Source organism: Homalodisca vitripennis, chromosome 2, assembly GCF_021130785.1.
Source record: "Homalodisca vitripennis isolate AUS2020 chromosome 2, UT_GWSS_2.1, whole genome shotgun sequence".
Lineage (NCBI taxonomy): Eukaryota > Metazoa > Arthropoda > Insecta > Hemiptera > Cicadellidae > Homalodisca > Homalodisca vitripennis.
The window spans coordinates 146,615,322-146,670,994 of NC_060208.1; the positions used below are offsets into that span (position 1 = coordinate 146,615,322).

Here is a 55,673-nt window from a genome sequence, read left to right on the forward strand (position 1 = left end):
ATTTTGCACCACGGTAATACAATTGAAAGCCACTCCAACCACGTATAGTTTCAGGCACAAATGAACACTAATGTTATATCAGCCCATCAGTGTTTGGCCCTTATTTGCGTTTTATATAGCACAAATGTTTTCCACCAAATTTTAATCATCTGTTTGTATGATGAAATTATGGATGAATTAGAGCTGTGTGCTAAAATTTGACCTTATTTATATACTTTATATTCATATTTTATTAAATACATGTTCATTGTTCTTCATGTAGTTCAAAACAACAGTCTCAATCACTATCAAAATGAATTTTATTATATTGGTAAGAATTGGTAATGTAAACAAGCTTCCTATGTGTGAACTAAACAATATTTATATGTTGGTTACAATGAAGAAGAGTAAAAGCACAATAATTTTATAACTAAATAAACATGACCATGCATACAAGCGCAGCCCAAATGTAATTCATCTTAAATAATGTTCTTGATGTCTGCCAAAGAAATGGTACAACTGACTCATGCTTGTATTGTAACTGTTCTTCCAAAATATCTAGATGGTGTATTGGAGCTAAAAGTAATATTTATCACTCTATACTTATTCACTCAAATATTCTATTTTCAGCACCGCTGTATTAATAGAGTTAATAGATCCATCCACATAACAGCTTACTTCATTAAATAAAATAAAAACAGTGCAGTTCATACATTTATGAATTGAGTAGTTTTAATAAAGAAATACAATTATTTGGTGACTAATATTTCCCAAAGGGTTAAGGACATAAAAAACACAAAACAATCCATAATTAATTTAAACCAGTAAAAAAAGGAAACTAATTCAAGAGTTTCATTTCTCAACAACAAACAAAAACAATTACCACACAACAATTTCCTAAATTACAGCAAACAAAAATGTACAGTATGTACAAAGTCAACGCAAGCCTTTCTAATTGACATTAAGGTGCTAATGACTTAGTACGGAAGAAAATTCTTGGAGCAATTAGAAAACTGTTTAGCTACATATAACTAAAAATAATTCTATATTTGCCAATACTACTATTATATTTTGTACAAGGCCTTTTGAAATCAATCATTGTCAGGCCAGATAATGAAACTATTTGTGGAGTAGTTTGATGATGAAATCGCTCATTTAGAAAAGCCTTGCATCAAATATAAAAGTACAATTGAAAATTGTAAAATCATTATTGTTTACTTTTTTATAATAAAATAATTTGCTATGAAAACAATGCATTTAAAACTTATGTGTTAAGACAGTATTAAAAAATTTCTTACATTTCATAATTTGAATACCAATGTCAACACTAGAGTTCTCATAATTATGTTCTACATATTATTGTTAACTTGTTATTTTTTAAATAACTACTACATTTTCGTCTTCTTTTACAATGGTTTGTTTTTCTAAGCTTATGGAATTTTAATTGGTATTATGTAATGTTTAAGTTTATACTATGTCCAAACCCTTATTCTATGTTTGAATTGGCCTTCCTAAGAATCCAACCTGTGACCTTTCAGTTGGACAACCACAGCCTTATTACTAGGTTACAGAGAAATACAATAGAACACAGTGCACATATGGAAATACAAGTTTCCTGATTGACTGGGTATGTATTATCTTATAACACTATCCTATCTTATTAACATGTATATTGTTACAGAATTAATACAAAAAATTCTTGTACATCTCTGTTCCCCCCTTGTAATTATAAAGTTATACAAAGTAACTAACTCAAATACTCCACTGCCACAAACATGATACTTTCCAACAAGTTACAAACTACAAATGCAGGAATGGACTGTTAGTTGACAACCATAGTGTAATTATAATTATAAGACTGAACATTGATTTGAATTTTCAGTACTATTTAATTATTTTATTGTAGCATGTTTTTCTAATATTTATAGTATAAAACAGGTTTCAAACAACTTGCTCTTATTTAATCTGTAATAAAATTTAATTACATAGTAAATTAAGAAACAATAGTGTTTACATCTAAACTATTGTTTTGTCTATTCTAAGAACAATTAAAAGCTATTATTTAAAAAAAGATAATTTAAAAATCATGCCAATCACCTATGTTTATATTCAGTAAAAATTTAATGGGACCATACACATTTTCGAGACCAGAGTCATGCATGAAGAAATATACATGAGCAAAATAACCAGATATTGCTCACGAAGCAGGTAAGGATGACCTTTAATAGAAAAAATTATTGTGTTTAAAAAGGGGAGAAATATTTTCTTTTGAAGGCATAAATTTTGGATGACACAATTTCAGTCAAAAAATTGACTTACATATTTGTATGTATGTGTGTGTCTGAAGAACCAAAACATACTGAATGGTTTGGCCACTTTTGATAACAGGACAGATCACAGAGTCCACATTCCAGAAGACAAATCAAACAGCTGACCAGTTTTTTAGTAAGACTCTTTTTGGGGCTACCTAGATATGAAAAATAGGACTTGAACTCACAAGATATTTGCAACAAATTGTCATCTGAATCACATCAGGTTGTTAGGTGCTCCAGAGACTGAAGAGAGATACTTCCAGTTTTCCAAGGTGGTAGAAAATGCCTTGTAATATGCTTCTGTAATGCCTTGTGGAGAAGATAGCATCCAGTTCACAACTCTTTGTCGAATATGTGGAGTTACCTACATATGAGAAAGCCAATCCATCAAGGGAAGGAGGGAGTAAATGGGTGCCATCACAACCTGACATGAGGATTCAAGTCAAACATATGACCAGAGTTCAGGCTAACATCTACACATGTTCTACCCATTCTACACGGATATTGTTGCAAAACTGTACAACAGACGCCGTCAATAGTAAAAAGGATATATTCTGTACTCAACCCATGGCTCTGCACTCAGGTCACTCAGGCTTGAATGGCCCAGCAGACAGAATACATACAACTAAAGTTACCAATTCCTGACGAGAGGCCAGTGTATGACATGGACAGACCACCTAGATAGAAATGAAATGTTCGCAAGGATGTCATGCTTATACACTTGTCTCACGCAGTGTTTAGGACATGTATGAATTCTGCTGCACCTTCGAGTAATTATATGTATAGTATATATTTAATATGCTATTTGAACTAGTATACATAGAACATGACATAGAACATAGAGAACATGTGTACACATAAAGAATATAAATATATGGTACGACACTTAGCTATTATAATCTACACTAAATCTGCTTATAAAAAAAATATTTCAAATCGTTAATAAAAATCCATTTAAAAAATGTTTTAGAATTGCTAATTGAATTTATTTATGTTTGCATTTAGTTCTTTATGCAAAGGTTCATTTTTAATTCCAACTCTTACGTGCTTCATGACTATCTATATTGTCTTATATAGATGGTTGAAATATTAGAAAAACATTTTTATTCATTCAGCTGAATAAATAGATCTGATTTTATGTTTTAAATGTATTATTTTGTAATTTACAAAAGTATGCTTTATAGTATAAAAACGAAACAGGGAGAACAAATTTTGTAATAGTCAAATACATTTGCATTTTCTAATGAGAAAACATAATCAAGAGTTTTCAAGACTTCTCTACAACAAATAATACATCAAAATATTATTCTTTACAATGTTGTTAATGTATTTTATCATGATTTATAACACACCCAATCAATCAGAAACATGTAATATTATAACATTTAAACACAAAATGTATTAAATTCAAGTATACATCCAAATTTTTAAGTGGAAGCAACAGAAAATATTTGTTCAGTCAAATATCAATATATGGGGTAACATAATGGTTGGTAAATATAAATGCCAACAGTGTTACAGAAAACAAATAAAAGGTTTTGTGACCTGAACCCTCTGAGGTGGATAAATAACTATACATGGGACAACTAGAAGTATTAATTGCTCTTACCATACAGTATAATCATTGCATTAATTTTTAACATTCATCCTTGTTAATCATTGGTTGCACTTACAAATTTTAGAAGTTTTAATATTACATTGTGCTCATAGTGATATCCAGCAATTATTGTTAATCTTTGGTGTTTTGGTAATTAATTTTTACCACACCTTAGTCACATATTTAATTTTAAATTTAACCCTTTCACCGCCAGAAGCCTGTATATAGGCTTTGAACAAAATTGCATTGATCGCATTATATACGAGGTCTGTCCAAAAAGTATCCGACCGCCGACCAGTAGGCTGCCGTGGTGTAACCAACCGGTTATTGGAGGGGAGGGACGAGCCTACTCCTACCCATATTAGGCATTGAATACGATCCGGTCACTCAGTGAGTCACAGCGCTCTGCATTAAATTTTGCCAAAAACTTGGCCATTCAGCATCAGAGACGATTACTATGATACAGAAAGTTTATGGTGACGTATCTATGGGCGATACACAAATAAAAGAGTGGTTTAGGTGGTTTAAAAATGGCCGCATATCAATGGAGAGTGATGACCGATCTGGCAGGCCAGAAACGACTAGAAACGCTGAAAATGTTTAACGTGTTTGTGCAGCAATTAATGAAAACCGTCGATTGACTGTCCGAGAGCTGGAAGAATACCAGGAATACCAAAATTGTCAGTTTGTAACATTTTACACAAAGATTTAAAAATGAACCGTGTTTCGGAAAATTTGTTCCTCGGCTGCTGACAGAAGACCAAAAGAACTGTCGACTTATTCAGCGTTTTTTGGCCAAACACGACATCAACCAACTACGACAGCCTCCCTACAGTCCTGACATAGCTCCTTGTGACTTCGGGCTATTCCGAAATTAAAAATTCCTTTGAAGGGAAAATGATTTGACGATGTTGAACAAATAAAACAAAATGCGACGAAGGACCTGTTAGCCATTCCGCAAAATGAATTTAAGGAGTGTTTCCGGAAGTGGAAGGAGCGTTGGAATAAGGTAGTGGCTTGTGGAGGGGAGTACTTTGAAGGGGACCAGATTGCTGTTGCCGCCGAGTAACGTCAGTTCATGCCAGACGTCAAGGTCGGATACTTTTTGGACAAACCTTGTATATATATTGTTTATTAACTCCACATTAAAGGGTAACCTTTTAGCATTTTACAAACACACGCCGCTTGACTATATATATATATATATATATATATATATATATATATATATAGGCTCTTAGCGGTCAATAAGGGTATGTATGTGTATATATATATATAATTTTAAATGTTTCTTCAAAAATCATTGTTTGTCACAATTTTTCTAAAAAACAAAAATAATTTACTTGTGGAAGACTTTTTGTAATTACAGTACAATATTATCTGCTGCAAAATAAAATAATTATCACAAGAACTGAGTGAATTGTTATCAAAATATAAAGAAATTTTTTAAAAAGCTCACTGCTGTGGATCTTCAATGTTTTCCCTAATAAAACACCTACTATTTACACTATGAACATTATACAATGTAAAATAACATTATGAAACAAACTCTACAACAAAGTATGACACTACAAGGATAACGGTGTTGTCAACTAAGAAACAAGGATGAACTGAACATCTATCAATTAAAAAAAAAAAAAACAATAATAGAAGACAGCTGTTCAAATATCTACACATAGAGTCAACATAGTTATATTGTATGAAAATTTACTGTAAAAAATTATATATATATATATATATATTCTACAAATACCAAGTACAAAACATATATCTGTCAAATTATGGAAAAAATACACAAAGCACTAGAAAAACAGGCATCAGATAGCTGGTCCTTAAAGAGTAAAACTTAGTTTGTTATCTCAAGTGTTTGGTTATTTACCCACCTAGGACGAGAGCAGATTTTAAAGCTCAACTATTAACTATGGTAAATATTCATAACAAACCCTGCATCCTGTCAAATCATTCAATGTCAAAAATCAACTCTACAGAAAAGATACGTATGTAATTATGAATTACATGTTTCCTTACTTTTTCACAAAACTCTTATATCAAACTTGCTCTAAAGCCATTATTGTAAGTGTTTCCTGTACTCCAATTCCAGACTTAAAAAATACACAAACAAGAATAATATACTCTTTCAATAGGAATAACATTAACAATAAAAAGTTAGGTTTGTGCACTTTTTATAAATTATTATAATAATATGATAAACAAATATATTTTTGACATAGTACAGTAACTTTGGGGAGCATCTTTTACTTGAAAGATAATTATATAAATTCTGAACTTAATATGACTAGTTGTGCTATAATATCTCACTTATCAATAAATTACACAAATACAATTCTTGCTTACCTAAAGCAATTACATAAAATGAATACAGACACACAAAGATTATGTAAAATAATTAAGTACTGTATGTATAGTTTGCAAAAGATGTGAAATCAGGTTCAATAAAAACATTTGATTTATTCACGGTAATGATTTTCAAGCAGTACTAGTTTAATACAAGAATAATATAAAGTCAAAAGCCAGCTATAGATACAAAATAGATTGATTTTGAACACAAAAATACACATTTACTCAAACTGATCTATTGCTGTATTATCACACAGAGATATAGACGAAGATGCACTTCGTTGTCACAAGACGAAAAAATTCAAAGACAAAAGTTCACTACATTGGTGTTATATTGGTAATTAATATTGCTAATTTCAGTTACAAAAGATAACAGGTTAAACTAATAAGTATATATTTTATCCCTTCCAGCACCTTCCTTTTAGATAGTTACAGAATTTTATATTGCTATTTATTTTATATCAGTAATTAAGGAATTGGGTAACATAATAATCTCAAAAAGCCAATACCAAACCACACCTGCAGTTCCAAATGAAATCTGTTTTTTTTTTCTTCACCATAAAGTGTAATATTTTTACATTAAGAGATTAATTATTACTACTGTATTAAAGTTGTTTTTATTATTTTAATTGTTCCAGACTCTGACTGTATAGAAAAATACAGAAAAGGATTAAATATAAATTACCACGGGAATACTAAAATTATATTGATCTTTTAAGACTGACAGCCTATTTATAAATAATTTTATAGCCAAAAAAATAAAAAGGCCAATTTCAATAATATTTCACACAATAACAGTTTCAATCTAAATCAAGTAATTTCATTACAGTAAAAGCTACACGATAGATCAGCCTTATAAATGCTTATAGCTGTATAACAACCGGTAGATTAGTTAAGCCTACTTAGTCTACAGTAAGACACATATTTGGGATCGAGGTACAAAGATTCTGTCAGATATAAGTAGGTGAATCCTTGAGGCTTGTGCCACAGGCGTCACAAGTGGTGACTCCCTTCTCGTTAACTAGAGTGCACTGAGGGCACTGTCTCCCGCCACTGGCCAGTGGCTTTGATTCTCCCCCTTTGCTTCGACTCTTCCCGCACATCTCACAGATATCCTTCCCTCCTGAATTGTGGAAAGTGCAGGCCACACATTCCCATTTGTCAGTATGTTTCAACCTAAGTTTCCTTGCTTCGGTAAACTTTGAATCTTCAGGTTTTTTCATGTCCCTTGAAATGCTTTGCGTCTGCTTTGGACTACTGCTTGCAGGTGGTGAAGAATTGTCATAAAGGCTGACTCGGTTCTCTTTTTTCTTTGTGTCTCCATCACTATCAAGTCGAAGTTTACTCAATGCCTCATTAATTTTCAAAGGCCTCTGTTCTGGGACAGTGAGTTGATGCAGGTCGTCCAAACTGAATGCTTTTAATGCATCATCCAAATCCATAGGAGATGGCGGCCTCTTGTGTTCCTTCTTTTTTTCAACAACAGCCTCTTCTCTTTTCTTCCCTCCATTCTTCTCCTCCAGTCTTTGGTAAACGTAGCCCCAGCTTTCCCAGTTGCACTCCTTGTTTTTGCCACTCTTTCGACTCCCAAGATCATCCGAGGTGGTCGATCTGCTATACATATCTGAAGGATACCTTTCTCCGTTCTTCCTGGCTTCGTGTTCCACTCGATGATCCGATGAGCTTCTGCGGTGAGTATTGGGATTGTAGGTAGGGGGATCATGAGGGGTGTCCAGCTCTATTAACTGGGCAGTCGGCACGGAACAGGAGTAGTTAGACATTACAAGAGGTGGCGGAGGGACAGGCAGGGGGATATAGCCGTTCTGAACTGGGTAGTAACTACCACCATACACCTCATGAGGCTTGATGTGGTAGATTGGGTATGGCGGAGGTATGGGTTGCTGAGGGCTCACAACTCCGTACCTAGGGTTGGGCAGGGTGTAGTTGTAGTGATACCTGGCAGCATACGGACAATGGTCTATAGGATGGTGGTACCTGGCAACTGTATTGTAGTTTTCCATCTGGTTCCTGTACTGCTGCTCCTCATACCTTCTCTGATGCAACCTAAAAAATTGCATATACTGTTAACCAAATCATTTTTAGCAACTGATTAAAATTGTATTGAATTACAACAATAAATAGATTTTCCTAGTTCAGTTACATGCATATCGGATAACAAAAGAAAATTTCCTATAAAACCCTGCCACTAGCCAATGCTATGGTACTTAAAAAGACATACAATAATAAATTCCCCCCAAAGATTATCCTGAAAGTGGCTTCTCAGAGGGGAAAACCACTCATATCTGCATCAGCTCTCATATCATCATTTCTATGAGGTGTTCTCAATAGAAGGTTTGCACCTCAGATAAGGAGGTGTTCACCAAGAGTGTTGCTTTTGTTCAAATTTATAGCAATTGGTTGTTGTATCTGACTTCGAGGCTGAGGATTGGCATCACTGAGGGGGTGGACCTTATATAACCCTCCAAGATCTTCTCAGGATCAGCCGTCTTCTGGTCAGGAAGGATCCTACAAGCTTCCTGAAAGCCATTGTCACACGGAATAGCAGAGTCTCTGTGGAGAACCAGAAGGTTGTGGGGCAGAGAAATCCAGAACTAGAGGATGTTCATCGGAATATCATTGGGTATGAGGGTTGATCTTGAGGGTTAGGGTATTTCAGATCAACCTTCAACACAACAAGGCGGCATTGGTTGTGTTCTGCATACCTTTCTGGCAGAAAACATTAATGTTCAAAATACAAGAGCATGTATTACCTACATACTTGTTATCTCTAGTTGTTGTAAAATGTGGATAACGCTCCTATGTTCTGTACCAGGGTGAGGAGAAAGGTAATAATAAATCAATGAACATAGAAGGCATAGTCAATAAGATACATGATTGGCATTTGTCTGACAAACTATACCACTCTGATCATGCTCACATCAGCTTCAGGTTTGGGGGACTGAAGTTAGAAAGTATCATTTACAGGAAACTGAGGAATACAGACGGGGTGCTATACAAGAAGAACCTGAAGGAAATACTTGAATCCTGTAGTAACAGAGATACGATTCCCAACTCAGTTCATCTGGAATATCTGTTTATAACTCGATTTCTCTTGTTGTAAAGAATAACTTAATATCTTATATAGCCTGGTAGATTTCTGAACTGCCACCATGAAAATACAGTCAGAGCTCTATTCAAGAGAGCAAACACTTGGAAGTATTTGGGCAATGACTTATCATGAGGTATAAATGTAAAGTTTGCACACATCCAAAATATTTCTGGAAGAAATTATGCACTGATATTGAGTGTGTGGGACTGTACAAGGTTACAGAAATCACTAGCCAAATACCCTAACTTGCAGCTTAATAATATTAAGAATGACTGAGGCGAATACACTTCTGATCCAGACGGAATACTGAATCTAATAATATTCACTTTGTAGACTGAATTATCCATGATGATGATCAACAACTTCATAGTAAGGAGAGATCTGCATAGCATGCCAATCAGTAAGTTTGACACACTAGGCAACCTTCATAAGGGTTGAGTGGGCAATAAATTGGTTTAGGTCCTATTAATCTCTTGTGAGGACAGTTGAGATGTCTAGGAACTGGACCTTCTTCCTTGTTTGTTCAGGGCATCTGCAGTCCTAAGGTACATTAGGAAATTCAAATCTGCAATACAAACCATAAAATATGGAGTACCACAAGGGTCAATTTTGGGTCCTTTACTGTTTCTGTGTTACATGAATGGAATGCCCAAAATAGTCCCTCAAAATTTGTATATTTGTCAGTTTGCGGATGATACTAATATTACAGTACCTGGTAGTTCAGAAGAAGACATTGAAATATCTGCTCACATCAGCATAAATTTAGTAAAACAATATTTAGATGGCAAAAAATTACTTTTAAATTCCACCAAATCGAATTTTATTTCTTTTTCTACAAGACAAACCAGAACCAAAATTAATATTGGCATCAATGTAAACGAAGACGAAGTAAGCCAAGTTGAATGCACCAAATTTTTAGGATTTTTAATTGATGAAAATCTTTCCTGGAATAAACATGTTGACCATATTATTCATAAAATGTCTTCCAGTATTTATGCACTGAGACAATTGTAAAGGGTTTGTATTTTACAAACTTTACAATCCGTATATTTTTCTCTATTGCATTCACACTTATTATATGGAATAAGCATATGTGGCGCGACAACAAAAAAGAATCTGGATAGGTTACTAGTTCAACAAAAAAGAGCTCTACGGGTTATCCTTAGGCTTAAAAAGACTGACTCTGTTAGGAAATTATTTACAGAAAATGGAATTTTAACGGTATACAGTTTATATATTCATTAAACAGTTCTTTATACGAAACAAGAAGAAAACAACACCACTCCAACTCTAGTTAGTCATCAATACAACACAAGGCATAACAGAAATGTCCCACAACATAAGTTTTTCAAAAGAAAACTGATTTTATGGGACATAAGTTCTTTAACAACCTAACAAGAGAGAAAAAGAACAAAACTTAAAAAAAATGAAATGAAATTAAAATCTTACTTGCTGAAACTAGCACTTTATTCTTTTGAGGAATGTTTGGAAAGAAGGTAAATTGGGAGGTAACTATTTTATATATATACTTTGTTGTTATCTTTATATAATTAAATTAATGGTATTTTAACGGCAAATTTGTGTTATTATTTTACGGTATTCTTATTATGATGATTCTTATTATGAAAGTAATATTACTTGACACTATTCTTGTACATGATGTGCATTTCACGAATAAAGACTTTTTGAATCTTGAATCTTGTACATTTCTTTCTTTGTCCCAGAGATTGTCTAGGCTGGTATTTGCACCAAAACAGAATGTGCATGTCTTGTATCAGTTTAAATCCTTTATATATTAATCCATTTGTCCTTTTTTTTACAGACTCTTGAGAAAAAGTTTATCACGGTTTACTAAGCAGGAGAAAGTTGTTTAACACCTGCTTTTTAACTGCTCAGTGCATTTGGAATTTTGAATAAAACTCAATTTTTTCAGAACAACATAATTGGGTTTTTTTACAGGGCTACTGAAATTTTAAACTGTTATACTTCATTGCATACTTCTAGAGTCCCCAATACATCCCTTGAAGCTTAAGTGTATGTGCAATAGGCCTTCACTAATAATACTAAAACTTGGAAAAATCACGTATTGAAGAGTACCTGTAAGTTAATCCTCTAACTGCAAGTTCCGGAGTACAAATATGAGTCTCCCTGTATTGTAATACTTCCAGCCAAGTGCAAGTTGGTAGAACCTTCACAACTTCTGCATAAATGCTCCGAATTATCTATAACAAACATTGTATTAACTAATCACTAAAAACTTTTGTACCGTAAGAATGTCTTGTTTTCTGCAGGCATTAAAAAAATTAAATTATATGTTGAACAAGGTTGTTACTCATTTCCAGGAATACAAGTCCCTGAGATTTCCAGGTGTTTCAGACCAAACTCCAGGAATTTCCAGAGATATCGAAGAATGAATGTAAAAAGATTTGAATGCAAAGCAGCAACTTTTATTAGTAATTAAAGAGGCCACAGTATCCCTTGATGACCTTGAGTTTAGTTTCATATGACCAATGATAATTTCAAGCTGTTGTCATGACCTTATTTTTAATCAGATACATATGAATTGTATATCATTGTACTTTTTATTTTAATCCATTATCTCGTTTAGGTAGGTCAGGAGAATTGTTTAAGAATTGGTTTGCCTCTGGTATGGGCGCCAGCTAGTCTTGCATCTGTAAACAACACCATTTAGTTACAGCCAAAATTCACATTATCAATATTGTTTTGTTTTGCTGGATATAATGGTTAATGTAATAGTAGAGCAATGAATTATTATGAAATTTAACTTTATTATAATTTACTGAAAGAAGTGTATGGCAGTGAATGTTATTGCAGGCACGTGTTTTTGAATGGTTTAAGTATTTTAAAGGTGGCAGAGAAGACGTTGAAGATGTTACACAGCCAGGTCGCCCTTCAACATCAAAAACAGATGTAAATGTAAAAAAGTCAGCAATTTGGTTCGGTCTGACCGTCGAATAAGTATTCTCGCAATTGGTGAAACTGTAGGTACTGATAAAGAATATGTACGGAAAATTTTACATGACAGTTTAAACATGTGATAAGTGTGTGCTAAGATTCTAACGTTTGAACAACAAGAAACTTACACAAATGTTTGAACATAGTAGTTTGTTTACTTATGATCCAGACAAAAAGCGCCAATCCATGTAATGAAAGTGTCCAACTTCACAACAAGCCAAAATTCTCGAATGAGCAAGTCCAAATTTAAAGCTATGATGATTTTTCTTTTATATCCGTGAGATTGTGTACCTTTACTGGGTTCCTGAAAGTCAAACAATTAATATTACAACCTCGAGGTACTTTCTAAACTATATCAGAGTCAGGAAAAAGCCTGCAAATCATGGGTTCTCCACCAAGACAATGCACAAGCTCATTCCGCGTTATCTTTCAAAAGGTTCTTAGACAAGAACAGAATCCCAGTGTTAGAACATCCACCTTATTCATCAGATCTTGCACCATGTGACTTCTACCTGTTCCCTAAGGTGAAATCTGCATTAAAAGGAACAAGATTTGTGTCTGTGGGTTATAAAAGAAAAAGCGGCACGTGCCCTGAAGAAACTGAAAGTAGGTGACTTCCAGCACTGTTTCCAACAATGGAAAATTTGAATGGAGTGTTGTAGGGATAGAGAATAAGTGTATATTGAAGGTGGCAATAAGTGATTATGTATAATTAAAATAAAATTGTTTTACGTCAGTCTCATTATTTAACCCTTTCCGGGCCAGGCAGCAATATATTGCCGCCATAGATCGCGTCTGAAAAGTGCCAAGCAGCAAAATATTGCCGTCGGTGACATGTGCGAAAAGCGCCAGGTGGCAATATATAGTCTCCTTGATATTCATCGTTTTTTTTTAAATAAATACAACATCAAATGATTAAAGTTTTATGTTTTTTTATTCCCTTGTATTGTAGATAATTAATATGAATATCAATTATATTTTGGAGGTCTTTGCATTTTTATTTTGTAATTGTCACGTGACATTATCAGCTGACTTGATCTTTTGTTGTTGCTTTAGTGTAATCGTACTATTATATGCTAGATTCTTCTTCATTATTTTATTTTGTGGTTGTAAATATTAGTAGTATTTGTTGTTATGTGCTTAGCTATTGTGTTTAGTAGTTACAATGACTGACAATTTGCGATCTCACGGAAGTGAAATTGTAAATAGCACATTTGTAAATAGAAAAAGTGTAAATAAATTTCAAATAAAATTGTGTAAATATTTCTTGGTAAATAGTGTTTTTTTAACTGTATTGAAACTGTTTATGGATCCTACAATCATCTGTTTACCGGTACATCCATAACGTGAATATTTATTTTAAGTTTCTTGCAATGCAAGAGTCAGTTGCTGTAACACTTATAAAATGTACAATAATGCGTATTTATACAAAATGTGTCATAAAAAATTTATTTATGAGAGAAATAACTTTTGTATGGTTGTTCCTTTCTAAATGTAAATCATAATAAAATAGATTCCCACGGTAAAATTATTTTTCCTTTTTTAGTTATCTATTAAAACATTATTTTTTTAAATTTTAAATTACTACTTAAAACTACATCTATATATATTTTTTGTTGATAGTATATATCTATACGAGTAATTTGGTGCAACTTTTAGGTCATTCTCTAATTTTTATGAAAACTTATAAATTTTAATCTAAGAGACTGCAAAATCACCAATATTAGCCTGGCACTTTTGACTAGTCACAAGGGGATATGAGATGTGAAAAAATTTTGCAACATCTCATGTTTGGTCCTGGCCCTGAAAGGGTTAACAGCCACACCTCGTATACTCTTCACATTTTGCCTCCTAAACGTAGTTCCTATATTCGCTGGATCTATGGAGCTTGTCAATCAAAAATATTAAACCTTATATAAAAGGTAATGACTATACCATAATATGAAGAGTAATGTGTTTATTTGTTGACACAATAAATAATGTTAATAAGTTAGATATAAAAAAGGCCAATAGTATAAGTTGGCTAATTGTTTAACTAATAAACGTAGTTCCTATATTCGCTGGATCTATGGAGCTTGTCAATCAAAAATATTAAACCTTATATAAAAGGTAATTACTATACCAAAATATGAAGAGTAATGTGTTTATTTGTTGACACAATAAATAATGTTAATAAGTTAGATATAAAAAAAGGCCAATAGTATAAGTTGGCTAATTGTTTAACTAATAATTAATTTTTTCTTCTAGTGCTCAAAACCCATTGCAGATCCATTTGATGTGCTGTAGATGGCACTAGTGGGTAAAAATTATTTTGAGTGCCACTAAGTCATTCCTGATTAAAGAAATGATCAGAATATCTCCACTTCTTGCAGATTACTAGTCTCAGTGGAAGTATACAAGTGCAGACAAGTTTGACAATATCATTACAACCCATATGTATTACAATCAATTTCATTAGCTTCACTACCTCTCTAATAATAACAGTCAACCTCAGACAAATGTAAATCACACTCAATAACTATACAAATATAAGAAAAAATACATAAATCAAACTAAATTTCTACAATTCACTCCTCATTGTTCTCACAAACTTAATGATAATTTTAAAATCAGTCAGCCAACATAACATAATGTCCAAGATATCTTATCTTATAAGACAAAATAAGATAAGATTTGTCCAATCAATCAATCAATTTATTGTTTTAAAACTTTTTACAAGTATTAACAACGTCAGTATTGCAGCACAACGCCAAGTCTAGATATACTTATAGATATAGATATACTATAAGTTAAATTACAGATAAACTATTACATTTTAAATTAAAATTTTTTTATAATTTGATAATTTTTGTACGTTAAGGTGTGAAAATAGTTGTTAAAATGACGCCATCAATTAGTTAATATAAATTACTTCAATTAAATGACAATTAAAACGTGTAAAACAATGGAATTAATCAACAAAACTAAAATTCAACAATTAATAAAATATTTATAAATAAACTAACAAAACAACAAATAAATAACAACAAGCAGTTATAGCGGTTAAAACTCATTTAAAATAACAAGAAAAAAGCAACATCAAATCAACACACAACATCAAAGAGTAAAGAATTCTCAAAATGCAATTGGACTAACTCCAAAATAACTCCTGATGGCTGTAAAAAGGATTCAAATTCAAATTCAGTGAACTATTCTTTTACATGAACTATCATCTATTATATGCATTGCCTAGGCCTAGTAACAAGTATCTATCCAATTACAGCATAATAATCACTGATGTCATATGGGCTGATATTAATCAATAGCTTCTTTACACTTTTCTTGAAACAATTAATTTCAAGAGATTTAAGATGAGAAGGAAGAGAGTTGTAGAGTTTAATGCCTGTTTCAGCAAAACAATTTAAAGTGGTTTTAAGATTACATTGAGATATTCTAAGAGAATTTGAGTTTCTAGTCATATGGTTATGTACAGATATATTTGTAGGTATGGCATATACATTTTTTTTATATACAACAGGCAATCTAAAATATAAAGTGCAGGTACTGTAAGAATACCAAACTTTTTAAATAAAGGTTTACAGTGAGTCCGTATGTTTACATTAGCTATAATCTTAATAGCACGTTTTTGTAAAATTAATAATTTTTTTGTGTTACAATCATTGCCCCATACAATAATTCCCTAAGACAAGAAACTATGAAGGTATGCATAGTAGACAGTAATGAGGCTGTTTGTAGTTATAATATATCTTAGCCTAATTAATATAAAAATACCCTTAGACACTTTATTGCATAACATTTCAATGTGCCTATCCCATTTGATGTTACTTTGAAGAATAACTCCTAAGATTTTCACATAGTCAACGTTTTGTTGTCTAGATGGTTTAAAAAAAAATTCTAGAGTCTGGGTTTTATCTGTATTAAGACAGAGTGAAATGTCAGCTGACCAGTCCTCGATAGTGTCACTAATATTAGAAAGAACATCTTTAGCAAATAAAATATTATTACATTTAATTTGTACAGCCAGGTCATCAGCAAACATATAAGAGCTCGCATGGTTAGTAGTAATACAACCAGGTAAATCATTTATGTAAGTGATGAAAAACAGCTAAGAAGTAGAAAATGGAAAATGTTCACTGTCATAGGTCTTACCTTTATCAAAGTTCTGTGTTTTTTATCTCTCATAAATACACTACAAAAACATGACTAAGTGATTCAATCTCAGGTAAATGTGACTTGACTGTGGATATAAATACTAAATAAGCAAATCTGTACAAAATAATGAAAATAAAATCATCTAAAATGGTTTTTATGAATTACCTGACACTCAACCAGCGCCGCGATAGAGTCACGTGACACCATGGTCACTCTGTCCGGATCCACAGGTCCATCCAGCACCATGGTGGAGCGACCAGTGTGCTTGTACCCCATAGCCTCCAACATCAGCTCTGCCCCCACCAGGTTACTTTCCAGGTTGTGTTTGTAGTAGCCACAATAAGTCTGCAATTTAACACACTCAATGTAGAAATAGAAGAAAACCACATTAACACTTGCTTAAGTAACCCTAGAATGTTAGCCCTTTTAGAACTGTACTACATAACTAATTCTTTCGTGACCAAAGACCTTCACTTGAGAAGGAAAATATTGCTGTTCATGTGTATCATATCAGTAATAAGCATATCACCCACACAAAGCCTTATCTGTACCACAAGAAAAAGAAATGAAGAAGACCTTGGATAATAATTTAACTATTAACTCGTGAATACCATCCACATATTTGATATACTGACTACTAGATTGTGACATCAGCGCTAATGCTGCTGTATTTGTCTGGGAGTGTAGATCTGAGAGTTGCAGACTGCACAATTAGTTTTCTGTCATCAGACACTTTCACAGTGCTACTGCAATCTTGCACCAACTTCCAACAATATAGCCAGCTGCTGTACAAGTAGCCAAAGTCATTAAAACTGATTTTTGTTTGACCTTAAACCCAGAATTTAAGAATTTACAGACAAGCAGCCAAAGTCTTTAAAACTGATTCTAATTTTTACCCAAAAGATAAATACAGACTCATACAATATGGGCCACCAAAATAAAACAACTTTTTTCTGTAGGAGAATATGTGTTTGCAAAACTAAGAGGCTGTCTGCAATGGCTAGCTGTCATAACTGACATAAATCTGGACAAAAGAAAAAACAAATACAGAGTAAATTTCTTTGGTAATCACAAATCAGCAGAAATAAAAAAGCTGATCTGTACTGCCTAGATCACTAAACAATTTTGGTCAACAAAAAACAGACAACTTCAGAAGCAAACTAATAAATCAGACATTACTAGAAGCAGAGCAATCTTAATACAGTCATAAATATGATGACCCACACAGTAACTCCCAAACAGGAACTTGAGAATACACAGCTGTTAGAGACACAAGTGTGCGAGCCAACCATAAACGACATCCAAACTAAAATACAGAACAGTAACGATCCTGATCTAGAAACATCTCTTTCTATTTCTGTGGAGGATGGCAACATATTTCTATCAGAAAAATATAAATTGAAGCAAGGCGTACATGATCCCGTGGGGTACTGGCATCCTCATCGGCATCAGCCACTGTCCCAGATGGGATCGTGGGTGATGTACCATCCTCGTCTTGTGCTGCAACTTCTAAGGAAGTGGCAGGGCAAGGGGAGGAAGCCATCTTCCTTTATCACTATTCCAGTGACAAGGGTAGAAAACCTTTCCCCCCTCTTGGTTTGGCCCTGAAATTGAGAGCAGTTACCTATCCCTTCCTTTCCTGATGTTCCCACCCCTACTTTACTAACAAACCCAGACTAAGGTGTTATGCGACCCGTGCTGAGAGTCTCGTGGCACTGGGGGTATATTCAGTGTCTTCAACGGAGCCTTCTGGGAACCAGGGGACACCCAGTCGTAATTACCCTTATCTTCCTAATCGGGTCACTGGGAAGATGGACTACAAACACCCGGTTCTCGTGGGAACAGAATGGAGAACGAAAAAGAAAATAAAAACAAAACTGAAACACAAGAGGTAAGCGAAACTCAACCAGAAGCAGTTACCGATTGAGCAATTAAGAGTGTCTGAGATGACCCCAATGGAGGAAGACAGACTTCTCTTGTCAGAAGGCGAAGTTCGGCCAGAAGAGCCAAAAAAGAAGAGGTGGGAAGAGGAAAACCGAGCTCTGATAAAACCACACAACGAAGCCGGTTCCTCAAAAGGGAACTTGGTTGGTGTCGGGGCCCCAGAGCAAGGGAAAACTCATTCCGTACCAGCCCGCAGGGAGGTAACGACCAATAGAGGATGACAGCGGTGTTCTAGATAAACCTACACCACAGCAGAGCAGCTACGGCAACACTCTGCCAGAAGATCCTGGCTGACGACATAGGCGTGGTCCTGATCCAAGAACCATGGACCGTTGGAAGTCGTGTGATGGGAATGAGCACCGCTAAAGGTAATTTGATATATGATTCTGGCAGTAACAACCCTAGAGCATGTATATATGTCAGTAACAAAATCAAATCACTAAAAATGGCACAAATAAGTTCTAGAGACACAGCCGTGACAGAGGTTCACTTGCAGACAGGTGATGGCAACATCAGAACCCTGTTTGCAGCGGTTTACCTCCCATACGATTCTCCAGAACCACCGCCAACTGCGGAGATGAGGTGGATTGTGGAGTTCGGAACCCTTACGCGGAGGCACCTGATTGTCGGTTGTGATGCGAATGCCCACCACACCGCTTGGGGGAGCAGCAACATCAACAATCGGGGAGAGTGCCTCTTGAATTTTATAGTAGAATCTAACTTAGTTATTATGAATCAAGGCCGTAAACCAACTTTTGCACAAAGAAGAGGTACAGGGGTAAGAGAAGAGGTCTTAGATATAACTCTGGCTAGCAACTATATTGCAACTAAAGTTTTAAACTGGAGTGTGCTAGATGAAGCATCTGCTTCAGATCATAGGTATATCACCTTTGACATGAGGTCGTACAAAATAAATGAGACCTATAGAAACCCAAAGAAAACAGATTGGGTAGCTTTCAATGCAGAGCTAAAAAGCGATCTAGTAAGGGAAAATGGGTATCAAGGGCAAGGGGTCGAGGACATGGCGAACTCTTTGCAAAACGCCATGAAAGAATCGTACCACAAAGCCTGCCCCTTGATAGAAAAAAACTCAAGGAAAAAAGCATGTTGGTGGAACCAGGGGCTGGAAACCTTGAGGAAAAACCTTCGCAGAGTATATAATACATGCAAACGTGCAGGGAACTGGGATAGGTACTCTGCTGCCCTAACAGAGTACAATAAAGAGGTGAGAAGAGCTAAGAGAAACTCGTGGAGATAATTCTGTCACAGTATTGATAAGGTACCTGACTGTGCAAAACTCCAAAAAGTCCTAGCTCGAAGCCCCATAAATGTGGTGGGTACTATACTTAGGGAAGATGGGACTCACACCAAGGATCCTGAGGAGACTCTTCAGTGTTTACTGAATACACACTTCCCAGGATCTTTTCAAACCAGTGAAACAGTTGTTAGTGAATGGCGGCGAGAACCTAGAGATAGCTCGTCTAAGGAGGACTGGCACTGTGCAAAGACTGTTATCAACTACTTAGGGATAAAACGGGCCCTGGAGTCTTTTAAGCCGTTCAAATCACCAGGTACCGATGGCATTTTTCCTGCTTTACTGCAGGAAAGTGGGGACTTGGTGATACCTCTGCTTCTACAACTGTTTAGAACTTGTCTAGCGACAGGAGTCATACCCTCATCCTGGAGGATCTCTAGGGTTATATTTATCCCGAAGCCAGGTAAACCCTCCTATGAGGTTGCAAAGGCTTATAGACCAATAAGCCTAACATCCTTCTTCGTCAAGACCAAGGCATTTAAGGGACACAGTCCTCATCAACCGTCCCTTACATCCAAATCAACATGCCTATCAGAAAGGTAAATCTTGTGTCTGGTTGGCAAGATTGAGCAAGCTATTGAACAAAAGGAAATAGCTTTAGCAGTATTCCTGGATATAGAAGGAGCTTTTGATAATACGAGTATTCACTCTATAGTGTCTAAGCTTACATCCAGGGGTACGGAGAAAACTGTTGCAAGATGGATAAATAACATGCTTAAGAGCAGAAAAGCACAGGCATCTCTGTGCGGAGTCACAAGAGAGGTCAAAACGCAGCGAGGATGTCCACAAGGAGGTGTATTATCAACAAGCCTGTGGAACATAGTTGTGGATGACTTACTCTGGACTCTGAATGAACAGGGTATGTATGCTCAAGGCTATGCAGATGATGTTGTCATACTCATAAGAGGCAAGCATATGGTTACGTGTCTGGAAATGATGCAGAGAGCACTGGCCATTGTGGAGCGATGGTGTGACGAAGAAGGACTTGCAGTGAATCCTTCAAAGACCGTCAAGATACCATTTACAAGTAGGAGGAAACTGGTAATCACACAGCCAGTCCTATGTGGGGGCCAGATACAGATAAGCAGGGAGTTCAAATATCTAGGAGTCAAACTAGATGATAAACTCACTTGGAATAGTCATCTGGAATACATAATCAGCCGATCTCAGACTACATTTATGATGGTGAGACGTGCGGTAGGATGCACATGGGGGCTTAAGAGCCGACATGTCACATTGGCTGTACACCAGAGTCATCAGACCAATGATGGTGTATGGCTCAGTGGTATGGTGGCCAAAAGTCCAACAGGTGACTGCCGCAAAAAACCTGTCAAAGGTACAGCGGTTGGCATGCTTGGGGACAATGAGCGCCATGAGAGGAACACCAACCGCTGCTATGGAAGTAGTGCTAAACCTCCCACCCCTAGACATATTCGTCATAGGAGAGGCTAGGATGGCTGCCTACAGACTGCAGTGCAATGGGAACTGGCATCATCACCATGCTAGTAAGCACTCCAAGATCGTTGACATTCTCAAACTGGATATTCTACAAATGATGTCTGACAGAATGGCAAAGGACTGGGAAAAACCATTTCAAGTCAACATTGTTGAAAGGAAGGAATGGTCAAAAGGTGAGCCTGACTACATGAAGAAGGCTCTAACCTGGTACACGGACGGGTCAAAGACTCTGAAGGGTACTGGGGCAGGGGTCTGGGGAGTCAGACCTAGTGTTAACTTAAGCTTTAGCCTAGGTAAACTGGCAACTGTCTTTCAGGCTGAAGTTACAGCCCTTGCAGAATGTGCAAGAGTTAATGTGGAAAGGGGCTACAAAGGCAAAACCATCTATATTAGCTCGGACAGCAGGGCTGCTCTGCAGGCCTTGGCCAACCATGACTGTAATTCGAAGACAGTCTGAGAATGCCATAAGGTCATGAAATTGCTGGCGAAAACCAATAAAGTTATTCTAACTTGGGTGCCTGGACATAGAGGAATCACAGGCAATGAAGGGGCAGACAGTTGTGCTAACTTGGGAGCCAACTGTCCTCTTACCGGTCCTGAACCAACGTGTGGGGTCTCATATAACTTAGCACGTAGATCAGTTACCAAGTGGATGGTTAACAAACACCTACAACATTGGAGAAATACTGAGGGGAATGTACAAGCAAAGCGGATGCTCAAGGGACCATCAAGGAACATTGCAGCAGATGCCCTTAGAATGAGTAGAAGGGAGATCCAAAAGGTGACTGGTTTTATTACAGGTCATTGGATATTCCGAAGTCACCTGAACAGAATAGGTATTCCAGTTCAGGAAACACTGTGCAGGAAATGTGGCGAGGCTGACGAAACAGCCAAGCATGTCATATTTGAATGTCCGGCATTACAGAGCAAACACTCAAGATCCTTAGGTGTTCTCATGCATACGGAAGAGGGGTTGGAACAGGAAAGCATTGTTCAGAAGATCTCATGGTTTTGTAAAGGCCTGGGATTTGATACAGCTTAAACCTGGGAGAGGGTGCACAATAAGCCGGATGGCTGAGAGGCAACTACCAGGCCTAGGAAACCTGGCCCTCTGTTACACAAAAAAAAAAAAAAAAAAAAAAAAAAAAAAAAAAAGGGCGTACATGAAATTAATTTGAAACATTCTCACATGGCTAAACAAATAATCGACTCCACCCGACTGGGCCAGATGAGGTACAAAGTGCAAATTGAGGTACTGGAGAGGGAGAATAAAAAACTACTAAGTAGAGCGGCTTCCCTCATAGATACTATACAACAAATGAAAAATGTTATCAAATGAGAAGGACTTGTGGATACAAATACAAACAATTTTTGAGGAACAACACCAGGAAATAGAAAACGCTATCTGCAAATATGAAAATACTACAACTAACCTCTTCATCTATTTAAATTCTTGAAATTCTTTATTACTAAAAGGCTAATAAAAAAATAATTTAATTTAAACCAAATAGAACATTGGTACTCGATGAGACACAAAATACTTCACAATCCAGTCCACCAACTTACTACTATTCTGTTGAAATTTTTTTAAATAAGACAATCTTATCACTTATTTTGTGAAATGATCTTGATTTAGATTTTATGTTGTGTAATCATTACAATCACTGTCTTACTATTTATTACATTTTTGTTATTTTAGAATTAGTAATTTTAGCTTCATGACATTTTTATAATTAAATTTAGAAGTCATTTTTGCTAAGCTATGCATATAATGTAAACTTATGTGGCACTGAATACACACAATACAATACACTCAACTTAATAAACAATACTTAAGTCAAACAACATACAAATGACCTCATTGATAGTAACAAAAGAGATGACAAACCCTCCATCATAGCTGATAATAAAATTGAGCACGGATGCCAAGTGTATTACTGAGCCGAAAAGGAATTTGGAACCCATAATTTCATTAGATCTTGTTTATGGGGATATAGAAAAAAGTGAATTTGTTTAATAACCTTAATTTCATGGAACTGTTTGCGCCAAGGTTGTGCCAGCAAGTTGTGAGCGTACGCAGCAATGGCGGTCCATGCAGCAGTCGCCCGGTAGGCACTGAAGTCCTCCTTATTCTCAATGCTTCGGTGGAGCACCACACTGGTCTCTCGGAAAAAGAACTTCTGTTCATGTTGAGCCACGCACAGGAACTCTCTGATATAGCCTATATATAACAAATTTCAGGTACAATACCAACAATGCTTTTATGAAATATTTTCAATGTAAAGAGGTTTTTTAAATGATGAATGGAGCTAAGAAAAAGATTACTAATGGACATAAAAGTAAAGTAACAGTATAATAATATACAAATAGAGTAAACAAATTTTATATTACATTTTTAAACATTTTAACCACATTTAAATTAACCAAATTACATGCAAAAGCATTAAAAAAATTGTTGAATATTTTATATAGGGGTTTTACTTTCCACAACAACCCATTAATACCTACACTGGCAAATCAACAGTTGATGGTGGAACCCTCAACGCTTCAAATGTATAAAACAGTCCTATTGACCTGGCTGAGAAATTAGGACTCAGATAAGTGTGAGTAATTAGTTACATATTCACAGTCCTAATGCCATCTTCATCTTCTGTAGAAACTTACCAAAGGTTAATTTTACTTATCAAAATTATCTAACTTCTATAATGTTTGCCATGCCAATAACATGAGGACAGAAACCTTTAGGACTCCTTCTTTGAAGAGAATGTCCTGTTTTATTTAATGATTTATACTAAGTTTTGGGAGAGCTCCCATGACCCTGTCAAAAAATCTTCTTTCTTGGTATTTGGTTCATGGTAACCCCATAACGAATGAGTTCTGATATTTATGAAATGAAAAAAGGGGACAGAAATGCAGAATATTTTTGGCAGGAGAGTGAAGGAAAATCAGAATCTAGGGTTTCAATAAATCTAGGTATGATGTAAGAATGAGTACAGTTAAAAGCTGTTCATAATGTCAGTTCAAGGGACAAACTCAGAAAGACAAGTCCAATTTTGATAGAAGAGGATAAATGCACCATGTAACCTGACAACCACAAGTAGTCAGGTTTTTAAAATGATCTTAAAAACAAAGACATAATAAGACATTTTATTTATCCTTCAGCATGTTACATACATTGCAATAGATATTGTCATTCTCAGTTTTTATCCTTAGGTATACTCAAGGATTAGAAATTAGATATAATACAAGTACTAATATTCAGATGAAATGTTGTACAACTTTTACAACTTCTTACTACTTAATAGGCTACAACTTCATATCATATCTTTTATGGCTTTATAATATTCGTCTAATTTATAGAATGGATTTCTAGATAGCCAGTCATGTAACACTACTGAAAACTTTTTCTCTGCTAGATTTTGCCATGCAGCAGGTAGACTATTGTACATTTTTAAGCCTTGATACTTATGGTAATTCATGGTTCTAGTTAACCTATACCTTGGTAATTCAAGCTTATTACTATTTCTGGTGTTATGGTAATGCGTCATGTTTCTTAAAAGGTATTTGTTAAAATCTTTCTTAACTAAAAGTAAAACGTCAAATATATACAAATTTACAATGGTTAAAATACTGGTTTTTACAAAAAGTGGTCTACAATGAGTTAATGGCTTAGAGCTTAATACTTACTGCTTTTTTCTGCAGGATTAAAATCTTCTTTATGCCTACCCCATTCCCCCATACCACTAAACCATACCTTATAATACTCTCAAAAAATGAGTAGTAGGCCATTTGTACATAACTGGTAGTTACATGATTCCTTAAATTAGCAAGTAAAAATATTACTCTAGACAATTTTTTACAAACACTATCAATGTGACATTTCCATGAAAGTTTAGAATCAATATTTATTCCTAACAAGGTAACTAGATTATTAACATCATGTTTTATATTTACAGATCTCAAAGAAACAAGTAACTTTTGAGTTTTATCTTTGTTTAATAGAAGGCCATTGATTTCAAACCAAGAGGTTGCCTCCAACAAAGTGCCCTCAGACAACAAATCAAGCTGTTCCATATTTTTATGTACATTAAGGAAAGAGGTATCATCAGCATAAATTGTAGTAAAGTTTAACAGATTGAAACTTAAGTCATTTATTAAAATTAAGAATAGTAATGGCCCCAAAACTGACCCTTGAGGGACTCCAATATTTATTTCAACAATCTTGGATCTCTTTCCTCCTATCTCAACTAATTGTTTACGATCTTTGAGATAAGATTCCAAGACAGCTAGGTTTGCACCATGAAAACCATAAAATTGCAATTTTTCCAACAATACATCATGCTGCACAGTATCAAAGGCTTTGCTAAGATCACATAAAGTGACCTGAGCTGCACAACCGCCTTTTTAAGTTAATAAAATTTGTTCCACAAGAGTATCTATGGCCTGTACAGTTGATCTTCCAGTGCGGTAGCCAAATTGACTGTCACTAAATAGATTATGGGATTCAAAATAGTGACAGATCTGAATCTTGAGCACTTTCTCATAAATTTTAGCCAACACTGGTATACATGAGATCGGACGATAACTACTTGGTTTGATAGGATCCCCTTTTTTGAAAATGGGCACCACTCTACTTAACTTTAAAAAATCAGGAAATGTCCCTTCTATAATATTACGATTTATACAATATGTTAGAGGCTCCAATATTTCCAAAACAACTTCTTTTAAAAGATCACAGGACATACCATAAACATCTCTCGTTGCTGAACTTTTAAGAGATATAATTATATTATACACCTCATTCAAAGACACTGTACAAAAAGCAAAATTAAAAAATGACTTCATTGTAGTGCATGATCCAAGACACCTCACTGCTGAACTGGGAGAAGCATTCATTTTAGAACTGATTTCTTTCACTGAGGTTTTACAAAAACTGTTGAACTCATCTGGTTGGATATTTGGTTTCGTATTGGTTGAAGAAGTCTTCCCTGCTGCTCTGTTGATGATGGTCCATGCAGCTTTACATTTGTTTGAAGAACTTTCAATTATTTCCTCATTTTTCGCCCTCTTGGGTATTTAATCTGAGTATTTAATGACATTTGATACTCAGTGCTTATCGCCCTAGCATATCAATTAGTGAAGAGGCAGGCATTTCTTATGATCTCCATTAGCCTTTTTTAAGGAAAAATATTCAGACAAGTGGACTCAAGGAGGATGTCATCAATCTTCACATGCTGAGAATGCAGAAACGCAAACTGGTAAAAAGGGCAGCACATTGACAAGACTGCTAGGAAGGTCAAAACCATATTAGCTGGGACAAGTCAGTAAATCAATTTTCTGATGTTAGAGAAGGTAATAAAGGAAATACTTGAATTTGTGATCATGGTCACAAATATTACAAAATAGTGGAAACTTGGCTATTGAGAAAGAAAATTTCATCGAGCCCTGGCTTAGAATGAACACTGTAGTAGGCTACTGGACACCTGAATAAAACGGCTAAACTAAAGTTTTAGTAGGGGAAAAATGATGAGGTTGGATAAATAGTTCTAACTAATTACATCAGTCTAGTACCATTGAACTACAGTAACAAAGATTGAAAGCCAGTCAAAAAGTAACTATGTTAATGCTACACTGATATGGTCTCATGTGAGTGATACTCTTGACTGTGTCATTACCTTCCAGTCTCTTTTTCTCATCTATCTTCCTTGGACTCTCATCTGTATGCAGATAGGTCAAGTGCAGACGATCTATTTGTTGCCATAGATCTTGAACCCTATCTCGCACCATGTAATCTGCCGCCATTATACTTCACATCATTGCTGGATCATCTGGAAATATGGAGAGATATTGTAGCTTTACACCATTCAATGTAATGTACAACATGTATATAAGAATGGTAACAGGAAAAACAAATGTATTAGAGGATATAAATTGGTAAAGATACTCCTGTTATTTTTATATATCCTGCCTGATATTTTACTAATTTTCGGGTGAATCCCAAATGAACTGGGAAAGTACCTCTCCAGGGGCGGCACCGCCAAGGTGTCGCTCAAGACCGAAGGGGGATCCGAATCCAACCATCTAACCAATGGTTGGGCTCGGATAAACACTACTGAGCGTCCTGCATGAGGTGGCCCTGCTGTCAACAAAACCCCAGGATCTAGGGTAGTGTCTCGAGTGTGCACTCTGCGCGGTGACGGCCCTCGGTGCCGCGCAGTAGTGGTGCCAGTCCGGGTCCGCCTGGAATCGCACCACACACAAAAACTTGTTTTTTGACTGAGGGCACCCCAATCCCACGGTGTGAAGTGACCCGTGCCTAAGGGATGCATGGCGCAGGGGTTGTGCGTCGTAAACGGAGCCCTTGGGGGTTGGGCGCCCCCCAAGCGTAAATAGCCTTACCTGGTAATGCGGGGCTCTGGCTGGGTGGACCGTTATTTCCTCGGTACTCGTGGGACCTTTTATGGAGTCTTTTAATAAAAAACACCAACAGATTTAGATCTGGAAGAACTGCAACGGGCAGTTGCATCCGGCACCCAGGCCTTGGATGTATCTGCCTGTTCTTCTAGCGCTACCACCATCGACGACGATGTAGTACTCGATGATGCTAGCGGAAGGGTTGAGTCCATGGACACAGACACTGGAGCATGTGTAATGGACTACAACCTTAAGCTCCCCTTTAAACTGCGCAAGCGTTGGGCGATGGAGCAGAAGAAGGCCGACGGCACCTGGCTTCCGGACAGTCAATGGAGGAGGCAAACGGGCAAGATGTCGGCCAATGAAAGAAGAAAGATGAGAAAACAGAGGGAGGCAGCACCGGAGGCAACTGCAGGTGCGGTCCCTACTCCTATTGGGAAGAGAGGGCGCTCGGGCGGTTCTTCGGCGGAAAAACCCCTGCCGAAGAGGCGCCCGAGCGCACCTCCTGAGCAAGCAGCGCATGCGACGAGTACCAATCCCTCAATGGAGGAGGGGTTGGGAGAAACATTCAGGGAGGTTCTGACGGGACATAAGCTAGTCTTGGTCCCTGCGAACTTTCCTGATAGGCGCCTCTCAGAGGAGGAGGCTATGGAACTTCGGGGGCGCATTCTCGACGAGGTACTCTCAGCAGAAGGTGTGTGCCTGCAGTTCAAGAGGTGTTTCCCGGAAAGGGGGGCTCTCGTCATGCTCTGTGGCAGTGACGAGACCAGGGATTGGCTGCGGGGTCTGGCTCCAAGGCTGGGGATCGGTGGCCCTGGGGGAATAGGGGTGATCTGTGGGGACTACAAAGACCTCATAAGATCTACCAAGGTCTTCCTAAGGGTTGATGGTCCCATGGCCGAGAAGGACTCTGCGACCATTCTCAAGGCCATTAACAAACAGAATGCTGGGATCTCTGTGTCAGACTGGAGGGTTGTTGGAGATGTCCACACGGGAGATTCCAGAACTCTCGTAATTTTAATGGATGAACAATCTTCAACCACTCTTAAGGGGAGGGGCTGGAGGGTGTTCATTGGTGTGGAGCAGGTCCAGCTGAGGGCGCGGGGTGGGGCGGTTGATCATGGGGATCAAGGTTCTTCAGATCAACCTGCAGCACAATAAGGCTGCCTCGGCTGTATTCTGCAGACGCTTCCTGTTGGAAGATTTCCACGTGCCTCTGATACAGGAACCTTGGATCAGCAAGGGAAAAATATCAGGGCATTCAATGACAGGGGTGAAAATAGTTAGTGCCCAGGTTGAAAATGCCAGGACATGTATTGTTGTAAGCAACAAGGTGGACAGCATTCCTGTTCTGGAAATTTGTTGCAGGGATCTCGCCACAGTCAGGCTGATGGTGGCTGGTACTGGACGAGCCCTGCTAGTTGCATCATCATATCTACCGTATGATGATGCGGAGTCCACGCCCTCCAGGGAACTGGCTGCCTTGGTGGACCATGTTGGGAGGAGTGGAGCGGAACTGGTGGTGGGATGCGACGCCAACTCGCACAACGAGGCGTGGGGCAGCACCAACACCAATAACAGAGGTAAGTTACTTCTAGAATATATAATGTCCCGTAGTCTAATGATTGCAAATGTGGGAAATGTGCCCACGTTTCGCACGAGGACAAGAAGGGAGGTGCTAGATGTGACCATGATGTCGGAGAGTACGGCTGGTCAGATGCATGGCTGGCATGTGTCTGACGAGCCTTCCCTCTCTGATCATGCTCACATCTGTTTTAAGATCGGTGAACAGATGCTGGAAAAAGTTCAGTATAGGAATCCGAGGAACACAAACTGGGTATCATACAAGGAAAACCTCAGGGCACGGCTGGATTCTGATTCCACTAATGGGAAACGGATTCACAGCGCGGCGCAGCTTGACGAATCTGCTGACGGTCTAACTTCTGCGATTGTCGGCTCCTTCGATCTCAGCTGCCCGGTTATTAACAAAAACAGATCAAAGGTAGCCTGGTGGAGCTCTGAACTGGCCTCTTTGAGGAAGAGGGTCAGGGCTCTATTCAGGAGAGCCAAAACTTGGGGCACTTGGGACACCTACCATGAGGCTCTTGCACTGTACAACCGCAAGGTTCGTACGGCTAAGAGGTTAGCCTGGAAGAAACTCTGCACCGATATTGACAGTGTGCAGGGCAGTGCAAGGCTGCAAAAGCTATTGGCAAAGAATCCCATCTCGCCGCTTGGTAGTCTCAAGGACGATCAAGGTGTTTACATTACTGAGCCGGAAGGAGTTCTGAAAGTTATGATGGGAACACACTTCCCGGACTGTATTGTTCATGAGGGTGAACAACCACCCGAAAGTGAGGGGAGACATGCGGGTCGCGCCACCCATTCGCAGTGGAGTTTGGCGCACCATATTGTTACCTTCAGTAGGATTGAGTGGGCTATTAATTCATTCAGTCCTTACAAGGCTCCTGGGGGCGACGGGGTGAGACCGGTTTGCTTGCAGCGGGGATTGGACATTCTCCTTCCACAGCTGTGCAGACTGTTCAGAGCCTCCGTGGCTCTCAGGTACATCCCACTACCCTGGAGAGTGTCCAGAGTGGTGTTCATACCGAAGCAGGGGAGGACGGGTATGGATCGCCCGAAGTCTTTCAGGCCGATATGCCTGTCCTCCTTCCTTCTCAAAACCATGGAGAAAATGGTTGCCAGGTTTGTTTGGGAGGGAGCTCTTCTGGAGCAACCTTTGCATCCTAACCAGCATGCCTACACTCCAGGAAAGTCATGCGACTCGGCCCTGCATCAATTGGTATGCAGGATTGAGAAGACGCTGGTGGCAAAAGAGGTAGCTATAGGAGTCTTTTTAGACATTGAAGGTGCCTTTGATAATACAGCTACTCAGGCGATTATCAATGCGGTCTCGGGACGTGGCGTTGATGGTCAGGTGTGTGACTGGATAGGGGCCTTGCTCACGGACAGGGTTGTTGTTTCAACCCTCATGGGAGCAAGTGTTAGTGCGAAGGCTACGAGGGGCTGTCCGCAGGGCGGCGTCCTCTCTCCTCTTCTGTGGAACCTGGTTGTGGATGACCTGCTAAATTCTTTGAATAGCAGCGGTGTCTTTGCACAAGGGTACGCAGATGATATTGTGATTCTTGTGAGTGGCAAGTTCAACACAACAATCACGGAACTGACCAATGCTGCTCTGAACATGGTGGGAAACTGGTGTGATAAGGTTGGCCTCACCGTCAACCCCACCAAGGCTGCCGTGGTTGCCTTTACCAGGAGGCGACAGATGGAGGGCATTGGTCCCTTTCTATTTAAAGGCTCACCCGTTGAGCTGAAGCCTGAGGTCAAGTACCTGGGCGTGATCCTAGATAGGGTTCTAAACTGGGGACCTCATCTAGAAAGGGTCATTGCCAGGGGTAAGTGGTCTCTAATGCAATGCAGACGTGTGATAGGTGGGCCCTGGGGACTGAAGCCGAGGCTCTTGTACTGGCTTTATGTTTCCGTGGTCAGACCTGCACTAATGTACGGAGCTGTCGTATGGTGGCCAAAAACGGAAGCCAAGACGGTGGTAGCACGTCTGGCAGGTATCCAAAGGATGGCCCGCCTCGCTATCACAGGGGCCTTTCCTAGTGCGCCAGGCGCGGCTCTGGACTGTTGTCTTAATCTCGCCCCCCTGGACATTGTCATTCGAGCTATGGCCAGGAAGAGTGCCTACTGTCTTCAGCAGACGGGATTCTGGTCGGGCTGCAGCGGTGGGCACTGCAGAATTGGCACTCTGATACAGGAGGATGTTTTGCACATGATCTCTGATCAGATGCCACAAAAGTTTTCCTTTGACAAACCCTTTAGGATTATTTTGCCCTCAAGGGATGATTGGTCAGAGGGGAAGCAACCTCTTCCACCAGCGGAGCTCGAATGGTACACAGACGGCTCTAAAACAAAAAGCGGTACAGGCGCTGGAATTCTGGGAGTGAGACCATGTAGGGAGCTGGTGGTTCCTATGGGTCCGTATCCGACAGTCTTTCAAGTGGAGGTCGCAGCCATTATGGAATGTGCTCGTGAGAATCTTCGTCTGCGATATAGGGGCAAGACGATTAACATTTTCACGGACAGTCAGGCAGCGCTGATGGCGCTGGATTCTTGCGCAATCAAATCCAAACTGGTTTGGGATTGCTATCAGACCGTTTCCTCCCTTGCCAGAATCAACAATGTAACCGTTTGTTGGGTTCCTGGTCATGAGGGGATTCCTGGGAACGAAAGAGCTGACGCCCTGGCCAACCAGGGCTCAGCAACAATTATGACGGGCCCTCAACCATTCTGCGGTGTTCCAAGGTGTGAATCCTCTAGGGTTGTCTCGAAATGGATTCGCGCGGAGCATGGGAGAAGGTGGAGGTTGCATCCGGGTTTGAGAGTGAGTAGAATGGTATTACAGTCACCTTCCTCCAAGGTGGCCTCGGACCTTCTCTCATTAAACAGATCAATGTCTTCTAAGGTCATTGGTCTCATTACGGGGCATGGTCACCTGAAGAAGCATCTACACAGAGTTGGCATCCTTCAGGAGGATCCGCTCTGTAGAAGGTGTAATGAGCAGGAGGAGACTGCTGAGCACCTGCTCTTTGATTGCCCTGCAATAGCAAGAGAGCGGTATGCCATCTTTGGTAGCTTGAACAGGGGTGGCGAGTTTTCCCAGGAGGACTTGATAGGTTGTTTTCGGCGGTTTGTTGAACTGCTGAAGTTGTAGACTGGTAGTCCTCATGGTGTTTCCGGGGTGCGCAAAAGGCCCTTGAGGCTTAAGTGCATGGCAGTAGGCCGCCCCACGGAGAAAAAAAAAAAAAAAAAAAAAAAAAAAAAAAAAAAAAAAAAAAAAAAGCCATCTTAAAAGTAAGAATGTCCTCAAAATAGGCATATGTTTAAGAGATGACCTCATTAAAATAAATCGTCCAGCAAGCTGTTTTTTAGCGTAAAATATCATTTTAAGCCAAATCTAGAGACTACAGTGGTGCAGTGACAATTCGAATTTCAATTCCAAGATTTTAGCCATTAAAACTGTGCAATCATGCACATGAGCATTGTTTTTATGGTAGAGGACTCTTTTGTTCAAATGAGGATGTTTTCTCTTGGTTTCATTACTCAATTGGTGCAATAACATTGTATAATACTAAACTATCCAAGTAATCAATGTACACTATATTACGCAATCATCCCAATACGATTATTATTACTTTGTCAGCCAATTTCCTCTTTTCGTCTTCTTCAAATCTTATTTCCTTTAATAAATACACAGTTCTGATTGTTTTTTTGACTCTGGAGTGTTATAGTGTAATCTATGTTTTGTCTACAGTTAGTATTGATGCATAAACTCATCAGGAGTCCAATGGAAAAGGACTAAACAGCCTCAAATTCAATCAAATTATTGTGTTTATTTTCCTATGAAATGAAACGCAGCACCCATCATGCAGACATTTTATGCAGCCAATGTTTCATGCAAAATTAAACACAATGTACATTGCAAAACACCTGTGGCCTTAAGTATTTCACACTTTGAATTGTCAATTACTCAAAAGCATGGTGAAAATTTTGTCAATCGATCCGGGGGTAGTCACAACCACTGGACATCTGAATATGCAACCAATGCCTAATAGATCTCATTTACCCAATTGTACACAGTTAAACACACAAGTTTATGTACTGCAAACTTCATGGATCCCAAAACCAAAATCTCTGACCGAAGTCTGGTAAGAGTTAACACTAGAACTGATAACAAACCTACTTTTTATAAGCCTGAACCTTGTATCGCTTCCTGTGGAATCAATAAGTATGCAACCTGTAGTTTTTTTTAATTTCCTTACCTTGTGTACAAAGCTTATTTAAAAGTACAAACAAAATTGAAGTTGATCTAATAATAACTAACAAAATTACTTAATACTTTAGTAGATACTATTATTGGTTGTGCATTTACATGAGTCAGCTAGATTTTGTCTTTGAATTTTCTGCTTAAATGGCAGTATAATAAGCAACTACCAACACAATAGAACACTCGAATAACCAAATCATCGATTACAGTGATTTAAATGCTGTCAGATATGTTTACCCTATAAAGTAATAATTGTAAGTACTACGCTGCTCAAACTTAGTATAAATAAACTAGTGTTATTTTCTACAATCTAAAATGCGTATCCATTCACATATCCAAATATTGCTTCACTATAATACAATCTTAAAAGTATATAACATAATTTAGTTCGAAATTATTGTTCCAAATTAATTGAAACAAAGTTAAATCATATATATATAGTATATAGTATTTGAGTAATGGCCGCTAGAGGCAGGAAATGTTTGTTTGTCAATCCTATTACAAAATAAAGTTTTGAGGTATTATGTTCCAATAACCTGTTACAGCGGTAACATGATCTGATGTCAGAGAAGTTGGACAATCTGGGACGTGATCTGAGGTTGGGAAAGTACTGACCGGAAATGCAATGCCCCTAGCCATCAGTGTGGGCCACTTCTGGCAAAAGAAAAGGGAAACATCCCTTAAGATAGTGTGCAAATTTAACCTCAGATCACGTGAACACATGTAAAGGTTATCATTAACTTTGGTACTTCTAGTAACATATTTACGTTAACCTAATCTAAACCTACTTATATAACATAATAATATTCCATAGTGTAATATTTCCATTCATAGTCTCATTGCTTACCCTAATATACCGAGTAATCTTAAACCAGTTGGTAGGAGAACACAAAATCATTCTGCCCAACTGTTACTGAAATAACAGTATCCCGGTAATAGGAATAACCTGTTACTGACACTAATATTGTCAATCTGTAGTTATAATGGCGTTGTATGAGTGTTCTTTGTGTCACAAGGAGTAAGACAGTTTATCCTTGAAAGATAGTAAAAGTAAATAAATGTTACATTGTTTTGTTTGTAAGTGTGCTGCAAGTCTCTCACCCGAACGCTATTCATGTGATAACTTAGCAATCTCTTTTGTTTATGCTTAATTGTTTTAATATAAAAGTAATTTGAAGTAATTTATGGAGCTGTAGGTATATTAATGATATTTAAATAGTTCTATAAGACATTATAAATCTAGTAAAGCGTGAAGACAAAAACAAAATTTTGTATAATCTTTACACACAATATGATATTTCTGTAATCACTGTAGCTCAATCGCGGCGTCCCTGGCAAGATTTTGAGGCCCACACTTTGGGAATCACTGCCGTAACCTATAGTACTTTGCAGTAGTATCAGTACTTTGCATGCCTTATTTTAAAACATCATCAAAAATATGTCTTTCTCACATAATGTATTACTATACAGTAAAACTTCATCTATACAGATAAATTAGGACCATAAGTGATCTGGGTATGCGAATTACGGATAATCTAGGAAAACAGTAACAACACAACAGATTACAGATAATAAGAAATGTGTTATTAAGTTACAAATAAAAAAATCTGTTTAGAGGTAAAAGTTAATTATTTTTATTATTAGATTAGTCTAGCCTTTAAATCAAACAAAAAAAATAAAGAAATTAAATTTTTTTTAATGTTTCTTACTATTTATAAAATACTTTGTCAGCCACTCTTCTATTTAGTTTTTCTCTTTTGTAAACATGGTTTAACTACTAAAAGTGATAACAGACAGTTGTTATTTTCTAAAACCAGTGATTATGAAAATAGCACAGAAAATGCAACTTTTGGTAAATAAGTGTGAATTTTGCCATAAACTGGCTATCACCATTTCGGTTATATTCGAGACAAACCAGTGAAAGTACCACCTGAATACACAGCACATTAGCAAATAATACATTGCACAAACAACATAATATTACTTACACAGTAAACTAATAACAATTAACTTGTATATCGGATATGAACTATGAGCGCAACCAGACTGAACAAGAAAATGGCATGGCTTACTTCACAAATGGTCCTTTCATTCACACCCACACATGCAGGGTTATGGTTCTTGTTCATTTTGATGGAAATATGAACCCTACATTGTTGACAACTTCAGAAAGTCCCAGACAAGTACAAAATTCAGTGCTGCCCTGCCCTGATGGTGATGAATAAAACATCCCTCATGATACAATAGTATCAGTAAAATATAAAATGTCTTATCACGTGTTTGAGAGAGTTAAAAATATTACAAACTCACTCAACCATATTACTCTACATAGCGTAGTGAGAGGACAATTGCTTACGTAGTAACAGTAATGTGCAATAACAACATAATGCTCCATGACAACAAAACTAAATAACATCTTCATTTTCATCCTCATACAATCAATAAGCGTAGTACAACACCCACAACACAAATTGTCAGAAGTTTTAACAAGCAAAAGCATCTCCATTGTTGTAAAAATATAAGACATCAGACACATGATTTAACTTTATTTTAATTCATTTAGAACAATATATGAAAAGAAATAATATGCATTTTAGGTTATAGAGAATAATACAACTTTATTTATACCAAGTATTTATACTTAAGCATAGTAATTACAATTACTTTACAGGGTAAACATGTCTGACAGCATTTAAATGGTTCTAATCGATAGTTTATTTTATTGTAGTTGCGGCTGCTTAAAATCATACTGCTGCCCCAATGCACCTATCCACAATGTTCAATATCTTCTCCTTGAAATGAACAATGCAGCAAAATATGACCTATCAGGATTAGAAAAAGGAACAATATTTCAATAAGATGTGCAAATAAAATACACAGTACAAGACAAGAAAAATAATTGACAACTGTTATACCCAACCCAAACGCCAACCCCTTCTTGTCAACTCCCCCCACATACACAGAAAACATGATCTCCAACCCAGAAAACACGATTCTCTGATCCCCTAGACTGAATGACTACTTGGGATATAGCTTTAATTTCAAATTTAATTAATTTTGTATAATATATTGGTTGAGATCACCCAAAAATATTTCTGCAAATGAAAATATGTCTAATTGTTAGTAAGCTAGTACTTTTAGATCTTTTCAGTTAATTTCACTTAAGTACCTAAATATTATAAAAAAGGTAAATGGTGGCAATAGGTCTAGCTATGCCTCACAACTGAATTACAATAAAATAGGTAAAAACAATTTCTGAGACTGATTTCTTAAGGTTAGAAGAAATATTGGGGAATCAAAAAGATGTATGAAAACAGTGTAGACTAGATTTTTAAACATGCAACTTTTCAAATCCACAGAAAAATATGATTTGACAAAAAAAAATATACTCACACTAAAATAAAATTGGTTATTCAATTGTATCTAATACACCATAACCTAATTAAAAGGTATTTTAAAGATAAGAATTTGAAACGAGAATACATGCTTGCCACGTTGATATTAATATATCTACACGATATATACATATACTATTACTATTTTAAACTTACCTTATTTAACACAACGATAAAATCTATTTATCTAATAAACTCCATAAATAACTTCTATTGAAGTTTGGATTAGGACTTAGCACAGCTCCCAGTACTTCAGCAGTAGTAAAAATTGAAGAAAATACTGCCATAAGTACCAACATTACTTTATCTCAAGCAAATGCTGACACTAAAGTATATAATGTACACATAACTATATAGCTGAATAACACATATTTAAAGTAAATGACTAAATTACTCAAAACTAATGTCACATTACCTAAACTAATACACCATCGCTTTGAATTGGCAGTTTTATCATGGCTTATTTAGTAAGTGAATGAATTACCACAACACCGAACGAGCATTACTTAAAATCGTCTATGTGTACTAAACTCTCTTGAATGGCGATAAAGAGATGGGCATATTACACATTGGTTGCCGGAGAAATTGATTTCAGCCTGTGTCTTTAACCTTTATTTATTTAGTTCAAATCGAACTAAAGCTATTTTATTGATAGCAATTTCTTGTATTATCAATATTAAATTTACAAAACTCTATAATAAGGTTTTTAGGTAGAAATATTCCATATGCGAATTATGTAATATCTCAAATAAAAAAACAATACCATTTTAAACTACCTATAATAATAATAATAATACCTAACCATTAAACGCTTCATAGACGCCCCAAGATAATTTATTAATGAGAAATGTTTTTAATATATAACTGGGATAATCTAATATATCTAGCTGTTCTTTTTAAAAAGCTGAGCGAGAGTCAAATAATTTAATACAAATTTTACATTATAATTTTCTTTACAAAAATGATTTCTTATAAAGGGGAAATTGAAATGTTTACTCGTGTCTTAAGTGATTGTACTGTTGAAGTCTACATATTATATAGAGAGTCTTCTATTGTTATTTTATGAAGAAAAATTAAAACTAAATCGTTTGGACCTAACTGTTAAAATTTATTAATAGATAATGATACTTGGCACGCACGGTATGATAAATAAAGACCAAATTAAATAATGTATAAGTTAATATTTTTTTTTTTCATTTGATTAGAAGCACCATATTGCTTTACTCAATAATTAAAGGTTATAGTCAGTGTTAGTCTTTGGTGGTTAATCTAGACTGTTGTTACTAATCTGTAGCCTTTGGTGTAACCAATACAGCTATAGTCTTTGGTTAATTGTGTCAGCTGATTGTTATAATTGGACTGGTAAACTTGAAGAGCAGGAGACGACCGATTAAAAATTGTAGTCGTTTCTTGTTGTTTTAGGTTAGGATGTTTCAGTGAGAGTGAAGTGAACTATATTTTTGTTGTGAGGAGCGGTGTGGGGGTTTTGTAAGAAAAATAACTCTATTTTGGGTTATGTTCTCATTTTGCATGTTTTGTTATAATTTGAAATATTTTCGTTATACGCAAGTTGCATATTATTCATGACGCCTTAACGTAAGATTCTGTGAAATGTTAGTGTCTTTCAGGACTATTTTCAAAATGAGGAAGTATCATCAGTTACTTTTGTTTATAATAACCGTAGTGAGTTTGTCAACACTGCTAATGTATCGTCGAGAATATTTGAAACTAAGATACGTTTTAGAAGTTTTGAACTATTTTGGAAGCCCTCAAGGGGGTGGAGAAGATTGTCTAGTTTTGAACGACACATATATGGAAAAAGAGAGAAATAAACATTTATTTTCACAACCTCAGTCCTCTTGGATTAGAGTATCACAACATTTTGTATTCTCAGCTTTTTGGGAAACAGAAGGAGATAGGTTACATGTCAGAGCTCTTGCTGTGGGGCCACCTTCCGCGTTTACAAATTATGAATGCCACATATGGTATGATGAAGGTGATTACCTAAGTTCTGTGATGGGTAAATTTGGTTACTCTTTGAGAAATATTCCCAAATTTTACAATGAAACCAAGGAACGACAAACCATCAATATTTATGAGCTATTTTGTGAACCAGTTGAAACACAGTCTAAGGGTGCTCCATATGGATTGGTTTTGATTCACAAGACAGATACCACTCGTATAAAAACATTCATAGCAATATTCAAAGCTGAAATTAGTGCACAAAATAGGCAGGGAAAAGTTGCTGTTTGTGTTCGAGCGGATGTGTCTGGTGCTTCAAAATCTAGTATAGTAGAATTTATAAGTTATCACCAGGCTGTAGGTGTAACTGATTTTATAGTGTATGAAAATGGGTTACAGTATAGAATATTGTCGGTGTTGGAATCTTTAACAGGACTAAAAGGGTTTAGTGAATCAATTGAAACTCTCCATTGGAACTTTCCCTACAGTGATCTTGATGCAGAAACAACTGTACTTGAAATGGATTGTATTGCAAGGACTTCAGGGCGGGTTGAAACTGTTGCAGTTTTAGAGTGGGATGAATACTTGGTTCCAAAATTGCACCATTCAATTACGGAAATGCTTCAAGAAGCTTCACCTAGCAAGAGAATCCCTGTACAATTTGAATTAGAATCATTTATTTGCTGTACAGATCTTAAGGATGATAAAAGAGCAGAAAAATCATGGCCTGTTGCTATGAGAAAGACTCAACTGATGAGTATTAAAGTTAAGAGACAATTAATAATAGAGTATCCTGTGGTTGGAATTGAACCCAGTAAACTTAAACTTCCATCAACCACAGGTGCAATTCTTATATATAGACCGTGCAGTGGTATAAAAACTGTAACTAAATATGATCCAATAATGGCTAGGTATTTAGGAAGCATGATTACCAGCAAGCTGTTCAAATTGTGGAAATCAGGTTCTCTCTTAACGGAGAATCATGACAAACATTTGAATATAAATTAAAGTTTTAAAAGTAAGAGGTAAAAAGCATTGGCCTAAATTAAAGGTTGTAGTACTTGTTTTATGTTGAGTTTTTGTTGTCTATTTTAAGTATGAAAGATTGTAGTTCTATTCTAAATCAACACATTTTGGAGTTCTGTTGGATCTAATGTGTAATGAAAGCACAAATTTTTACCCATTATAAGTTAACTGTAGTAGGCTTCTTATATTTAATAATGTTCTAATCATATTTTTATGTGCATGTAATATCACTGTTAACAAATGTGTAGGTCACATAGACTAGGTATTTAAAATATGCACTGTTCTCTCAAAATTGAGTTAAATATAGCCTAACTTGAACGTATATTGCACATTTTGGCTCTTGTGTGCTTGTTTTAATTTTAACTTCACTTTTAATTTGGAGATTATATATAATAACAACTATATGAAGTAGTGCCAGCTACAAGAAAATGGGTTAATCTTTGTGATATTCTGGGATCCTATGTTTAACCCTTTCGATCCCAACATTTTTTTGTATGTATTTGACTGAATCCCCACTACCTGCCGCTGAGTTGTTTGCTTGACTCCCAACCATATTTCACTAAAAATGTGAGTTTTCTAAAAATTACCTGGAATTATTGCCCAATAAAGTCCAGTCTATTACTCTAAATTTATTATATTAAACTAAATTTTCTAATCATGCACAAAACTTCTTTATGAGAAAAAATTTTGCTCACGTTGTGCATTGTCGAAAAATCACATTAAGAGTACCGAAAGTTATAATTTTGTAGACCAGCTCATTAAGAGCATATACTCTAATATATAAGGAATATCTGAACATCTTAAAATAGGATGTCGGAATCATACACAAATATATACCTCGTTCCAAAAATTGGACATTGAGATCATATGCAAATTACGATTCATCCTAAAAATAGAATGTTAGGATCAATAGGGTTAACTTATTTATTAAGTAGGAAAATCATTAATTAATAATCTACATAATATCTCCTGTTAGTCTATGTAATACATAAGCTGAAAATTATCAAACACCAAAACCATTCATCCATTCACATGTTATGTGATCAATTCAAGTTATGTGACTTATAATTCATTTTGATTACATATGCAATTTGCAATTTAAATTACATATTTAGCATTACTATACAAGCACTTCAAATCAATAAAGATATGTGAATCACAGACCAAGATATTTTATAAATACACACATGACTTACTTGGTAACAAATTTATTTATCTTCTACAGGCCTATTTAACAATGTACCTATTTCACACCAAGGTACACCACCACTTTCTTGCAATTCTGTTGATCCGAATACTTTAAAATTACATGAAATAATTCAATATTACCTTTGGTACACGAGAATAGCTTTGTTATGTAGTTGTTGCATTACATAATATTTATTTTTATCAAAAGTATTTTGCATATTGTATGTTTTGTTACTAGCATAGAAGACCATGTGCATATGCCCTCAATATAAGCCCAATTATATATAATGCCTAGATACATTGCAAGGTAATATCTTAAATTTCGTGTGCATGTTGAAAAACAACCTAGTAACAAAGCATTTGGGTTAATCAGAGTGGAAGTATAGTAGCTCAGACAGGTGTAATTTGAACATGGTTTTCAACTTATTAAAATGCTAAAGTAAATACAGCTGACCTAACATGATATTTGACAACAATCAGCTGTAAGAATAATTTGATCTGTTTTGGGGGTAAACTATATTGATTTAGTGCAAGAGAACAACATTACTGTGTCAATAATTCCAGTTAGTCAAATAATGTTATTTAAATTTAAGACTCAGAATGTTATTAATTTGGAAAAAGTTATTGTAAAATTAAGGTCTCTTAAATTAGTAAAAAAATTTTAATGTATAAGAAATAAGTTAACCTGCATGTATTTTGTTGTAAAAACTTTGTTTTATTTCACGTTTACCAAATCTACTACAACCTAAAACAATTAATGTAATTGAACTCTTACTTTTAAAACATCTAAATATCACTTAGGTATTGTTTTTATTTTTTTACTAAACACCATAGGTATAATAATTAAGTTTAAAACTTAAGATATTTTAGTTTTACTGATTTAGAGAGATTCAGTGTTTCATATCAAATTATTTTTTAGTGTTATCTCAATTAGTATTATTTGTGTCAATAGCCTAAATATGTGATTTAGAAGACTTGAGAAAATCGTGTATATATTTTGTAAAATATACCGTAGTTAAAGTTTATCTTGTCTTCCACTTGTTATCTAAATCACAACTATCACCACTATTATACTGTTGACTAGATTTAAAATTAATCATAGAGCACTAAGTGTACAGTAGTTTGAAGACTTGTTACATGTAAATAGTATCTCAATTTTGTTTGTTTGGGCTTTAAAATTCCCACTAGACTACCACACCTTTAGCAATATGAGCCACTTAAGATTTTGTCTCACTCAATATTATAAGAAATGTACGTTTATGTGATCCACCAATTATAATCATTCTAGCATTTGAGTAATAGTTTTAGTTAGATATAAAATTTGATGAATGCAACTTAGTTTAGGTTACGCTGAATCTGATCTAACAACAGCCTACTATAACAGCCTATAGAAATAACATAATATTATTTAGTATAGAGAAAGCATACATACCTTTCACTAAAGTAAATATCTATCAGTAAATATTTCTTGTCTTCAACATTTTCAATATGCTTGTCTTCTTCAGCAGAATAATATATGTGTCCAATATGTTATTAGAATTAATATAGCTTAACCTTTTGAGGACCATGCGAAAAACTGTGTTCAATGTCACTAGAATTTTTTTATTAAATTGCATTGGATATTTAAATGAAAAATATAATGCGCAAATGAGCAATTCGCAGAGATCCATATAATTCATAACTTGAGATATAAAAAGTATATCTTAATAATTCTTTTATTAAAATGTTCTAACTAAATTATTTATTGACATTTAAGTGTACTTGAATAAATATGAGTTTAAAAGTAGTTTTCTGTTTCATTTCTAAGTTTGCTTCTCATAGGATGAAAACAAAAAATAAGTTGGGTGTGGGAAAATATATTTCTTTCACTTATACAAGTATGCCAAATTATATTTCAACTCTTTTCAAAAATTTAAACAATTATACCCAACAAATCAATCATTTTACAGTATCTTTATGAAACACAATGTAACCATAGTAAAATACAGTTAGTTTTAGTTTCGTGGTGAAAAATATCAGAATGATCAGAACAAACTCGAACACATTCAAGCTGAGTTTCCATGCATTTATGGATCAAATTGTTGTATAAATATTCTTATTTGTAACAAAAAACGCAAATGGAAAAGATATTGTCCAAGGATAATTTTTAATGGAACATGGTTTAATATATTATGTGGATAATATAGATTTGATACACATTGGTAATATAGCTTTAATATAAATCAAAATATACATATAAAACACTCGTCTGGCAACTGAAAGATCCGGATTCAAATATCGGTAGAGCAAGTACTTTATGTGATTCAATCTTTATTGAAAATAAAAGAAGCTATTGCTGTTTGTACAAATGTAATTAATGTAAAAAGTCATTTGACAGGTATTTGGTCTTCCAATTATACAGGATGACAATTAAATCTTAGGACAACTTTATGATTTTTAAATGACAAGAGATATCGGGTAGGGTACGATAAGCGGACCCGGTTTTTATATCAGTATTGACAAACGATATTACTTAATTATAATATTCATATAACTAACGGATACTGATATATGAACAATAACTAACTTGTATCAACTATAAACACTTTTTCATATAGTAAACATATTTTCTTTTATAGGTAACAGCAAACAGTCGAAAGTCCATTGAGGACCGTGAAACAAAGTTTAATAAGTGGCATATCAGCCAACCTGCTTGCAGATCATTTCTGTGAGTTTGTGTGAGTGCCAGCTTTTATAACCGGTTAGCACGTTGCCAGACGACCAGAGAGGATTATTTTGAACACCTACTCTGAAATTAGTTCGCTCAAATGTATTCCCACACACTGTTAACTTGTAACAGGTACAATATAAAGAATAAAGAATGATTTATTTTCTCATTTTCTTACAGGCTACATACACACATCAATACATAACGGTAAATTAATATAATGGAGTTATAATTTCCTAAATCTTGCCAGGTCTGACTGCACCATTACAAAAGACTGGAAAAAAAAAATTTCTTCTTCAAAATACCTATAAACTAAATTTATAATTACAATATAACCTACAACTAAATGCGCTTAGGCCTATACTTTACAATAAATGAGAAAATATAGGGCCTCCAAGGCTAAGCCTGTTTGGAGGTTCCTTATTATATTTTAACACATAAAAACATCAGCAAACAACTTAATTTAACAATTTAGATCTCTCTTGAGGATATAAGTTAATATATTATTTAATCAAAACAAAATATAATAATAGTTGTAATCAACCTGCTTATTTGAGTTAGATTAGATTTTTCAAATTATTTGAAAATATATATATATATATATATATATATATATATATGGGCCGTGAGGTAAAAAACCAGTTGTAAACTATGTCTGAATATATAAAACTGAATTTATATCCTCTCGTTCAAACAATCACCTTCCCAATTTTTTAAAAAAATACTAATTTGTTATTTGAGTTTTTTATATTGTTAGGCAATTTATTAAAAGTCCACGGTGACATAAAAATGAATGATTTAGTAAAAAAAGTATTGTTTGGTTTTGGAACTCTTATATTTCCTGAATTTCTTAGTTTTAAGCTGTATTCATTTGCTTCTAAGTTGGTAGTATTTATCAAATCATAGTATTGTTTTAATACTTTATATATAAATAACATCTTGATAGGGAAAATCTTAAGCTGATTAAATAATGGTCGTGAGTGTTCAAATCTATGACTGTGGGTTATTAATCTGACAAAGTGCTTTTGCTGCATAAGTAATGAGTTTAAATTTGAATCATACGCACTTCCCCAAAGAAATATGCCGTATTTAATTCGACTTTGTACAAGCGCAAAATATAACATTCTAAGTATTTTTAAATTGCAAATGTTTCTTAAAAAATAAAAAATTCTTATAATATTATTGAGTTTTTTTGTAATGTTCGATATGTGAATTTTCCAATTAAATTCACTATCCATATGAATTCCCAAATATTTTATAATATCCAATTTTTGTATCGTTGAACAATCCATTGTTAAGCAATTATTGATTTGGCTTGATTTCAAAATACAGTCAGCACATCTATAGAAAACAGGTTCAAATATAATGTCATTTTTTCTGAGACTGAAATTGACATATTTTGGTTTTCCGTACTTAAAAGCATATGGTTCATTGTGAACCACCACTGAATTATTTCTAGATCTTTGCTCATAGCAACGTGGATATCAGTCCAGCTATCTTTGACATAGCTAAGGGCTGTATCATCAGCAAATGATGTTAGTGTTCCTTGAAATCTGGCATCGCATAGATCATTTATATATATAATGAAAAGGATTGCTCCCAATACTGACCCTTGGGGCACGCCATATAAAATTTTACCCATTTCACTATATGTGGAGTGCATTCTGACACACTGATACATATCCCGTAAATAACTTTCAAACCAAGAATAAGCTATTCCTCGAATACCACACCTATAAAGTTTTTTTAATAAAATTGTATGATCTACAGTGTCAAATGCTTTTTTTATATCTAAGAATAAACCACTTACACATTTACTTGAATTTAGGCCATTGTATACGTTTTTGGTAAAATTAAATATTAGTTATTTCTTATGGACAATATATTAAACATGTTAAAAACTTTAAACGATTTCTTCCAACTGGATCAACATTTTTAACTCCGATTTGCAGTATTTTTTTTAGTCAACTTTAAAATTATGTACAACTAAACATTAAAGATTTTCTTCATACCCACGATGGGCCATTCCCTAAAGATGACATCTGATCACCATGTACTCAGAAAAATGGGTTACTATTACTAGTAACGGTATGCCGGTTGGTTGTGATATCTCTTGTAATTTAAAACTCATCCTAAGACTTAATTGTCACTCTGTATGTTAATTTGCTTATTTAAACATATGTGATAGAAACGGTCAAATAAAAAATAATTAAATCATAAAAAGGGTTCTGTGGTATAGTGGTAGTACGCTTGCCTGGCAAGTGAGAGATCAGGATTTGAATCCCAGGAGAGCAATTACTTTTTGTGATTCAATCTTTCTTTAAATTTTGTTACATATATATAAAATATTTAATTATATATCGTCCATTGATCCTCAAAGAGTTAGGCTATTAAAATTTCTGTACAAAAAAATCCTCTTTCATTTTTGACTTTTTTTAACAAACTGATTGGAATATGCCAGTTCTGTTGCTAAATTATTCAAATTTGTATCTGTGACTTTGATAATAAAGCTTAGCAGAAAATGTATCACATTTTAACAAAATTGTCTTGTAGAAATTTAAAACTGGGGCAACTAATAAATGTATAGAAATATGGTGGAGCGTTACCACCTCACAATATTGTATTTAATATTAATGTTGTTTGATTATGCTCAGAAGTTTAAAATCTGAACTAAATATTCATGGTCATAAAATAATATACAGCTTAGCTACTAATAATACATTCTTGAACAACATATTTGTATTGTTGATTTGTTGTTTTAGGTTTATTTTACTGTATAACAATACCATTTTTCATTACTATTACATTTAGATTACCAATAGCCAACACTGATTGTAATATGACAATTGTGTTGTATCATTATCAGAAATTTATTGTAAGTTAATTAGGATGGTAAGTATATATCAGCAATTTAGTAATACAATAAAAATACCTCGATTGTTATGTGTTTCTGATTGATTGTTATGTGTTTATAGGGAACAATCAAAACATTGTGGAAGTTTGTATTACTGGAATGGTATTTTTGTTTTTTTGTTTCAATCATATAACATTGTGTCTTGTTTTATGTTAGTATGAAAAATGTCTGCAAAATCCTGTTACCTTCACAAACCCTCCTTTATCAAAAACGCACTTAAAACAGAGAATTTTAATACAGTAATGACAAACATAGTTAATATTATTATGTAATATCCTAATTAAAATTGTAATTTTAGGAAAATGAGTATCTGAAGTCATTCTAGGTTTAAAAAATAAGAAATTATTGTTTAACGGCAGTGCAAAATTTTATTATAGCCTAAATCTGTTGTTCTAAACCATGGCATAAAAAATTCAGAGTCTGTGTAAAACCAGTGCTTATACCTCATCTGCTCTAAAAAACTTGGCAAAGTGAGGAGTGATTGTGCAAATTACTAGCACCACTTAGTGCTGCATCACAATTTATACTTCAAACTATCAAACATGATTTTCACCATCATAGTACATTTTTTCTGTACTGACATGATGTAAACACAATAAATTAAGAGACATAGAGCTTATAGTTTGATCTTATTTTTTTTGTAGGGTTATGTTTGTAAACAGATTGCATTAAACTAAAGGTACCTTATATAACCTTTGTAACTTTTAAACACTGAGAACTTATTCATTTCGCATAGCCCACAATAAAAGCTGTATAGTGTACCGTTTCATTCACTTGTGTCTTTTGATAATGCCATATGTTTTTGTAATGCAGATACCTAAGATCTATATATGGATATCCTTAGTAAAATGTTCAATCATTAAGTAAGTTGGAAATGTATAAAAAATATCTCTATTTCCATCAGTATAGTGCACCTCCACGCACCATTTAAAACACAATGGCTTAGTTGAGAAGTATGATTTCCAGTTGGTTAACCCTTTAGGTACCAGACCAAAATTTCAAATATAGATTTTATATATATATATATATACAAACACACTCAATTTAATTTAAAAGTAAAATATGCAAAAAGAATTCTGAACAGTCTGATATTTGGACATATGCATTTCTTCATACATCCGAAGATTCAAAAGTTAGCCCAAAGGTGTTAATCCAAAATTTGGTAAAAAGCTATAAACATTTTAGTCTCAACTTGTGACACAATTCTTCAATTCTATATGAAGGTTATCCAACAGATTTGAATGACCACGCAACAAATTATTTAAGAAACTGCCATTGTCGACTTCAGCAGTTAAGACTGCTACAAGTAACTGACAGTTTATTTTCAAATGTTTGAATATTAGGATTCCTAAATGTATTAATGTTTATAATATTTCATATCATGATATATTATAAGTTCGTATATCAGTCTTGCCAGTAATAGTACTTTCTTTTTTTGATTTGAAATTTGTATAGAATGGTAGTAATGACCTGTATGGGCATATGAGAATCAAAGGTCTTGATTCTTAGGAGGTACTAATGATCATTGGTTCGTGGTATACAAAAACTTAAGCTTTTTATAAGACTGATAGAGTAGAATTTGTACTATACGTCTTTAGTATATGTTATTTGTACACTGAGTTGTTTTGTTTTTGCAATTTACCAAAACACAAGAGAATCAGAATAAGACTAAATACAGTTTTATTCATAATGTATTTAAATTAAATGTTTGTGACTGAGCTGAACAAGAATGTTATGTATACATATGTGATAAAATTTATGATTAATTCCCTGCTGTTATTAAAAATAAGTGTAATAATTGTTGTATTAATTGAATACATTTCAATCCATCAAGGATTCATGACAATTAATCAGTGACTAAGGATAATGTTTAATGGATTATGTGAACCATATAAGATTTGACTTAATAGTACTGTATTAGCAAAAGGCAAGGCTATCCTAACATTTCCTTGTTTTGTCCCTTGAAATACAATCGACTAAATATTAAATTATATAAAAATATTTGGCCATCTTTATTACTGACTTGATCCCAGAGCAATTTACAATTAGGTGGAAGAAAAATAAACTTCTATTTGTAACTAAACCATTTTCTTATACTGTTACTTGATGTAAATGATTTATGTCTGATATGTAACAACAATCACAGATGTTTTGTTCAATCATTTATACTCTTATTAATGTTATGTTATTTAAAATAGTAGTTGAATTTTATTGATGAATTATATATAGTCTAGGTTTTCACCCTTGCCTTTCTCACTTTATATTGTTAGTCTCTTGAATCTCTCTGTAAATGAGATATTTTCACTAAGAGTTGTAAGTAAGTATACGACAATTTATTTTATAGGTTTAAGATTTTGTCTATTTAGTTGTATCACAAATCATTCTCTTTATTTTGTTTTTTGAGTAAGTAAAAAATGAATATGCAATCAATTATGATATTATTTGTATGATAACAACATTGCACAATCATGTCATTTTATATTTTTAAAATTGTTAGAGTAACTTATGGGTTTTAACTATACTTCTTGCATAATTCTACCATATTTAATCCCTCTTGCCAAGCTTTTATATAAATATGAAGCTAGCTATCGTAAATCCTGTACATAGGTTTAACAACACTTAGAATCTCTTACTTATAATACATTCCATATATTGTATTAATATTTGCACATATTTACTTACCTTAGCAAGAGTGCTCATATTATTTCTCCACAGTGATTTTGTTGCTGTACAAAATAAAACTATAAAACATTGAACTTCATGTAACAAGTTAAAAGGCATCAGAAACACAGCATTTCGTGCACTTTAGGCATTGTTAGTAGAAACTTCTACACCATTAAACCATTAAGATGGTAATAAGCTGGTAGGAAGGAGTTATAACCAAAAAAACTTTTAAATCTCTGTTTATTAGACTAGTTCACATTACATATATTTGCCACTACAACAAACTTGTTGAGCATAAAACATTGGAGATTTATATTTATAAATTATTCTTTATTATACTTTGCACAAACAAATAATTTGGATAATACAACAAAAATAAAAACCGGTATAAAAATGAAAGGGTTCTACTAAAGAACAGCAGGTTATTGAGCATAACATAGCTATGATGGAAAGGAAAATAGCTTCACAGACATATCGTAACAGACTTGACTCCTGGAATCTGCAGTCATGATCATCTGAAGAAATTCAAAAAGAAAAGTCGGATGAAGAAGCCTGAAATGAACTCCTTAGATTGTTTTGACATCAGGCACACCTAGACTACAAAATTTATTGTAATCTAGGTGAAGAGCTAATCACATTGTTTCATCAGGTGCACATTTGAGTGGACTACAATGTTTTAGACTCGATCCCAAAGCACAGTCGAGCAACCGAGTTTTCTGCACATAGTGCATAATGTAGCTATTGTAGGAAGGGTTGATTCCATGTGAATGTTCAGTTAGTTTCAGACTTGACTCCTGGAATCTGTGACAGCATCAGATTTTAGATAAGAGGGAGGTGAACTGGAGGAAACTCAACATTCACAGGTTATTGACACTGACTGCATTTATAAATTAATGACGTATTAATTTTCAATTTAAAATTACAATTTGTATTGAATATCAAAATTTGTAAGATCTTTATTTGCATATACTACTTGTTTCGTACTAATAGAGTAATAGTATAATATCGGAGATAGAGAGATCTATGATAGTTTCAGTTTGGTTATTGTAAATAAAGTTAATTATAAAATTGTTCAATTAACAAACTTCGCATTTACAATACTCATTCAATATTATTAGGATTATGAGTTACCTTGCAAAAATAATAATGGTACAATTATTTTTGATCTGAATGACATTACAATCTCAAGTATATTAATTTGGTTATTGTTAAGAAAACAAGGTACTAAGTTTAAGCCAAAATAAAGTATTATTCGGACTATACGAGTATCACTTTCTAAATAATTAAATTTGTATGATTGTTTTTGGATTGAGCATGATTAATTAATAAACATGATATCATTAAAATTTTTTTAAACTTTCAGTCAAAGAAAATTCGTTTACAGACAAGAGTAGTTCTGTACATAAAATTTACGATGTGGCAGCTACTGACCAGCCTTCTTGATGTTTTCACTAGTAACAATAACAGATCACGTAATTGAGAAATGCTGCACAGTTTATACCAATATTTTGAGATAAATACCCCATCTTATACTGTTTCTACCAGCTGTTGTCTGAATTATTCTACGTTCCATACTAATAAATTATTACACTATAATATACACATAACACTATCAGCACTAATATTTCCAAACAGCAATTTAATGATAAATATGTACTTTACTATGGTAAATGGAATGTCTTGGAACCAATATGATTCATTGTTGCTACTTCCCAACTCCATTGGGCACTCTTGCTTCTTAGTCTAGAGTCTTGTGATAGTTTCAAGCTTGTGATTACTCAAATATTGCCTTTTCACCATTTACATATTATACACATAGTTGTCATTTATAGAACTTTTGCTCAACTATTTACAAATTCAAACAAGAGCACAATTTACAAAAGTATTTATTTTGTAGATCCTTAGAATAATAATTGTAAATAATTGTTGCAATTAGGAGTAATTAATGAATAAAAGAATGTTTTCTTGATGTCTGTTGATAATTTATTCAGATCCCTGTATCCTGCAAAGATTTTGAACCCATTTGGAAAAAAGTAAGTTGAATTTTTTAACTCTAGATTTTAACTTTGTATTAAAAGAACTATTAGCCTATTTTCACTAAAATGGTAACTTACGACATCAATACTTTAGTGTTACGAGGGTCGTTCAATAAGTCATTAGAAAATCCTAGAGATGGAGCTCATAGGATTGAATTTTTTTGAAGCAACATTGTTTAGACAACATCGCATAGTTTTGTTGCTATTGATGAATGATGATTGAAGTGAACTTTTGTTTGTTTATAATAATGGAGAAAAGTGAGTTTTGAGTCGTGATAAAACATTTTTATTTGAAAGGCTTAACACCAAAAGAAATCAAATCTGATGTAGGTCATGGCACATCTGCTCCTGTGTTTCCAACATTTTACAGTTGGTTAAAAGATTTTAAACGTGGGCAGTTCATCTACAAATAATAAACATCGATCAGGATGACCAATGGAAGTGTCTACTACCAAAATGATTGAAAAAATCCAGGAAATTATCTACCATTAATTGGTGAAATAGTTGATATCACAAAGTGCAGTTGCTTCAATTTTGCAAGAAACATTGTTAGTCAAAAATTTGCACGAGAAGGGTGCTGATACACTTCAACATACTGTAACCCTATCAAATCTTATACGCGAACATCGCAATATTGTTTTTGTCACATTTAACATAGAGAGTGGGTTCGAAAATGAGGGTCACAGGTTTTAATCTCGAGAATTTTCAAACAGCAAGATAGGTGGTACTGTGGTACTATTGTATTTAAATCAAGCCATTGCAGAGTACCCCACATGGAAAACATTCTAAGTTATGATTATCAGTTACAGTTGGCAATGACAATAAAATCATTGCATCCAATGAAAAAAAGTTATTATAATATAAGTATCATTCTTGATCAGCTGTTTTAAGGTTTGTACACAGACATTTAAAAACGCTGAAGTGGATCTCTTGCAAATACCAACCTCTCTACCCTGATACAGGACTTCTGAGCTTATCAAAGTGTAGTGAAATTTTATAGTACACTAGCAGTTACCCGCGGCTTCGGACGCATTTTCCTGTTATATACGGACGCAAACTGACAATATATTCATGTATTCTTTATCTATGACATAATAAACACTCCTGAGATAATCGATAGACACTCAAAGCTATTCCAATCTCCTGGTCCATTTTATATTTAAGTTTAAAGAACAGTGTTTTGGGATCCTGAAGTCGTAAAGTGAAATAGTTTTTATAAGATTCGTATTCCCTCCAACATTCCATGATAATTTATTGAAGTGCTCCGACGATTTCAGTAACAATAAGAGTTAGCCTTTTTATCCGAATGACGAAAGTGTATCGTCCAACTAAAAAGTTGCTGCGGTCAATATGAGTCTGTTCTGGTCGTTTAAATTCACCCCCGGTCTAATCTATTTACAGTTCCAAAATTTATTTAATGAGGTAGTTTTTATAACAGTGTATAAATAGCATTTCCGTGGCATTAGATGGATTATTGATCACTGGCGCAATCAAAATTTAAAATTAGATAATAACTTTGTCTCTGCAATCTGCATTACACTACTGATCAAGCAGTTTACAGTAATTTAATAGTTACTAAAATTTCAATGTAAATCAATGTTTCTGCCTCTTTGATGAACTTCAGCTGAAAGTATCAGTTCACTTTGTATTACGTGTCGTACCGCAATCTGCCGGATCCAATATAAAACACTAAACATCAACAATAATTTATAAATAAAGAATTAATTAAATAAACTATTTAAATCAGACCAAATCATGAATCTAAACCATTCTTGAATCTCCCTTCAACACACACAAAATTTCATCAAAATCGGTCCAGTCGTTTAGTAGGAGTTCAGTCACATACACACGAACACAAGAAATATATATATATAAAGATTACAAGGTTATCATGCATATTTCACTAAATTTGATCAGTTTTGATTTGTAATTACTAACAAAAATGCTTGAATCATATGAAAATACAGGGTTTTTTTTCAAATACCTTGTCAACTAAAAGATATTTTGACACATTCACCTTATGAAATTGATTTACAGTTGATTGCATCGCTCTATACCAAATGGTTCAACCACAGGAGAATGCAGCCAGGTGGTCTGAAACACCTTGTATAGTGTATTTAACATGTTCACAGTAACGTGTACCCCATTGGGTACCCCTGATAGAGTACACACTGGGCTTTTGTTAAGCACCTTGTGCTTCCGATGGGGCACATATTGCTATGCATTTTCTTATTGCGTTTATATTGTTTGCATGTCTTGATTTGTTAAATTTGACCCCGCACTTAAATAAATACCTCAGACTATCATGTACTCTGTCGTTTGCAGACTGCAATTTTTTTAGGTACCCCTTGGTGTAGATGGAAAAACATATTGAAATAGTTTTTTTTATGCTAAATTACGAAGCTAATATACTTTTCTTGTTATACTTAAATGTTTAATGTAAAAAGATCTATGACGGTTTTTTGCCAATTATTATTTAAAAATTTAACTGCATATAAAAGAATCCATAAATTAGATGTTGTGAACGTGTTTACAAAAAAATCAGCCTTTAAAATTCATTTTGTTTGTTTTTTCCATCTATGATGTATTAAACGTGTTTTGTTTTTTTTAATCTTTCTGGCTATTGTGCAAGTTTTATGAAACTACAGGACAGTGTTATAATACGACTTGAGAAAACCAGAGCTGGTATAGTGACAAAGGTATATTCTGAGGTAAAGAAGTGACGTGGCCTACGTGTAACTAATTATGCAGGCATTATCAAGTGGCTTGTGAGATACACATATTTTGGGTCCAAGATAATATAAAATGTTTTTTTAGAAAATGTATTCTACAATATAAACTTAATTTATTTTTACTTAGCAAAATAAATACATGATATAAGAATTCCTTCTGATCATATCAGTGTTTTTGAACTTGTATTCAACCTTTTCATTGCCATAAACCATTGGCTACCAATGATGTGTATTTCCCATCATTTAGCATTGGTGTAATTACCTATGGTGGGCACTGCCCGTCACTCTAAGTTCATTAGTCTTTAGTTGAAAAATATTCCTAATATCAATAATTTTGTAATTTGTCTATACTATTATATTGATGATCAGTCTGTAAAACAATAACATATTCAGTTTTGTAGTTGGTCTACTCTCTTTAAAGCGATTGTTCCTACCGTTTCGTCTGTTAATTGTTTTGATTAGTTGCTGTCTAAAATAGTGTGGCGGCAAGATCACATTTTGTCTTCTGATAGTTTCAATAGCTTTGTGGAGAACATACCAAATGAAAATGAAGTGAGTGACGGTAACTTATGGATATTTTGAGTGAGTGGAGATGAATGCAAAATTCAAGAAAGTTATTTGACAAAGCCTAACCTTCAAATGGGAGTGGACATGGCAAGCAAATAATCCATATAATTTTACAGATAAATCTGGTATATATCCAATTGTTGTTAGGCAACTAAATATTTAAAATATAAGATCATAAAATAGAATTTTAACATGTTACATGGTAGTTTAATATTTTTAATTGGCCCTAAGCACCCACACGATTTCGATGCAAAAATTAAAACTTAATTTGGTACTTAGTAGTTTTCAGGATTCTCCCAATTGTAAGTCCGAAACCCGACAACATAATAAAATGCTTTTGATTCTAATTAATCTTTTCAAGTACAATCTTTAGAGAATGATCACCTCCTAATAATATACCGATCCGAAGCAAACAATAATGCTTGTGTCTTAAATCACGAAAGAGCACTTTTTAAAGAAACTATTACTATTGTATATGCATAGCCATTTTCCAAAATAAGTTATTTCATTCTGGAACTGTTCAGATAGTCTGAAACAATCTCATAACTAATTCTATGTACACCACTAGAAATGTACATACCTTTTAAAATGGCCAGTTGCATTATTTTTCTAGCTCACAAGCTGAATTATACAAAACCCCAAATTGCAAATCATTAGCAATATTTAGATGTTGGGTAAAACACATTGGTTGTTGTTACTTAACTCTATATTGCACTAAGTGGCTGGCTACACCTTCTGAAACATTCAACTTTCCTGTTGCCTTAAATTGTTACAATATGCTTACTTTAAAATAAACAGTTCACATTCAAAATTTTAGAGGTTTTTATACTATTATCAAACAAAAAATTATAGTATAAAAAATTTAGTTGATAATTTACCCAATAATACTAAATTATCCCAAAAATTTTACACTTTATATAAAGTAAAAAGTAAAGTAAAAGCATCTGTCTTTAAAGTGTTGCTATGATAATTTATTTTATACTAATGCTTCCTTATTATTTATTCAATTCTATT

At 34.7% G+C, this 55,673-nt stretch overlaps 2 protein-coding genes across 2 annotated transcripts; one reads left to right on the forward strand and one right to left on the reverse strand.

Moving 5' to 3' along the window:
• Positions 1-5,787: 5,787 nt before the first annotated feature.
• Positions 5,788-37,139, reverse strand: LOC124354858. The gene is made up of 6 exons (XM_046805616.1): positions 37,020-37,139; positions 26,876-27,028; positions 23,222-23,421; positions 16,649-16,828; positions 11,453-11,577; positions 5,788-8,310 (listed from the first exon to the last, which is right to left on the reverse strand). Exons 2-6 carry the CDS (start codon positions 27,000-27,002, stop codon positions 7,197-7,199), a joined length of 1,746 nt encoding a protein of 581 aa, XP_046661572.1. The 5' UTR covers positions 27,003-27,028; positions 37,020-37,139; the 3' UTR covers positions 5,788-7,196.
• A 984-nt stretch (positions 37,140-38,123) lies between these two features.
• LOC124354859 lies at positions 38,124-42,064 on the forward strand. Its single transcript, XM_046805617.1, has one exon. It carries the CDS (start codon positions 38,475-38,477, stop codon positions 39,831-39,833), a length of 1,359 nt encoding a protein of 452 aa, XP_046661573.1. The 5' UTR covers positions 38,124-38,474; the 3' UTR covers positions 39,834-42,064.
• The last annotated feature ends 13,609 nt before the right edge of the window (positions 42,065-55,673 follow it).

Excerpts from the sequence above, each read along its gene's own strand:
- LOC124354858 (XM_046805616.1), bottom strand. The coding sequence starts at position 27,002 with ATGGCGGCAGATTACATGGTGCGAGATAGGGTTCAAGATCTATGGCAA. Across the intron at positions 16,829-23,221 it reads AACAGTTCCATGAAATTAAG|ACTTATTGTGGCTACTACAA; the intron begins GTTATTAAACAA and ends GTTAAATTGCAG. Across the intron at positions 8,311-11,452 it reads GTTAGAGGATTAACTTACAG|GTTGCATCAGAGAAGGTATG; the intron begins GTACTCTTCAAT and ends GCAATTTTTTAG.
- LOC124354859 (XM_046805617.1), top strand. The coding sequence starts at position 38,475 with ATGTTAGTGTCTTTCAGGACTATTTTCAAAATGAGGAAGTATCATCAG.